The sequence below is a fragment of the Ranitomeya imitator genome, chromosome 6, assembly GCF_032444005.1.
Source record: "Ranitomeya imitator isolate aRanImi1 chromosome 6, aRanImi1.pri, whole genome shotgun sequence".
In the NCBI taxonomy this organism is placed as follows: domain Eukaryota; kingdom Metazoa; phylum Chordata; class Amphibia; order Anura; family Dendrobatidae; genus Ranitomeya; species Ranitomeya imitator.
In genome coordinates, this window is record NC_091287.1 from 188,091,671 (window position 1) to 188,163,759 (window position 72,089).

Sequence of the window (72,089 nt, forward strand, 5' to 3'; positions counted from 1 at the left end):
GGAGATAGGTCTTGGAGGGTCTTTAGGGGGCTTAGCGGTGCCAAGTAGGTCGTCGGAGCCCGTTTCCGTGTCAGTACAGACGGAGAAGGAGATGGAGGGCGGTATTCGCTTAGATGATAAAGCGCGGGGTGAGGTTTATGTTTGTTTCGAGGGGCCGCTGGGGGCTCATTTGAAAAAGGAAGTGAGGGAGAAGATTTGGAAGGATGAGAATGTGGAGATCTTCTCGCTCCTTCCTTTGGAGAAATTTAATTTAGACAAGAGCAAGAAGGAGGACAGTAAGAAGGAGGATGAGGAGAAGCGCAGATGGCGTCTTATTCCTCAGACGTTCGTGAATTGGCTGCAAGCATTTGCGATTTTGGCAAGCGTGGTTGGCGAGAAGGCTCCTGAAAACTGTTCCGCATTGTTTTGTTACATGGACTCGATAGGCGAGGCGCATAGGGCATACGGGGGCCAAGCTTGGCTCCGGTATGACGAGCAGTTTAGACAGAGGAAGGCGGTCCGTCCTTCGATTCGCTGGGATCAGAAGGACATCGGTTTGTGGCTGCGGGTTATGGCGCCGACGAAATTCGGCCATTCCTTTCAAGGCGGGGCCGGGACCGCCGGCCACTCCGCATCGCAGGGAAGTTTTTCAGGGTCGGGGGGTCAGTCCGGACAATCGGGAGGTCAGAAGCACGGTTTGTGCTGGCAGTTTAATGACGGCCAGTGCAAATTCGGAGCTACTTGTAAATTTAAGCACGTGTGCTCGCACTGCAGCGGTTCTTCCCATGGAACCGCCAAGTGCTTCAAGAAGAAAGGAAAGCCAGAGGGTAATTCAAAAGGGGGAGACGCCAGTGAAGCTGGACACGATGGCCCCCTATCTAAGTAGGTTTCCGGATAGGGAAAAAGCGGAGTTGTTGTTGCTGGGTTTCAGGGATGGTTTTCGTATACCTGCTCCTACTTTCGGTATCCCTCGGGTGTTGAAGAACTTGAGATCGGCTGAGTTGCACGCGGCGGTGGTATCGGATAAGTTGCATAAGGAGGTTTCGTTGGGAAGAATGTCCGGTCCTTTTCCTGTTCCGCCGCTAGATGATTTGATAGTTTCACCGTTGGGTGTGGTGCCGAAGAAGGAACCAAACAAGTTCAGGTTGATTCAGCATTTGTCTTACCCCAAAGGGAGGTCCGTGAACGACGGGGTTGACCCGGAGCTTTGCTCCGTGGTTTATACGTCTTTTGACGAGGATGCACGCTGGGTGCGTAGTTGCGGGAGCGGCGCGCCGTTAGCTAAGACTGATATTGAGTCAGCTTTTCGTTTATTATCCGGACAGTGTGCTGCTGTTGGGTTGTTATTGGAACGGTGGATTTTACGTGGACAGATGTTTGCTGATGGGTTGCTCTTTGTCTTGTGCATACTTTGAGGCTTTTAGTTCTTTTCTCGAGTGGGTCGTTCGGGAGGTGTCAGGTCTGGATTCATGTCATTCACTATTTGGATGACTTTTTGTGCATCGGGCCGAGTCAGTCCGGAAGTTGTGACATGGTCTTGAGGATGGTGTTACTGGTAGCGGAACGTTTTGGTGTCCCGCTGGCGCCGGAAAAAACCGAGGGGCCTTGCACGAGTCTTTCGTTCCTGGGCATTATGATTGATTCCGTTAACTGGGAATTTCGGTTGCCGGAAGAGAAGGTGGTTGGATTGAGAAATGAAGTGGCTCGGGCGCGTCGCTTAAAGAAGTTGCCGTTGCGGGAGGTTCAGTCCCTCCTCGGCAAATTGAATTTTGCCTGCAGGATCATCCCGATGGGGAGGGTTTTTTTCAAGGAGGCTGGCCGGTGCCACGGCGGGGGTTAAGGCCCCGCATCACTTTGTTCGCTTGTCTAGCGAGCATAAGGCTGATTTGGAGGTGTGGGACAGTTTTTTGGCACGGTACAATGGCCGTTCATTGTTGATGGAGGACGTAGTCGGCAACGCTGATTTGGACTTGTTTACTGACGCTTCAGGCGGTGTTGGTTTTGGCACCTTTTTTGGTGGCAGGTGGTGTGCCACTAGGTGGCCGGACGAGTGGTTCGCATCCGGGTTGGTGAAGAACGTCACTTTGTTGGAAATCTTTCCTATCCTGGTTGCCGTCTACTTGTGGAAGGAAGATTTGCGCAATCGGAGGGTTCGTTTTAATTGTGACAATATGGCAGTTGTCTATGTCATAAACAGTTTGACGGCCTCTTCTCCTCCGGTTATCAGGGTTCTCCGTTAGTTGGTGTTGTTCTGCATGTCAATCAATGTGTACATTACGGCGTCTCATGTACCTGGAGTGGAGAATTCTGTGGCTGACTCTTTGTCTCGATTTCAGTGGGAACGGTTTCGGTCTCTGGCCCCCGACGCTGAGCAGACGGGTCTGGACTGCCCGCAGGAGCTTTGGAATGTGGTATCCGGGCTGCAGGACCTTTGATTCGCGCGTCTTTGGTGCCCAGCACGTGGTCGGCATATCGGTCGGTATGGTGTGATTGGGAATCTTGGATGTCGTTCTGCGGGGCTACTAATGGGGGTGAGGATCAGCTGGGCGCTTTGTTGTTGTGGTTAAGACGCGGTGCGGAGGAAGGGTGGTCGGCTTCAAAGTTGGATAGAGTTCGGGCGGCTTTGGCTTTCGGTTTTCAGCTTCGAGGATTGCAGGATCTGACGAAGTTGTTTTTGGTACGGCAGGCGATAAAAGGTTTTCGTAGAAAGGCGGGGCGAGGTGATCTTCGTTGCCCAGTCTCCATTGGTATGTTAGAGCAGGTGGGCATGCGTTTGAGGGATATTTGTTTATCTAATTTTGAGATAGCTCTCTTAAATTTGGCCTTTTCCTTGGCGTTTTTAGGGGTCTTGAGGGTTGGGAAGTTGGTGTCTCCCACTACGTTTAGGCGAGGGGGGCTCTGGGCCAAGGATGTGGTGCTTATTGGGAGTCGTTTACATTTCTGGATACGTCGGTCTAAGACTGACCAGGCGGGAAAAGGAAAACGGGTGGAGTTGGGCTCGGTCAATGGTTCGCTCATGTGCCCTGTTCGTTGTTTTCAGGCGGTTGCTAGCCTGCGGACGGTTTTGGATGGTCCTTTGTTGTGCCACGAGGATGGTTCCTTTTTATCCAAATTTCAATTTATTGCCGTTTTTCGGAAAGCTTTGTTGGGGTTGGACGCTTCTCGTTTTGCGTCGCACTCATTTCGTATTGGTGCCGCGACTGAAGCCGCTCTGGGGGGTTTGGCCCCTGAAGTGGTTCAGAGGATAGGGAGATGGGAGTCTGGGCGTTACAAGAGCTATGTTAGACCATGAAGGCCTTGTGTTTGTTTTGATCGTACACCTGCATTTTGTCGTGTCATTGTTTTGGATTTTAAGTTGTTTGTATTTTTTAGGTCGAACCCCCATGTTGGTTTGGATCGTCGGCCACTCATTCGTCTATTGGGGCGCAAGGCGAGCGGATGTTCGGCGGCACGGACGTCAGCTCGGGTTTTCAAGGGACGTGGCCGTGATCAGGTGGATGGGTTTCAGGAGTGTTGGAGTGGCGTTATGCAGGAAGTGCATAAGGGTATTGGGTTGAACAGAACTCCTGACATTTTAGTTCTTCACGTGGGGGGCAACGATTTGGGGGTTCGCCCTTGCCGGGAATTGATCCGGGATATAAAACACGATCTGCTGAGACTGTGGGTGTCCTTCCGGGATTTGTTAGTTGTGTGGTCTGATATCGTCCCGAGGAGGTGCTGGCGACACGCCAGATCTGTGGAAAGGATTGATAAAGCCAGAATTAAGGTTAATCGGGCTATATCTAGTTTTGTTGTTAGAAACGGGGGTCTGTTCATTCATCATTTTGAATTGGAAAAAGGGGGAGATGAATTTCTCTTGGGAGATGGTGTTCATCTGAATGCGGTGGGCATCGATTTGTGGGCTCTCGGTTTGCAGAGCGGTATTGAAAGGGCCATAGCAGTCAAGTTTGGGGGGGCCTCGGGTACTTGAGGTGTTCAAGTACCTCTCGTTGTGGCGGTGGGAGGGGTCCTTGGAGTTGGTACTAAATTGGCCTGGGGGATCCGTCGGGATACGGATTCTTCAGTTGGTGTAAAGTTGGTTCTGGTGGTTTGGGGGGATCTTGGCAACGGTGGGCCGGATTCCCAGGTGTTAGGTGGACAATGGTAGCCCTTCGGGGTATTTTGGTGCTCCCAAGCCGGGTGGTTGCGGCTGGGAGTAAATTATGGTCTGGTTTTTCTGTCCACTCTACATATTATGTTTTACCACCAGTTTGGAGCTTCAAGGACCTCCCCACGTTACTTTACCGTTAATGTTTGTATGTTTATAATAAAGGGCCACTGTGGCCAATTGCTATCCAAGTTTTGAATCCTGTCTTTATTGGGGTTTATTTGGGTACTTGGGAGGGGGCCTGAAGATGGGAGGATCCGACGGAGCTATCGAACAATACCAATGTCAAGAGCAGGCCGGAGCGAGCCGTCCCCTCCCCCCAGACGGCGTACGTGCAGGCCGTCATGACAGGGGTTTTGGAGAGGGAGGATAGAAGGGGTGGGAATATATTTAGGGGAGGGGGATAGTATGCAATAGGGGGGGTTTATAGGGCTAGGTAGGGGGTGGGGTTGGCCAGTTCCCGCTCTGGAGGCCAATAGTGAGTTCCCGCCCGCCCGCCCTGTTTTTCTTTCCATTTTCTCTTTGAAATGTTTTTGGGGCTAAGTTGCTCCGGGTCATGGTGGCTGGTAGCGGTGGGAGGGGTCCTTGGAGTTGGTACTAAATTGGCCTGGGGGATCCGTCGGGATACGGATTCTTCAGTTGGTGTAAAGTTGGTTTCGGGTCTGGTGGTTTGGGGGGATCTTGGCAACGGTGGGCCGGATTCCCAGGTGTTAGGTGGACAATGGTAGCCCTTCGGGGTATTTTGGTGCTCCCGAGCCGGGTGGTTGCGGCTGGGAGTAAATTATGGTCTGGTTTTTCTGTCCACTCTATATATTATGTTTTACCACCAGTTTGGCGCTTCAAGGACCTCCCCACGTTACTTTACCGTTAATGTTTGTATGTTTATAATAAAGGGCCACTGTGGCCAATTATTATCCAAGTTTTGAATCCTGTCTTTATTGGGGTTTATTTGGGTACTTGGGAGGGGGCCTGAAGATGGGAGGATCCGACGGAGCTATCGAACAATACCAATGTCATGGTTTATGTAATAAGGTGAGATAGTAATTTAGGGGCAAAAAAAGCTGACTGGTTGCCTTTTTAAGAGTATTTCCAGGAAATAAAAATTATTCAAAGCGTGTAGACTTCTTACAAATCTAGAAAGTTAAGTGATACACAAACACAGACATCCCACAGATCCTGGTCTGAACCTTCCTTAGCCCTTGGTCCTTATCTCAACATGCCAGGTGGGTGAGCGTCTGTTCAATCTGAACCCTTGGAATAATTTATTAATTTCATAGAAAATGACTTTGCATAGTTTGTATGATTCTCTCTGTAATGATGTGTAGTATCCTGTCTAACAGTATGCTTGTATTTACAATGAAACTTTTCTATCTCTGTCCATGCAGAATTTGCTTATGGTGGTCACCCATATCCATTTTCTGGTGTGTTCGAAATCTCACCTGGAGATTCTTCAGAACTTGGAGACACATTTAAGTTTAAGTGAGTAGATTACTTTGTGATTATAGCACAAATTTACGCTACAGTAAGGCCAATGAAAATGAAGGATGGGGCAACAGAAATCCCCCAAATACAGCTTTTGATTGTGTATTGCAGTAGTTGAAGATGGCTAGATGTTTCTGCAGCACAATAAGGGCCCCTTGCCACTTGTGTGAGAAAAAAACGGTCCGATGTACGGACCGAAAAAACTGATGTAACGTCTGCGAGTGCCATGCGAGTGCCATGCGAGTGTCATGCGAGTGTGATGCGATTTTTTTTTATCGCAACATCCGTATGACATCCGTATTGCTGTCCGATTTTTACGCACGGGTCTCCTTAGAAAAGCCGGCAATTCAGCGCAGAGTACAATAAAATCACACTGACAGGTTAGATTAGAGTAGATATATACACATAGAATAGCTATATATACATATATATATGTCAGGGAGACACCTATATATATATATTTATATTTCTTCCAGTGCGAGATAGCTTTAAAGCTGGTAATTCAATTACCGGCTTTTCCTATCTCCTTCACAAACCCGACATGATATGAGACCTGGTTTACATACAGTAAACCATCTCATATCACCATTTTTTTTTGCATATTCCAATGTATATGCAAAATTTGGCCGTTCTAGCTAGTAAAATAAGGGGTTAAATGTCGGAAAAAATTGGCGTGGGCTCCCGCGCAATTTTCTCCGCCAGAGTAGTAAAGCCAGTGACTGAGGGCAGATATTAATAGCCTGGAGAGGGTCCATGGTTATTGGCCCCCCCTGGCTAAAAACATCTGCCCCCAGCCACCCCAGAACAGGCACATCTGGAAGATGCGCCTATTCTGGCACTTGGCCACTCTCTTCCCATTCCCGTGTAGCGGTGGGATATGGGGTAATGAAGGGTTAATGCCACCTTGCTATTGTAAGGTGACATTAAGCCAAATTAATAATGGAGAGGCGTCAATTATGACACCTATCCATTATTAATCCAATACTAGTAAAGGGTTAAAAAAAAAACACGCACATTATTAAAAATTCATTTATTGAAAAAATCACAAAGGCTGTTGTATTAATTTATTCTACTCTCAATCCACTCACTGAAGACCCTTGATCTGTAAATTAAAAAAAATTAATAAACCAACAATATACATACCTTCCGAGGATCTGGCACGTCCAACGATGTAGATCCATCTGAAGGGGTTAAAATATTTTGCAGACACGAGCTCCGCTAATGCAGGATGCTCATTTCTGCAAAACCCCGGCGAATGAAGCTAAATATAGGTCAATTACCTATATTTACCTGCATTTGCGGTGAGGCGCCCTCTGCTGGCTGTTCCTAGATCGTGGGAACTTTCCTAGAAAGCTCCCTGGCTCGAGATCATAAGAGGGCGCCCTCTGCTGGTTGTCCTCATATGAACTCGAACCAGGGAGCTTTCTAGGAAAGTTCCCACGATCTAGGAACAGCCAGCAGAGGCCGCCTCACCGCAAATGAAGCTAAATATAGATCCTTGAACCATATTTAGCTTCATTCGCCGGGGTTTTGCAGAAATGAGCATCCTGCATTAGTGGAGCTCGTGTCTGCAAAATATTTTAACCCCTTCAGATGGATCTACATCGTTGGATGTGCCAGATCCTCGGAAGGTATGTATATTGTTGGTTTATTTATTTTTTTTTAATTTACAGATCGAGGGTCTTCAGTGAGTGGATTGGGCGTTAAATAAAATATTACAACAACCTTTGTTTTTATTTCATTAAAATAATTTTTAATAATGTGTTTGTGTATTTTTTTAACACTTTACTAGTATTGGATTAATAATGGATAGGTGTCATAATTGACGCCTCTCCATTATTAATTTGGCTTAATGTCACCTTACAATAGCAAGGTGGCATTAACCCTTCATTACCCCATATCCCACCGCTACACGGGAATGGGAAGAGAGTGGCCAAGTGCCAGAATAGGCGCATCTTCCAAATGTGCCTGTTCTGGGGTGGCTGGGGGCAGATGTTTTTAGCCAGGGGGGGGCCAATAACCATGGACCCTCTCCAGGCTATTAATATCTGCCCTCAGTCACTGGCTTTACTACTCTGGCGGAGAAAATTGCGCGGGAGCCCACGCCAATTTTTTCCGACATTTAACCCTTAAATATAATAGCTAGAACGGCCAAATTTTGCATATACACACTACTAACATTAGTAGTGTGGAATATGCAAAAAAAAAAAGGTGATATGAGATGGTTTACTGTATGTAAACCATCTCATATCATGTCGGGTTTTAGGAAGGAGAAAGCAAAAGCCGGTAATTGAATTACCAGCTTTAAAGCTGTCTAGCGCTGTATTAAATATAAATATATATAGATAGATGTCTACCTGACAAATATATATGTATATATACCTATTCTATGTGTATATATCTACTCTAATCTAACCTGTCAGTGTGATTTTACTGTACTCTGCGCTGAATTGTCGGCTTTTCTAAGGACACGGGTGCGTAAAAATCGGACAGCACTCGCATGGTGCGAGTGCTGTGCGTTTTTTTTCTCGCACCCATTGACTTGCATTGGCGAGTCTCGTCCGAGAATCGCAGCAATACGCAGCATGCTGCGATTTTTTTCTCAGCCGACACAGATTTTTCTCAGTCCGATTTCGGCTGAGAAAAAAGTTGCAAATGGAATGTCACCTATTGATTAACATTGGTCCGAGTGCAATCCGATTTTTTATCGGATTGCACTCGTCCGTTTTCCTCGCAAGTGGAAAGGGGCCCTAAGACTGTCAACACACATATTAGATGGTTGTTCTTCAGCTTTGCGCCATGCCTGCCATACCCTTGCACGGCCAGCCTTGTCCAGTGTGCACATTGCTCTAATTAAGGAGAGGAAAGTAGGCTGCTGCAGAACCTCTTACAGGTCACTTCATGAACAAAAGAGAAAATAAACTTAGGCACTCAACTTAGTGGAATTTTATGATTTAATGTAGTCATCAAAATAAACGTTTCGGCCATAATAGACGGCCTTCTTCAGTAACAATGTGCAGGATTAGAGATATGCGTGAATGACCACATGTAAAAGTGTCCCACATCAGCACTGTAGCAGAGTGAATCTGCAGGGATGTGAAATGTCCAAAAACCGGGTAACCGGTAATACATGGGAGCCCAGATGAACGGTGTGGCAGGCAGAGACGCGGTATCCACCGCTAGTCAGAGCTCTTCATGAACAAAAAGCACTGCCAGATCCCACTGGCATCTGAAGATTCAGACAAGATACCTTTAATGGAGCAGCTCTTTAAAGTTTAGCGAGAAGATACAGTATATTTGTTTGGATTTCGTTTTGCACATGATAAGGTGAAGCTGGTAAGTGCATGTACTAGTAATGACTTCTAATGGACGAAGAACCGTCTGGCATACAAGTCCTTATTGTAGGTGATGGTGTTCCTACAATATTTTTTGTGGGAATAAATTTAGTTTTTGTAGAAAATTCAGATTCATTTATTGCAATCTAATCATGTACTACATTGATTACTGGAAATGTAGCGAGATCTGTGTTGAATGTTAGCACTCCCATTACTTTATGGTGCAGGCAGGGATGTAATTATGTGCTTGCCACATGGTGGGAAGCCTTTTGTGTGGCTACTGAACAAAGCATGGGAAAAAGCAAAGCATAAAAAGCATGACAGTGTGAGCATGTATGTGGGAGGAGAGCTGCTACACGCCTTATTTCTTCTTGTGCGGATCACCAGGTTTCTAGTGTTTTTTGTTTTGTTTTTTTTCTTGGGGGGGAAAGTCCCATTTGGGTCAGACTGCCAAGCTGTCTATCTTAAAGAGAACCTATCAGCGGGATTCTGCTAAGTAAAGAACAGACATGGCCACATTAACATTGCAATACTGATTTAAATGATACAGTACCTGCGGTGAAGAAATCACTTTTGTGATTTTTGTGTAATCAGTGTTTTCCTGTAATCATCGGGCGGGACTGTGCGCAGGGTCTTATGTTGGTGCTCTGGCCCCTCCGGTCATCCTCCTGTGTGAATGACTGGGCATTGATCTGTCCGTGACCTGCCTCCTTCACTATCGCTGTGACTGAGTAATTTGTAGATTGTGAGCCCTCGCGGGCAGGGTCCTCTCTCCTCCTGTACCAGTTGTGACTTGTATTGTTCAAGATTATTGTACTTGTTTTATTATGTATACCCCTCCTCACATGTAAAGCGCCATGGAATAAATGGCGCTATAATAATAAATAATAATAATAATAATAATAATAATTTCTCTGGTCTCTTTAAAAAAAAAAAATTAGAACTTCAGCAAAAAGGCACCATCAATGGCACATGCGCGGTTGTATCTGTTCCGATGTCGCTTTTACTGGTTGAATCAGAGTAGCTCAGGATGTCTTGAGTGTCTTTTGACTAGATCATTATTCAGAAAAAGATGTACGGTATTTTCTTCTTCTGCCCTTTTTGAAGGTGTCATTGTTTCCCACTGTGACCAGCTCTTGAGCTTGGCTGTTCTAAATTGCAGTACCCGGAGGAAAGCCACACACGGGGAGAACGTACAATCTCTTTGCAGATGTTGTCCCTGGTGGGATTTGAACCCAGGACTCCAGCGCTGCAAAGCAACAATGCTAACCATGTCCCTTCCCTAGACTAAATGTAATTGTTTTAATCTTTCTTCATAACGAAGATCATTTATTCCTCTTATCAGTTTGGTGGCATGTTGTACTTATTCTACCTCCAGGGCATCTTTTCTGAAAGGTGGGGCCCAAAACTGAACTTTATACTGATGAAATCTCACTAACACTTATGTAAAGTGGTGTCTTGCCCTGGAGTCAATGTCTCTTCATACCTAATCTGCTGGACTAATTATACTCCGATGCTAATCTTTTAGTGATTCTCCTAGTTTTACTACCCTTCAAACGTGTGATGCCCTCATATTATTAGTGGCCAGATGGATTACTTTCCATTTCTCCACATTGAACCTCATCTGTGACATCCATTCCAAACACTCACTCTGTCCAAGTCAGCTGGTAACTGGTGAACAGCTTCCATAAACTGCCCTACATTACATAGCTTGGTGTCTTCTGCAAAAATAGAAATAAATTAGTTAAATAACGGCAGTAAAAACAGTGTGAAATCTGTGGTAATACTCAGCAGCATTTACAGCTACAGATGTCAAATGTGCAGTGCCACTCATTCTACACTGGACTTTATCTGTGGATGAGATTCTGTAGTTTTCAGAATGGGCCACTGCTGGGTATTCATCATGTGTACTTTAACCCCTTTACCCCCAAGGGTGGTTTGCACGTTATGGACCGGGCCAATTTTTACAATTCTGACCACTGTCCCTTTATGAGGTTATAACTCTGGAACGCTTCAACGGATCCCAGTGATTCTGACACTGTTTTCTCGTGACATATTGTACTTCATGATGGTGGTAAAATTTCTTTGATATTACCTGCGTTTATTTGTGAAAAAAACGGAAATTTGGCGAAAATGTTGAAAATTTCCCACATGTCTACTTTACATCAGCACAATTTTGGAACCAAAATTTTTTTTTGCTAGGGACCACATCTCATTTGAAGTCATTTTGAGGGGTCTATATGATAGAAAATACCCAAATGTGACAACATTCTAAAAACTGCACCCCTCAAGGTGCTCAAAACCACATTCAAGAAGTTTATTAACCCTTCAGGTGTTTCACAGGAATTTTTGGAATGTTTAAATAAAAAAACATTTAACTTTTTTTCACAAAAAGTTTACTTCAGCTCTAATTTGTTTTATTTTACCAAGGGTAACAGGAGAAAATGGACCCCAAAAGTTGTTGTACAATTTGTCCAGAGTACGCGGATACCCCATATGTGGGGGTAAACCACTGTTTGGGCGCATGGCAGAGCTCGGAAGGGAAGGAGCGCCATTTGACTTTTCAATGCAAAATTGACAGGAATTGAGATGGGACGCCATGTTGCGTTTGGAGAGCCACTGATGTGCCTAAACATTGAAACCCCCCACAAGTGACACCATTTTGGAAAGTAGACCCCCTAAGGAACTTGCCTAGATGTGTGGTGAGCACTTTGACCCACCAAGGGCTTCACAGAAGTTTATAATTTTTTTGTCTTCAGGTTTCTTGGTGGTGTGAACGGGTTCCTACAGACTTGTTCACTGTGCAAGTAGCCCATGTGTTTTTGGTTCTACGGAAGTTTATAATGCAGAGCCGTAAAAATAAAACAAAAATTTTTTCCCACAAATTAATTTTTAGCCCCCAGTTTTGTATTTTCCCGAGGGTAACAGGAGAAATTGGACCCCAAAAGTTGTTGTCCAATTTGTCCTGAGTACGCTGATACCCCATATGTTGGGGTAAACCCCTGTTTGGGCACACGGGAGAGCTCGGAAGGGAAGGAGCACTGTTTTACTTTTTCAACGCAGAATTGGCTGGCATTGAGATCGGACGCCATGTCGTGTTTGGAGAGCCCCTGATGTGCCTAAACAGTGGAAACCCCCCAATTATAACTGAAACCCTAATCCAAACACACCCCTAACCCTAATCCCAACGGTAACCCTAACCACACCTCTAACCCAGACACACCCCTAGCCCTAATCCCAACCCTATTCCCAACCGTAAATGTAATCCTAACCCTAACTTGAGTTAACTGTAGCCTTAACCCTAGCCCCAACACTAACCCTAGCCCTAACCCTAATGGGAAAATAGAAATGAGTACATTTTTTTTATTATTTTTCCCTAACTAAGGGGGTGATGAAGGGGGGCTTGATTTACTTTTATAGCGTGTTATTTAGCGGATTTTTATGATTGGCAGCCGTCACACACTGAAAGACGCTTTTTATTGCAAAAAATATTTTTTGCGTTACCACATTTTGAGAGCTATAATTTTTCCATGTTTGAGTCCAGAGTCATGTGAGGTCTTGTTTTTTGCGGGACGAGTTGATGTTTGTTTTTATTGGTAACATTTTCGGGCACGTGACATTTTTTGATCGCTTTTTATTCCGATTTTTGTAAGGCAGAATGACCAAAAACCAGCTATTCATGAATTTTTTTGGGGGGAGGCGTTTATACCGTTCCGCGTTTGGTAAAATTGATAAAGCAGTTTTATTCTTCAGGTCAGTATGTTTACAGCGATATCTCATTTGTATCATTTTTTTATGTTTTGGCGCTTTTATACCATAAAAACTATTTTATAGAAAAAATAATTATTTTGGCATAGCTTTATTCTCAGGACTATAACTTTTTTATTTTTTTGCTGATGGTGCTGTATTGCGGCTTGTTTTTTGCGGGACAAGATGATGTTTTCAGCGGTACCATGGTTATTTATATCTGTCTTTTTGATTGCGTGTTATTCCACTTTTTGTTCGGCGGTATAATAAAGCGTTGTTTTTTGCCTCGTTTTTTTTTTCTTTTTTCTTACGGTGTTTAGGCTGGTTTCACATTTGCGTTTTTTGCCGCTGCGTTTGTAACGCATAAACGCGTTTTTTTTTTACGCGTTTGGCGACGCATGCGTCGTTTCGATGCTTGCGTCTTGGCGCGGAAATGCAACATGTAATTTCTAGAGGCGTTTTTTGCCGCAAAAAACGCATGCGTTCGATTGCGTCAAAAAAACCTATTGCTGTCTATGTAAACGCATGCGTTTTTAACACATGCGTTTGGTTGCGTTTTTGAACGCATGCGTTTCCATAGAGAAAAATAAGTCTAGACACTGATAAGCCACCCCCCACCATCAAGGTGATAAAGGTATCCTAACCCTAGCCTTAACCCTAAGCCAAAAGGGATCCAAACCCTAAGCCAAAAGGGATCCAAACCCTAGCCCTAACCCTAAGCCAAAAGGGATCCAAACCCTAGCCCTAACCCTAATGGGAAAATGGAAATAAATACATTTTTTTAATTATTCCCTAACTAAGGAGTTGATGAAGGGGGTTTGATTTCTATTTTTAAGGAGTTTTCTAGTGGATTTTTATGATTGGCAGCTGTCACACACTGAAAGACGCATTTTATTCCAAAAAATATTTTTTGCGTTACCACATTTTGAGAGCTACAATTTTTCCATATTTTGGTCCACAGTCATGTGAGGTCTTGTTTTTTGTGGGACGAGTTGACATTTTTATTGGTAACATTTTAGGGGACAGGACATTTTTGATTGCTTTTTATTCAGATTTTTGTGAAGCAGAATGAACAAAAACCAGCTTGTGAAATTTCTCATCATGCGTACCAAAAGTGCAAATGCAGGAAAAAACGCATGTAAACGCGTACAAACGCTGTGTTTTTTTAACCGCATGCGACATCGCATGCGTCTAAAAAACACAGCGTTTGTATGCATTTACATGCATTTTTTTTCACCATTTGCGGATGTGTTTAAAACGCTGCGGATTTAAACGCAAATGTGAAACCAGCCTTACTGAAGAGGTTAACTAGTGGGACAGTTTTACAAGTTATGTGTACTTTTATTGTTTGTTTTTTTTATTTAGATGAAAGCAAAATCTATATGCTGACTGTAAATTACATATACAATACCACTGAAAATTATATATATATACTAGCTGAAGAGCCCGGCGTTGCCTGGGCATAGTAAATATCTACATAGTAACATAGTAACATAGTTAGTAAGGCCGAAAAAAGACATTTGTCCATCCAGTTCAGCCTATATTCCATCATAATAAATACCCAGATCTACGTCCTTCTACAGAACCTAATAATTGTATGATACAATATTGTTCTGCTCCAGGAAGACATCCAGGCCTCTCTTGAACCCCTCGACTGAGTTCGCCAGTGGTTAGTTATAGCACGTCACTTCTCTTATTTTCCCATCCCGCCTCTCATTTTCCCAATCACATCTCTCATTTTCTCCCTCACATCTCTCATTTTCTCCCTCACTCCTCTCATTCCCCCTTAACACTTGTCATTTCAACCTCACATCTGTCATTTTCTGATCACTCCATTATTTTTCCTCACTCCTCTCATTTTGCACTCACACCTTTTCATTTTCACCTCACACCTCTCATTTTCACCTCATCACCTCAGTATATACATGTTTGTCATCTCCCTTATACAGGTCCTTCTCAAAAAATTAGCATATAGTGTTAAATTTCATTATTTACCATAATGTAATGATTACAATTAAACTTTCATATATTATAGATTCATTATCCACCAACTGAAATTTGTCAGGTCTTTTATTGTTTTAATACTGATGATTTTGGCATACAACTCCTGATAACCCAAAAAACCTGTCTCAATAAATTAGCATATCAAGAAAAGGTTCTCTAAACGACCTATTACCCTAATCTTCTGAATCAACTAATTAACTCTAAACACATGCAAAAGATACCTGAGGCTTTTATAAACTCCCTGCCTGGTTCATTACTCAAAACCCCCATCATGGGTAAGACTAGCGACCTGACAGATGTCAAGAAGGCCATCATTGACACCCTCAAGCAAGAGGGTAAGACCCAGAAAGAAATTTCTCAACAAATAGGCTGTTCCCAGAGTGCTGTATCAAGGCACCTCAATGGTAAGTCTGTTGGAAGGAAACAATGTGGCAGAAAACGCTGTACAACGAGAAGAGGAGACCGGACCCTGAGGAAGATTGTGGAGAAGGACCGATTCCAGACCTTGGGGAACCTGAGGAAGCAGTGGACTGAGTCTGGTGTGGAAACATCCAGAGCCACCGTGCACAGGCGTGTGCAGGAAATGGGCTACAGGTGCCGCATTCCCCAGGTAAAGCCACTTTTGAGCTACAGAGAAGCAGCACTGGACTGTTGCTAAGTGGTCCCAAGTACTTTTTTCTGATGAAAGCAAATTTTGCATGTCATTTGGAAATCAAGGTGCCAGAGTCTGGAGGAAGACTGGGGAGAAGGAAATGCCAAAATGCCTGAAGCCCAGTGTCAAGTACCCACAGTCAGTGATGGTGTGGGGTGCCATGTCAGCTGCTGGTGTTGGTCCACTGTGTTTCATCAAGGGCAGGGTCAATGCAGCTAGCTATCAGGAGATTTTGGAGCACTTCATGCTTCCATCGGCTGAAATGCTTTATGGAGATGAAGATTTCATTTTTCAGCACGACCTGGCACCTGCTCACAGTGCCAAAACCACTGGTAAATGGTTTACTGACCATGGTATTACTGTGCTCAATTGGCCTGCCAACTCTCCTGACCTGAACCCCATAGAGAATCTGTGGGATATTGTGAAGAGAAAGTTGAGAGACGCAAGACCCAACACTCTGGATGAGCTTAAGGCCGCTATTGAAGCATCCTGGGCCTCCATAACATCTCAGCAGTGTCACAGGCTGATTGCCTCCATGCCACGCCGCATTGAAGCAGTCATTTCTGCCAAAGGATTCCCGACCAAGTATTGAGTGCATAACTGAACATTATTATTTGTTGGTTTTTTTGTTTGTTATTAAAAAACACTTTTATTTGATTGGATGGGTGAAATATGCTAATTTATTGAGACAGGTTTTTTGGGTTATCAGGAGTTGTATGCCAAAATCATCAGTATTAAAACAATAAAAGACCTGACAAATTTCAGTTGGTGGATAATGAATCTATAATATATGAAAGTTTAATTGTAATCATTACATTATGGTAAATAATGAAATTTAACACTATATGCTAATTTTTTGAGAAGGACCTGTATATAGTATACATCTGTATGTCATCTCCTGTATATAGTATATACCTGTATGTCATCTCCCCTGTATATATTATATGCCTGCTGTGTGTCATCTCCCCTATATATAGTATATACCTGAATGTCATCTCCTTCTATATATAGTATATACCTGTATGTCATCTCCTCCTGTATATAGTATATACCTGTGTGTCATCTCCCCTGTATATAGTATATATCTGTGTGTCATCTCCTCCTGTATATAGTATATACCTGCATGTCATCTTCTATATATAGCATATACCTGTATGTCATCTCCTCCTGTATATAGTATATACCTGTAGGTCATCTGCTCCTGTATATAGTATATACCTGTGTGTCATCTCCTCCTGTATATAGTATATACCTGTATGTCATCTCCTCCTGTATATATATGTACCTGTATGTCATCTCCTCCTCTATATAGTATATACATGTGTGTCATCTCTCCTGTATATAGTGTATACCTGTGTGTCATCTCCTCCTGTATTAGACCTCGTTCACACGTTATTTGCTCAGTATTTTTACCTCAGTATTTGTAAGCTAAATTGGCAGCCTGATAAATCCCCAGCCAGCAGGAAGCCCTCCCCCTGGCAGTATATATTAGCTCACACATACACATAATAGACAGGTCATGTGACTGACAGCTGCCGTATTTCCTTTATGGTACATTTGTTGTAGTTTGTCTGCTTATTAATCAGATTTTTATTTTTGAAGGATAAGACCAGACTTGTGTGTGTTTTAGGGCGAGTTTCGTTTGTCAAGTTGTGTGTGTTGAGTTGCGTGTGGCGACATGTATGTAGCGACTTTTGTGAGATGAGTTGTGTGTGGCAACATGCGTGTAGCAACTTTTTGTGTGTCGAGTTGCATGTGACAGGTTAGTGTAGCAACTTGTGTGCAGCAAGATTTGCGCATGGCGAGTTTTGCACGTGGCGAGTTTTGTGTGGTGCCTTTTGAGTATGTGCAAGTTTTGTGTGAAGAAATTTTGCATGTGTTGCAACTTTTGTGCATGTGGCAATTTTTCCGCATGTGCAAGTTTTGCGTGTGGCGAGTTTTCCATGAGGTGAGTTTTGCACTTGTGGCGAGTTTTGCAAGAGCCTAGTTTTTGCATGTGGCGAGTTCTGCGCGTGGCGAGTTTTGAGCGCGACTTTTGTGTTTCGACGTTTATGTGGCTAGGTTGGAGAATGTGTGGTGAAATGTGTGCTGAGGGTGATATGTGTTCAAGCACGTGGAAGTGTGTGGCGCATTTTATGTGTGTGTTCATATCCCCGTGTGTGGTAAGTATCCCATGTCGGGGCCCCACCTTAGCAACTGTACGGTATATACTCTTTGGCGCCATCGCTCTCACTCTTTACGTCCCCCTTGTTCACATCTGGCAGTTGTCAATTTGCCTCCAACACTTTTCCTTTCATTTTTTCCCATTATGTAGATAGGGGCAAAATTGTTTGGTGAATTGGAATGCGCGGGGTTAAAATTTCACCTCACAACATAGCCTATGACGCTCTCGGGGTCCAGACGTGTGACTGTGCAAAATTTTGTGGCTGTAGCTTCAACGCCTCCAACACTTTTCCTTTCACTTTTTTCCCCATTATGTAGATAGGGGCAAAATTGTTTGGTGAATTGGAACACGCGGGGTTAAAATTTCACCTCACAATATATCCTATGACGCTCTCGGGGTCCAGACGTGTGACTGTGCAAAATTTTGTGGCTGTAGCTGCGACGGGGCAGATGCCAATCCCGGACATACATACACACATACACACATACACACATTCAGCTTTATATAGTAGATATATATATATATATATATATATATATATATATACAGTTAGGGCCAGAAATATTTGGACAGTGACACAATTTTCGCGAGTTGGGCTCTCCATGCCACCACATTGGATTTGAAATGAAACCTCTACAACAGAATTCAAGTGCAGATTGTAACGTTTAATTTGAAGGGTTGAACAAAAATATCTGATAGAAAATGTAGGAATTGTACACATTTCTTTACAAACACTCCACATTTTAGGAGGTCAAAAGTAATTGGACAAATAAACATAACCCAAACAAAATATTTTTATTTTCAATATTTTGTTGCAAATCCTTTGGAGGCAATCACTGCCTTAAGTCTGGAACCCATGGACATCACCAAACGCTGGGTTTCCTCCTTCTTAATGCTTTGCCAGGCCTTTACAGCCGCAGCCTTCAGGTCTTGCTTGTTTGTGGGTCTTTCCGTCTTAAGTCTGGATTTGAGCAAGTGAAATGCATGCTCAATTGGGTTTAGATCTGGAGATTGACTTGTCCATTGCAGAATGTTCCACTTTTTGGCACTCATGAACTCCTGGGTAGCTTTGGCTGTATGCTTGGGGTCATTGTCCATCTGTACTATGAAGCGCCGTCCAATCAACTTTGCAGCATTTGGCTGAATCTGGGCTGAAAGTATATCCCAGTACACTTCAGAATTCATCCGGCTACTCTTGTCTGCTCTTATGTCATCAATAAACACAAGTGACCCAGTGCCATTGAAAGCCATGCATGCCCATGCCATCACGTTGCCTCCACCATGTTTTACAGAGGATGTGGTGTGCCTTGGATTATGTGCCGTTCCCTTTCTTCTCCAAACTTTTTTCTTCCCATCATTCTGGTACAGGTTGATCTTTGTCTCATCTGTCCATAGAATACTTTTCCAGAACTGAGCTGGCTTCTGGAGGTGTTTTTCTGCAAATTTAACTCTGGCCTTTCTATTTTTGGTATTGATGAATGGTTTGCATCTAGATGTGAACCCTTTGTATTTACTGTCATGGAGTTTTCTCTTTACTGTTGACTTAGAGACAGATACACCTACTTCACTGAGAGTGTTCTGGACTTCAGTTGATGTTGTGAACGGGTTCTTCTTCACCAAATTAAGTATGCGGCGATCATCCACCACTGTTGTCATCCGTGGACGCCCAGGCCTTTTTGAGTTCCCAAGCTCACCAGTCAATTCCTTTTTTCTCAGAATGTACCCAACTGTTGATTTTGCTACTCCAAGCATGTCTGCTATCTCTCTGATGGATTTTTTCTTTTTTTTCAGCCTCAGGATGTTCTGCTTCACCTCAATTGAGAGTTCCTTTGACCGCATGTTGTCTGCTCACAGCAACAGCTTCCAAATGCAAAACCACACACCTGGAATCCACCCCTGACCTTTTAACTACTTCATTGATTACAGGTTAACGAGAGAGACGCCTTCAGAGTTAATTGCAGCCCTTAGAGTCCATTGTCCAATTACTTTTGGTCCCTTGAAAAAGAGGACGCTATGCATTACAGAGCTATGATTCCTAAACCCTTTCTCCGATTTGGATGTGGAAACTATCATATTGCAGCTGGGAGTGTGCACTTTCAGCCCATATTACATATATAATTTTATTTCTGAACATCTTTTTGTAAACAGCTAAAATAACAAAACTTGTGTCACTGTCCAAATATTTCTGGCCCTAACTGTATATGTACCAAAAAAGAAAAGGAACAGCACAGAAATACTTATCTTCAGGTGCAGAGCCCCAAGACGATCTGTCCAGCGATCATCCACATTTATAAATATCCAAAAATGAGGCAGCACTCCATAGCAAATGTCAAAAAAACGTGCAGGGTTTAATTTACCCACATATTGTGGCAACGTTTCAGCTCGCAATGAGCTTTTCTCAAGCAGTGAGTAAGTCTCTGTGCCCTATATTTATACATGGCTCAATCATCCTTAATTGTGTTCCACCTTATACATTCAATTCAGTGTTTCTCAATTATAAAGTGCATATGTGCAATATATTTTGTGCAATTAATACATATGTATGTTACATAACTGTACAGTGCCTCTTACTTTGCTCCGTGGACACATGCTCTGCGTGGAGGACGCCATTCTCTTCGGCGTCTCATAATGTCTACTGCGCATGTCTGACTACGTGACTACTGCAAGATAGATGGCCGGCCAATCATCTCGTCTGTACGGCATATTCACATCGCGCCTGCGCGAGTCAGCGCCATATTTGTTGGGGCTTATTTCTCTTCCCATACTACTCCTTGTAGGAGAGCACCCAGACCACGCATGCGCAAATCGGCAAACAACTAGCTGAGGATAAATTTACTTCGCTGCACACTCCTCGCAACGGGACCCGGGTTAAATACCCATTCAGTATATTATATCATGCCATATGGACCAATGTACAGGCGCATCTTCCCACCCTGACCCTCCGGACGGCACCTTACTCAGGCTGTCTCCGGGGGTCATGCGCTGCAGCGATCCAGCAACTTAACCCCTTAAGGCCAAGATGCTGCAGCCACACACGCAAAGGGTGATAGCGCCCTAGTCCTGGCTAATGCTCTACTTCTCTATATGCCCCCACATGAAGGAGCGGCAAATGTCAGCATATTTGATTGGCATGCCATCTATTCTCCTATATAAATAAAAATTAAAAGGTATATAATTGTTTCACAATGATTTATTGAAATAATAATGTACATTGAATTTATTCTAAATGTATATACTGAATTTAATTATCCTCCACACAGTCATGTTCCACTTGGCATCAATTTTCACATCTTGGTGCATCTAAAAAATAAATAATGCAACAATGAATAAACATAACCAAAAACGTGCAATACTTAAAAATTGGGTATCTAAAAACTAGACAGAAACACCAATATATAACTACGGAACTTCATATTATACTATTAGACTCAGCAACCATACCAAAATATTCATTGATATGGTCCCATGTATACTAAAATCTACATTTAACCCCTTAGGTTTAAGGGTGTTTAACTCATAGATCCACATGAGCTCCTTTTTCTTCAACATCTGTTCCCTATCACCCCCTCTCCTCTGGGGAGGCACTGCATCTATTATTTTAAATTTCAATTCTCTCTCAGTGTGATTGTGTTCAGTAAAATGCTTTGGTACTGGGAGGTCCATTCTCTTTTTCCTAATAGTGTACCTATGCTGGTTCATCCTCACTTTGAATGTACACGTTGTTTCCCCAATGTACCACAGATGACAAGGGCACATCAGTAGGTAAATAACGTAATCAGAGTTACACGTGAGGTAATGTTTGATCTGATATACTTTGTTCGTTTCTGGATGTTGAAATGTGGATCCTTTTATTATGTGTCCACAATTGACACATCCCAAACAAGGAAAACACCCTTTTTGCTTTCTACCCGTTAAGGTTACCTGTGTGTTCTTCTTAATCGGTCCTATGTCTGATTTGACTAGATAGTCCTTAATATTTCTGTTTTTTCTGTAGGAAAATAGTGGTGGCATTTTAAATTCTTTAATATTAGGAAGACCTTTCCCCAACATCCCCCAATGTTTTTTAATTATGTTGGCCACGTCTCTACTTTCTTCCACATACGTTGTTACCTTGGGAATGCGCTCTGGGTATTTCTTCTTATTTGCATTTGTTTTATTTCTAATTACCTCACTCCTTTCCAATTTTAACACCTTATTTTTAGTATCTACCAAGAGTTCCTTTGGGTAACCCCTATCTTTAAATTTTTTTATGAGCGAATCCATCACCATATCTATCTCCTCCTCATTTTGAACCACTCGTCGCACTCTCAGTAACTGGCCTAAAGGTATCGACCTGACCATGCTACGTGGGTGTTGACTATCGTATGTCAATAGGTTGTTCCTATCAGTACTCTTTACAAACAAAGTAGCGTCCAGCCCATGTTCTTTTTGTCTAATTAATACATCTAAAAATTGCAGCTCTATTTTGGATGACACTAGTGTGAACTTGATGGTAGGATCAGTGGTATTAAGGTATCCCAGGAACCTCTCTAATGCTGTTTGTGTATTCGTCCAGAGGAGGAACACATCATCCACATATCTCCACCATACCAGCACATGCTGGAAATGGCAAGACGGGTAGATGTGCTCCTCCTCTAGAATTTCCATTACAAGATTTGCATATGAGGGGGCCATATTGGCCCCCATGGCCGTCCCTCGTTTTTGTGCATAAAACACGTCTCCAAAAAGGAAATAATTGCGCTTCAATATTATTTCTAGTAGTTGTAATATGAACACCCTGCTTTCCTCCGTATATTTGGCTCCATTTAATTTTTTCCCAACTGCCTCCAATCCCCGTTCATGATCAATGGATGTATACAATGATACAACGTCAAATGACGCCAGGATGACCTCTTGATCCAATTTCACCCCTTCAAGTTTATTCAAGAAATCTGTCACCATTGGTGACCCCAAATATAATATTAATAGGGAGATTAAAGAGGTCTTGAAACAGGCTGTAGAGGGATATATCATAGATCAGGACCTACATGACTACTTGCTTGTTGAACACCCAAGAACGCCGGTGTTATATATAACACCCAAAATCCATAAAACATTAAACAACCCTCCCGGCCGCCCGATTATATCGGGAGTGAAATCAATCTTCAATAAAATGGGCATTTTTTTAGATAAGATCCTTAACCCCATAGTAAAAAATGGTAAGTCATACATAAAAGATACGACACATTTCTTGAATAAACTTGAAGGGGTGAAATTGGATCAAGAGGTCATCCTGGCATCATTTGACGTTGTATCATTGTATACATCCATTGATCATGAACGGGGATTGGAGGCAGTTGGGAAAAAATTAAATGGAGCCAAATATACGGAAGAAAGCAGGGTGTTCATATTACAACTACTAGAAATAATATTGAAGCGCAATTATTTCCTTTTTGGAGATGTGTTTTATGCACAAAAACGAGGGACGGCCATGGGGGCCAATATGGCCCCCTCATATGCAAATCTTTTAATGGAAATTCTAGAGGAGGAGCACATCTACCCGTCTTGCCATTTCCAGCATGTGCTGGTATGGTGGAGATATGTGGATGATGTGTTCCTCCTCTGGACGGATACACAAATAGCATTAGAGAGGTTCCTGGGATACCTTAATACCACTGATCCTACCATCAAGTTCACACTAGTGTCATCCAAAATAGAGCTGCAATTTTTAGATGTATTAATTAGACAAAAAGAACATGGGCTGGACGCTACTTTGTTTGTAAAGAGTACTGATAGGAACAACCTATTGACATACGATAGTCAACACCCACGTAGCATTGTCAGGTCGATACCTTTAGGCCAGTTACTGAGAGTGCGACGAGTGGTTCAAAATGAGGAGGAGATAGATATGGTGATGGATTCGCTCATAAAAAAATTTAAAGATAGGGGTTACCCAAAGGAACTCTTGGTAGATACTAAAAATAAGGTGTTAAAATTGGAAAGGAGTGAGGTAATTAGAAATAAAACAAATGCAAATAAGAAGAAATACCCAGAGCGCATTCCCATGGTAACAACGTATGTGGAAGAAAGTAGAGACGTGGCCAACATAATTAAAAAACATTGGGGGATGTTGGGGAAATGTCTTCCTAATATTAAAGAATTTAAAATGCCACCACTATTTTCCTACAGAAAAACAGAAATATTAAGGACTATCTAGTCAAATCAGACATAGGACCGATTAAGAAGAACACACAGGTAACCTTAACGGGTAGAAAGCAAAAAGGGTGTTTTCCTTGTTTGGGATGTGTCAATTGTGGACACATAATAAAAGGATCCACATTTCAACATCCAGAAACGAACAAAGTATATCAGATCAAACATTACCTCACGTGTAACTCTGATTACGTTATTTACCTACTGATGTGCCCTTGTCATCTGTGGTACATTGGGGAAACAACGTGTACATTCAAAGTGAGGATGAACCAGCATAGGTACACTATTAGGAAAAAGAGAATGGACCTCCCAGTACCAAAGCATTTTACTGAACACAATCACACTGAGAGAGAATTGAAATTTAAAATAATAGATGCAGTGCCTCCCCAGAGGAGAGGGGGTGATAGGGAACAGATGTTGAAGAAAAAGGAGCTCATGTGGATCTATGAGTTAAACACCCTTAAACCTAAGGGGTTAAATGTAGATTTTAGTATACATGGGACCATATGAATGAATATTTTGGTATGGTTGCTGAGTCTAATAGTATAATATGAAGTTCCGTAGTTATATATTGGTGTTTCTGTCTAGTTTTTAGATACCCAATTTTTAAGTATTGCACGTTTTTGGTTATGTTTATTCATTGTTGCATTATTTATTTTTTAGATGCACCAAGATGTGAAAATTGATGCCAAGTGGAACATGACTGTGTGGAGGATAATTAAATTCAGTATATACATTTAGAATAAATTCAATGTACATTATTATTTCAATAAATCATTGTGAAACAATTATATACCTTTTAATTTTTATTTATATAGGAGAATAGATGGCATGCCAATCAAATATGCTGACATTTGCCGCTCCTTCATGTGGGGGCATATAGAGAAGTAGAGCATTAGCCAGGACTAGGGCGCTATCACCCTTTGCGTGTGTGGCTGCAGCATCTTGGCCTTAAGGGGTTAAGTTGCTGGATCGCTGCAGCGCATGACCCCCGGAGACAGCCTGAGTAAGGTGCCGTCCGGAGGGTCAGGGTGGGAAGATGCGCCTGTACATTGGTCCATATGGCGTGATATAATATATTGAATGGGTATTTAACCCGGGTCCCGTTGCGAGGAGTGTGCAGCGAAGTAAATTTATCCTCAGCTAGTTGTTTGCCGATTTGCGCATGCGTGGTCTGGGTGCTCTCCTACAAGGAGTAGTATGGGAAGAGAAATAAGCCCCAACAAATATGGCGCTGACTCGCGCAGGCACGATGTGAATATGCCGTACAGACGAGATGATTGGCCGGCCATCTATCTTGCAGTAGTCACGTAGTCAGACATGCGCAGTAGACATTATGAGACGCCGAAGAGAATGGCGTCCTCCACGCAGAGCATGTGTCCACGGAGCAAAGTAAGAGGCACTGTACAGTTATGTAACATACATATGTATTAATTGCACAAAATATATTGCACATATGCACTTTATAATTGAGAAACACTGAATTGAATGTATAAGGTGGAACACAATTAAGGATGATTGAGCCATGTATAAATATAGGGCACAGAGACTTACTCACTGCTTGAGAAAAGCTCATTGCGAGCTGAAACGTTGCCACAATATGTGGGTAAATTAAACCCTGCACGTTTTTTTGACATTTGCTATGGAGTGCTGCCTCATTTTTGGATATTATATATATATATATATATATATATATATATATATATATATATATATATATATATATATATCAAAGCATAAGTGGAAAAAAATTCAAACGTAACTTTTATTATTAAAGCCACACAAAAACACAAAAACCAAACACCCAAGTGAATAAAAACGGGGGCATAGTCTCAACCAAATGGTATGGTGACCATAGAAACTGATTAACCCCTCACAGGATTAAATGATTTCGACTCTTGGATGTTAGCGAAATCAATATGAACTAGAGTATAACCTGTAAAGAAGCTGAAGGCAAGAAACCATATATCACTCAGCATCGTATACCTAGTTACATGTAAAAACAATTAGTTACTAGCCATGAAAGCACATGATGTAACCAGTGCTACTGGTGGTTACATACATAGTAGAAAAGGAACAATCTCAACAGTTCCAGGGTGTAGGCAAAGGAGCACCGGATAACCTCTGGTCAGGGGAAAATCCAGAAAAAGAGATGACAGTCCCTATGTCAATCCCTATGGGGCTAACAGTAAGCTATCCCCAAAGCTCCTGCCCTTACAAGGGCAGTTCACAGCTACACATGCCCTGCACTCTCCCTGTGTAATCGTCCCGACGCGTTTCTTTCAAGCTAATTCTTCAGGGGACTTGCTTGTATACGGAGATGAGGTGCCTATGTGCTAAAAAGGAGGGACATAAGAGTCCAGCCACCCTCTATGCTGTCCTGCAGAGTGGTAAAGGCATAGGGCTTGTATTTAAATAGGAAAAGGAATGTGGAAAAAACATACATGCATGACCACTTCCCATGGGGTAATCAAGAGTACATATGGCAGCTGTGAGTAACCATGGCGCTGTTGAAGACAATACTATGTAGGGGACCCGCTGTTAAATGGCGACCTACTGTTATACCACACTAGGGACCCACGTGGCTAACCGCATTCTTAGTGCCAAGAGCAGGTAACCCTTACGGTGCAAGTGACGTCACACGCCGAGGACCATGAGGCAGTTAACCCCAGGATGGAAAACAAAAGACGCTTCCTGTCCTGCGTGCTGACGCCGACGGTGAACGTTACCAGGCAACGGAGACGCCGCGCTGTAAGCTGATGACGCTGCTGGTGCTTCCCGTCAGGCGCACTCCCACCGGAAGTGAGTGCTGCCTGGCAACGGAACCGCAAGGCTGTATGCCTGTAGCGCTGTCGGCAGGACCCATCAGTGCCGATGATAGTGCGGTAAGGCACAGGGGATTATAGAGCGTGCCTAAAAACCAAAACAGTCGCCTATCTCTATTAAGAGTTTAATATGTGGCAAAGCGCTGACCGGATGTGGCCGTTGCTTAGTGACTAGAAGCCACTGAGGGTTATGTCAGGAGCTATATCTACGCGTACAATAACACATGAGTGGCGGCAGCAACATATAGAAAAAAGCTGCGAGGCCGCATATTTTAACATGGTTACGAGAGCTTGGAATGAATAGCTCAAAGATTTATAGTTCCATATGGAAAAGAAAACCCTATACCAGAAAAACGTATGGTATACAATTTATAATAATTGTTAATCATGAAAACCCCATGACCAAATTGGGTGAGCATAGTAAGGACTTAGGCATGATCAGATAACACTGACTGTGTAACACCAAAAGGAGACCGTAAAAACAGAGGCATAGGGGAGAAATACAAATAAAGCAACTATAGTTAATTTGATCATTCAGGCCATGTGGACTCGCGTTGCTGCGGGGGTCTCAGGGAAGCCCGCAGGGAGCCCCCTCCCTGCGCGATGCTTCCCTATACCGCCGGCACACCGCGATCATGTTTGATCGTGGTGTGCCAGGGGTTAATGTGCCGGGGGCGGTCCGTGACCGCTCCTGGCACATAGTGCCGGATGTCAGCTGCGATAGGCAGCTGACAGTCGGCCGCGCTGGACATACTATTCCGTCCTTGGGAAGTAAGGCCCACCCCACATGGATGGAATAGTACGTCCAATGGCAGAAAGGGGTTAAAGGAACTGTCTTAGAACCATAACCTGTTCATTTCATGCAATTATAGAATGTTAGAGTAGGGAGGGACCTCCTGGGTCATCGCGTCTAACCCCTGCTCAATGCAGGATTCACTAAATCATCTCAGACAGATGTCTGTCTGTTAGAAGAATTCCATTGAAGGAGAACTCTTATGGCAGCCTGCTCCACTCATTGATCACACTTAATGTCAAAACATTTTTTCTAGTATCTAATTTGCATCTTTCCCTTTCAGTTTCATTCCATTGCTTCTCGATTTTCCACGTGCAAATGACAATAAGGATGATCCTTCTACACTGTGACATCTTTTCAGATATTTGTAGACAACTATTAAGTCTACATTTCCAGATCCTTTAAACCGTTCCGCGTAAGACATACTTTGTAGTCCGCTCACAATCCTGATGGCTCTTCTCTGAACTTGCTAGAGTTTTTCAGTCTTTTTTTTTTCTAAAAAAAAAAAAAAATGCCCAGAACTGGACACAGTATTTCATTGGGACTCCCCTCCTTTGAATTTAGACCCTCATTATGCAAAAATAGAGAGCTGTTCTTTTGAACCTAGCGCATGCACACATGGCTTTGTGTAATGCTACTTTCCTTTGCCTTGACCAGACATGGTTTCCACAAAAGTAATAGCTGGTCGCTGAAGGTTATGATCTAGAGCAGCATTTGACTTCTCTATTTCACCCCTTAACAACCGGAGATGCACATTAAAATAGCGGCCGCTAAGGAGCCTTATTCGCTCATTGTCATTTTAAAATGGTGATCTGGAATAAGCCACCCATTTAAAAACCTTTTTTCTCTTACCCCATGATGGCACCACGGAGAGAGAGGGATCCGCCCTCAGGAACAGGAAACCCACAGGTCAAAAAGGCGGGCCCTCTCTTCCACCTCAGTTTGGTTTCCTGTCCCTGACGGGGAACCTACAGGTGAACATACCGTCGTCGCGGGATACCAGGGACCATCTGGCTGAATCCAGGCAGCAGGGGGCCCTGCCGCGGTCGAGGTGGATTTCCATCCCTGAAGGCACAATCCGGGGTCAGCGGGCCCTGCGTATGTGCAGGGAAGAGGCAGTGAAGAGGAATCCGTCCTGCCTCATCCCTTCTACAAATGACCGGTAATAGGTAGCGGTGGCTACCTGGTAAATTACCGCCGGTCTGAGGCTCTGGGGGGATGGTGGCGGCGGTCGCCGACAGGGAGTGCCGATATGCTCCCGGGGGCCGGCTGCCAGCATGGGTGCGCACGAGACCAGGCCGCAGGTTAGTGCGCAGGTGCTGCGGGTCACTTCCGGGTCAGCGCAGGGTGCCTCCGAAACCGGACGTTAATGGCGCTGCAGGTGGGGAATATAAACAGTAGAGTGGCCTGAAACCGGTCATGTGCGCCATTCTTTCTGTGTTTCCTGTGATTGATAGGCTGCTGTACACACATACAGCAGCCCTGCCCTGCTTTAGGCTCTGTTTAATTGTGCACCTGTGTCTCAGCCTGTCTCACTCTTCATCTGTGGCGCTGACTGGGCAGTGTGGAAGTTGGACCTGAAATGTCTGTTTGGACCTGGTCAACCTTTATCCTTACCTGCCCCTCTGACGCTATGGGAGTGATTCAGAAATGCTCTAGGTACAGTTTGCATTCAATGTGGTCTTGCTTTTAATTTATTTAGGAGGCCTTTATGGCACAGCGAATATAAAAAACGTAGCGTAGGACTGCCCCATTATGAGATTGCCGTGAAGTGGCGGGGTAGCTCAAAGAATTGATCAATTGTTTGCGAAATGTCTCATTTTGAAATACAGTTAGAAATCAATATGTGCATTTGCACTTTATGTATTGCGTTCTGACCATAGGCAGCGCTGGCTTCTCCCCTTTCTTGCTTCAATATTGGTTCCGTGGCTGACCACCACTGTAGCCGTGCATCGCCTGGTCATGTGCGCCATTCTTCCTGTGTTTCCTGTGATTGATAGGCTGCTGTACACACATACAGCAGCCCTGCCCTGCCTTAGGCTCTGTTTAATTGTGCACCTGTGTCTCAGCCTGTCTCACTCTTCATCTGTGGCGCTGACTGGGCAGTGTGGAAGTTGGACCTGAAATGTCTGTTTGGACCTTGGTAAACCTTTATCCTTACCTGCCCCTCTGACGCTATGGAAGCGATTCAGAAATGCTCTAGGTACAGTTTGCATTCAATGTGGTCTTGCTTTTAATTTATTTAGGAGGCCTTTATGGCACAACGAATATAAAAAACGTAGCGTAGGACTGCCCCATTATGAGAATGCCGTGAAGTGGTGGGGTAGCTCAAAGAATTGATCAATTGTTTGCTAAATGTCTCATTTTGAAATACAGTTAGAAATCAATATGTGCATTTGCACTTTATGTATTGCGTTCTGACCATAGGCAGCGCTGGCTTCTCCCCTTTCTTATTTTCCTCTGGTGCTGGGTTGGTCTTGGGTCAGGTTTTTGTATCACTCTTTATTAACCAGCACTTGCCTCCCAGTCATTGCTGGACAACAGTGTTAATCTGCTTGAGTTCTAGCTTGGTGCTTTGCTTTGTCTTCTGTGTGTATAATTTGTGAAGTTCTGGGACCTCTGGTTCTCTAGTCTAGTTTTTGTTTTCCGTTGGTTTCTGCAACCTTCTCTGTGCCTTCTATTAGGACGTGACCCGTTTTTGTACCCAGTCCTTATATCTTCCAGGGATCCCCTTCCCCCTATATATAGGTCTTCGCTTGAGATTAACCTAGGTTCGTCGGTGGGTCTATTCACTAGAAATGGATCACCCACTCCATCGTAGGGTATCAGCCTAGTCATAGTGCAGGGTCAGTTTTCCCCCTTCTACCCTAGTCCTGTGTTGCAGTTCCGTAACAGATGGCAGACTACTGTTTTATGTTATATTGGGACAACCCTCAAAAATCGTATCAAGATAGGCTGACTCTTATCAAAATGAACATGGGTTAGATTGGGCCAGACTTCTCTACACAACCGAATTACAGCAGCGGAACATAAACTGAAATCCTGTATTTCTTTTTTTCTGGTCTGTTCCCATGCACCCATTCCTACCCAAACATGGGTATATGCTGCAGGATCTCATCATTTTTGTGTCATCCTCCTCAACCTACACCACCATGTCAACAGGGTGATCATGCTACATTAAATTTTTAAGAGTATTTATGATGCCTAACAAACCACAGTAAATAAAGATTGGGTATACTTAAATTCATCAACTAAAAAAAGAAAAACAACCCTTTTAAACATTTTATAATACTGGGCTTGTTTTTTGTGGGATGAGTTGTACTTTTGAATGACACCATTGGTTTAACATATCGTATACTGAAAAACAGGAAAAAATTAATAGTCTGGTGAAATTGCAAATAAAAGTGCAATCCCACTGCCGTTTTTTGATATTGTTTTTTTTTCTATGTTCAATAAATGCTAAAATTGACCAGTTGTTATGATTCTCCAGGTCATTATGAGTTCATAGACAGCAAACATGTCTAGGTTCTTTTTAATCTAAATGGTGACAAAAAATTCCAAACTTTGTTAAAAAGAAAAAAATTGCGCCATATTCCGATTCCCGTAGCGTCTCCAATTTTCGTGATCTCAGGTTGGGTGAGGGCTTATTTTTTGCGCAGCAAGCTGACATTTTTAATATCATTTTGGAGCAGACCCTATCTTTGATCGCCAGTTATTGAATTTTAATGCAATGTTGCGGCAACCAAAAAATGTAATTCTGCAGGAGACCTCTGGTTGTCATGCCAACCCATCGGTGACCTGCGATCACGTGCAGGGCCGGTTTTAGACAAAGTGGGGCGCTAGGCAAAAATTTAAAGTGGGGGCCCCAAATAATAACATTGCACTGTGGCCCCCATATTTAGGGGCCTTATATCGGCCAACGGGTATGCCACTATTAGCTGTACGCGGGGGCGTTGCTAGGGTCAGAAAAGATTGGGGGCCCAAGACAAAGAGTTGCCCCCAACCCCCTCTTAATTTTTTTTTTAACTCTTCAGATAAAACAGTGCTAACTCTCTGAGAACAGATAATGTGGTAGATGTCACCTGCAGTCCTATGTAACACAACAGATAGACATAGCGTTTCAGACTAAGACTATGTTCACATGCAGCATTTTTTTAGTAGCCAAAACCTTTTCTATTAGCAGTAAAAATGTTGCGTTCAAAACCCCTGTTTTTCAGCTTGTTTTGTGGTGTTCTTCACACTTTTTTCAGCTTTTTTTGGAGTGAGGATGTTTGTTTTGTCTACAGTATGTTTAAGGCCAGGTTCACACGTTGAGAGTTTGGTCAGTATTTCACATCAGCATATGTAAGCCAAAACCAGGAGGGTGAGAACTACAGAAGTAGTGACGTGTTTCTCAGGCTATGTGAACATGTTGCGGATTTTGCTGCGGATCTGCAGCAGTTTTCCATGCGTTTACAGCACCATGTAAACGTCTGGAAAACAAAATCCGCAGTACACATGCTGCAGAAAATACCGCGCGGAAACGCTGCGTTGTATTTTCTGCAGCATGTCAATTCTTTGACCGGATTCCGCAGCGTTTTACACCTGCTCCATCCGCAGGTGTAAAAACGCTGTTGAAAACTGCACAAAAACCGCGGTAATTCCACAATAAATCTGCGGTAAATCTGCAGGTAAAGCTGAGGGGATTTAAAAAGCGCTACAGTTCTGAAATCCAGTCAGAAAACAAACAAGCGCATGCAGGAGATTTCGGAAATCTCCTATGTTTTGCTGGCACTTTATAAAGCAGCTTTTCGCCATGTTCATATGCAGAAGTTTTGCAGCTTTTTCTTCTGCAAATAAGAAGTTTACAGCATTTTACAGCACAAGCAAAAACTGAGATTTTCAGAAATCTCCTGCACACCCTTTTATTTCCCCTGACAGAATTTCACAACTGCAGCCTTTTTTAAATCTGCAGCATGTCACTTTCAGCAATTTTTTTCACCTGTAGAAAGCAATGAAAAAGTTTAAAACATGCTGCAAATGTTTGCTGCGTTTTTTGTGAATAACACTAACTTTATTAAACATGTACTGTAGACAAAATGCATACTGTAAAAAAAACAAACACCAAAAGCTCTAAGTGTGTGTGCCCGCAATCAGTGAACGCTGCGGGTCTGCTGCTGTGTACTTGTGCAGCGTCCAACCCGCAGCGGCCAGATGTTACAGTATAGTGGATGGGATTTCAAGAAATTCCATCTCTACTATGCGTGCACTGACACCCGCACCTCACCTGCGGAGACGGACATGCGGCGCGTCTGTCCAGACCCCAGCATGCCAATTTATCTGGCGTAGACACGAATCTCCACAAGAGAAATCTCACCCGTGCAATGTATAGGACGCGGTGATTCCGCACAGATCAATGAACACACATGGAATCACCTGTGTTCAAAAGATGGCAGCACTTTGGACGCAGCACGTGTCCGCTGCGTACAAGGTGCTGCCATTTCCGGATCCTCTGCACATACCCTAAAAAATGGGTGTTTTGAAAGCAGTGTTATTACTGCCAAGAGAGCAGGTTTTGGCTGCAAAAAAAAAAAATGCACCCAAAACGCTGATTCCTATGCACACCTGTACTATATGTGTATGGTTTATCCTTATTATTTCACGTGGGAATTTATTTATTTCTATATAATAAATACCCTGATTCAGCAGACAATATTCCTGCCTTGTGTCATCCAGACTGTAGTGACAGCACTTTCAGATTACAAGCAGTGACTGTGGTCAGAGCCAATGGCTGCTGTATGTGACTGTGAAACCTGATCCTACAGCAAACAGCACAGAGCTCTGGGAGCACATGAGTAAATCACAGCACTGAGGGGGTCTCAAGGGGGGTTTGGGAGAGACGCCACTGCTGTACACCCTCTGGGCACTTCATACAGGGGCTGCAGAGGTAGGGGGCCCCCTTTCTAGGTGGGGGCCCCAGGCGTCTGCCTGGTCTGCCTGTGCCAAACGCCGGCCCTGATCACGTGACAGGATTCACCGATGGAAGGATTTTCAGCCTGCTTTCTTGTCAGAGTTTGACAGCGGCATTTAACAGGTTAACAGTAGTGATGGGCAAGCACTAAAATGCTCGGGTCGAGCAAATTGGAATGCTCGGGTGCACGACCTGAGCATCGAGCCCGATGTAAGTCTATGAGAAACTCGAGCATTTTTACGGTGCCTTCCCCGGCGGTCTGCAGAGGGACTAGAAATTGCGGAAATCGATGGGAAGAGTGTTCAAATGTATGGGAATACCATGGGGAAGACACCTGGAAGCATTTCTGACTCCCAGGTCACTCTGTGAACAATTTTATCAGTCTTATGCCACTTTTACAGACAAAACCAAAATGGATTTTCCTGGGAATCGTGTTAAGTAACATCATTTCCAGGGTAATGACTTGTATATAAGGCAAAAGACAATTGCATTTACTGGGAAATCATTTTAACATTTTATAACCTTATCTGGCCATGTGGTGTTTGACACATCAACAGACACATTCTGTTTCAATTATGAAGGAGGGACTCTGAAAGTCACAAAGCCTTTTTTATAGGGCCATCAGGCGGCCTTTACTATTCTTAGAGAGCCATTAGCCGGCTATGCTTTGTTGTTCCCATTATTTTAAACAGTGGGTCTCCTATAGTGTTATTGCGTATGCAGTGAGTCACAGGGCTGCCAAAAATTTGGACGCACCCCAATACCCCTTTGAGGAGATGTACAGGAAAGCCTCCTGAAAACAAATGTTCCCACTATTAGAAAATGGGTCTCCCTTAGGGTATGTGTCCACGTTCAGGATTGCATCAGGATTTGGTCAGGATTTTATGCAGATAAAATCCTGACCAAATCTGCACCAGAGGTCACTGGCAGGTCACCTGCGTTGTCCTTGCGTTGTTTCTGCAATGTAAGGCCATGCTGCGTTCTTAATAGACGCGCCGCATGTGCGTTTTTGCGGGTCTGCCGCATGCATCTTTTAATGCATAGTGGAGATGGGATTTCATGAAATCCCCTCCACTATGCTGTAACTTCTAGACGCTGCGTTTTTGACACTACGGCTCAACGCAGCTTCAAAAACGCAGCGTTTCCTGAACGTGGAAACATACCCTAACTGTTTGCCTTTGCAGTGAATGCAAGGGCTGCCAAAAAATTTGGAGGCACTCCAATGCCCCTTGGAACAGACGTGGAGGAGGGCATCATAAAAAAAAAACATAATAATGTTCCCATTAGAAAGGAGCGGTCTCCTATACTTGTAATGCCCATGACACTAAGTGTGTAAGCTGACAAACATTTAGCCCTGGGGGGTATACATGAACATACCGCATAACATTTTCTTTACTGGCATAACACCCTTTTTCAAAATTTATGTGGGTGTTGCATGACAGACCACAGTCACACTGCTGATATAGTGGTGGAGGATGAGGAGAAGGAGGAGGACAACAGCAAATAGCCAAAATCAGGAAGTGGATGCCCCTGTTTGAGTGTGAAGATGTGCATGGGAATAGACCTCCGAAAAAAAAACACTGGATTTGAGTATATGTTATGCTGCTATCATTCGGTGGTGTTGAGAAGTCTGGCCCAATTCGGCTCTTGTTCATTTTTATAAGAGTCAGCCTGTCAGCATTTTCAGTTCACAAGTGGATGTGCTTATCAGTTCTAATCAGACCAGCGGCACTAAAATCCCGCTCTGACAAAACGCTAGCGGCAGGGCAAGCCAGGACATCCAAGGTGTAGAGAGACAGTTCTTGCCATGTGTCCAGCTTGGATAGCCAATAATTGTAAGGCCAAGAGGTATCACTGAGGGCATTAGTATGGTCAGCAATATACTCCCTCAGCATCTTCCCAAACTTTGCACTCCTTGTGAGAGTACCCCAGCCTCAGGGCCTGTGCGATGGGAGGGTGTGAGAAAACGCTCCCAAAACTTTGACAGTGTTCCCCTGCCTCTGCTGGATTGGAGTTGTGGCTCTCTCGCCTGTGCTCCTTGGTTGTCCAACGAACTGTGACCTCTGCCGCAAGCTTTTTCAGATGGCAATTTTTTTAATAATTCCGCAACAAGGGCCTTTTGGCACTGCCCCATTTTAGTAGACCTTTCAATCTCGACAATAAGAGACAGAAAGTTCTCCATGTTGCATGGGTCTAGAAGTGTCACCAACCAGTAATGTCTGTCACCTAAAATTTTGAGAACACGAGGGTCACAGGGAAGGCAGTGTAACATAAACTCAGACATGCATGCCAGACTGCTAACAATCAAGACTTCTGTGTCCTCACCAACAGGATGACTCACTATGCTCTTCTGCTCCTCCTCCCTGTCCTCAGGCCATTCATGCTGAACAGACAGTATGACAGTTGTGCAGGAAATACCGTCTATAGCACATGAAACTAGAACCTGTTCTTCTTCCTCCTTTTCCTCATTGTCACCCAATCCACATTGGTATGAGATGAGACTGGGCTGTGTGCAATCACCCTGTATGGTTCCTTGCTCCATCTCATTGGGCTCCGCCTGCAATGCATCCTCTTTGAATGTGAGCAAAGAGCGTTTCAGAACAAAGAGAAGCGGGATGGTGATGCTAATTATGACGTCATCGCCACTCACTATCTTGTGGAGTCCTCAAAGTTTTGGAGGATAGCACATATGTTTGACATCTATGTCCACTCCTGAGTTCTTATGTGTGGAGTCTGAAATAAATACAGACGGCCTTGTTGATGCTGGAAGTCAACAACTGCTCTCTTCTGCTTACAAATACATCCAAACATCTGCAGTGTAGAGGTCTAATGTGTGGGGACATCACACATCAGTTGGTGAGGTGGAAGCTGCAAATGCTACTGAAGCACGGCAAGGGAGGCAGAAGCTGTAGCTGAAATTCTAAAATGGGCACACAGGCGGCGTACATTCACAAGCAGATGTGGCTGTCTCGGGTAGGTTTTGAGAAACCGCTGAACCACGAGGTTAAGCACTTGGGCCAGGCATGGTACCTGTGTGAGCTCACCTCCCATCAGAGCTGCCACCATGTTCCAGCCATTGTCACACACGACCATGCCTGGCTGTGGGTTTAGCTGTGTCAAATACAGATCTGCCTGCTCTTTCAGAGCTATCCTCAACTCTTCAACATTGTGTGGTTTAGTACCTAAGTATATTAGCTTCAGCACAGACTGTTGCTGCTTGGCTGAGGCAATGCTGCATTGCTTCCAGCTTTTGACTGATATGGTCATTTTGGAGATGGAGGCTGAAGAGGAGGAGGATTAGATGCAGGAGTTGTTGACTGTGAAGGCAACTCTGATTGACCAAAATTCCGTAATCCACGGTGTTGGGAGGATGTGTTCTATCCCAAGGTCTGACTGGGTCCCAGCTTCCGCTATGTCACTATGTTAACTCAGTGTGCCGTCAGCAAGATGCACCGTCTCTGCCCACAAGCACTTGTCCATGTGTCCGTGGTTATGTGGACTTTCCAAGCAACTGAATTGTTGAGGGCATGGCTAATGTTGTGGGACACGTGCTTGTGTAATGTGGGGACGACACAAAGGAAGAAATAGTGGCAGGTGAGGACCGAGTATCGAGGGATAGCCACCACCATCAGGTTGCAGAAAGCTTCTGTCTCCATGAGCCTAAAAGGCAACATTTTAGAGTGCAAGAAGTCGTGAAATGTAGGAATTTAGTAGTGGGGCATTGGGTGCCTATTTGCACTTGTGTTTCAAGGACTGGGGTATGGACAACTGAATGCTGCACCGGAACAAGGACTTGGACGTGCTTGCTGATGGTGCTATTTAAGTGTGTGCAACAACAGGTGCAGGGCAGGAGGCTGTTGTGAATTCTGTGGCAGAGCTCCCTCCTGTGGTCACAAGTGGTACTTCGGCTGATTCTCTCTGGGAGCTTCCGTTTGTGGAGGAAAGTGGTACTGCGGCTTCTGAGTTTCCTCCCTCAGGTGATCTGGTGAGGTCGTTAGGTGCTTCTCTACTTAACTCCACCTAATGCTTTGTTCCTGGCTTCCTGTCAATGTTCCAGTGTTGGACTTGTTTTTCCCTGGATCATTCCTGTGGCCTGCTGCTCTGCATAGCTAAGTTCTTCTTTGCTATTTGTTTGCTATTTTTTCTGTCCAGCTTGTCTATTTGTTTTGCTGGAAGCTCTGGGACGCAAAGGGTGCACCTCCGTGCCGTTAGTTCGGTACGGAGGGTCTTATTGCCCCCTTTGCGTGTTTTTCTTTAGGGTTTTGTGTAGACCGCAAAGTTATCTTTCCTATCCTCGCTCTGTTGAGAAAGTCAGGCCTCACTTTGCTGAATCTATTTCATCCCTACGTTTGTCTTTTCATCTTTACTCACAGTCATTATATGTGGGGGGCTGCCTTTTCCTTTGGGGTATTTCTCTGAGGCAAGGTAGGCTTATTTTCTGTCTTCAGGCTAGTTAGTTTCTCAGGTTGTGCCGAGTTGCATAGGCAGAGTTAGGCGCAATCCACGGCTGCCTCTAGTGTTGTTTGGAGAGGATTAGGGATTGCGGTCTGCAGAGTTCCCACGTCTCAGAGCTCATTCTATGATTTTGGGTTATTGTCAGATCACTGTATGTGCTCTGACCTCCATGTCCATTGTGATACTGAATTGCCTTTCATAACAGTACAGGAAGCCCAAAGTGCTAATGATTCTCAATAGAGGGAAAAAAGAAGTTCTGAGACCATTTTTTTTTCTTTGCACTGTGTTTTGCCTTTTTTTTCCCCTAGACATTTGGGTGGTTCAGGACACAGGTGTAGCAATGGATATTAAAGGTCTGTCTTCATGTGTGGATCAGCTCACGGCAAGAGTTCAAAATATTCAAGATTTTGTGGTTCAGAATTCTTTGCTAGAACCGAGAATTCCTATTCCAGATTTGTTTTTTGGAGATAGAACTAAATTTCTGAGTTTCAAAAATAATTGTAAACTATTTCTGGCTTTGAAACCTCGCTCCTCTGGTGACCCAGTTCAACAGGTTAGGATCGTCATTTCTTTTTTGCGTGGCGACCCTCAGGACTGGGCGTTTTCTCTTGCGTCAGGAGATCCTGCATTGAGTAATATTGATGCGTTTTTCCTAGCGCTTGGGTTGCTGTACGATGAGCCTAATTCAGTGGATCAGGCAGAAAAAAATATGCTGGCTCTTTGTCAGGCTCAGGATGAGATAGAGGTATATTGTCAGAAATTTAGAAAGTGGTCTGTACTCACTCAATGGAATGAATCTGCGCTTGCAGCTATATTCAGAAAGGGTCTCTCTGAAGCCCTTAAGGATGTCATGGTGGGATTTCCTATGCCTGCTGGTTTGAATGAGTCTATGTCTTTGGCCATTCAGATCGGTCGACGCTTGCGTGAGCGTAAATCTGTGCACCATTTGGCGGTATTAACTGAGCTTAAACCTGAGCTTATGCACTGTGATAGGACTTTGACCAGAGTTGAACGGCAAGAACACAGACGTCTGAATGGTCTGTGTTTCTACTGTGGTGATTCCACTCATGCTATCTCTGATTGTCCTAAGCGCACTAAGCGGTTCGCTAGGTCTGCCACCATTGGTACAGTACAGTCAAAATTTCTTCTGTCCGTTACCTTGATCTGCTCTTTGTCATCGTATTCTGTCATGGCATTTGTGGATTCAGGCGCTGCCCTGAATTTGATGGACTTGGAATATGCTAAGCGTTGTGGGTTTTTCTTGGAGCCCTTGCAGTGTCCTATTCCCTTGAGAGGAATTGATGCTACGCCTTTGGCCAAGAATAAGCCTCAATACTGGACCCAGCTGACCATGTGCATGGCTCCTGCACATCAGGAGGTTATTCGCTTTCTGGTATTGCATAATCTGCATGATGTGGTTGTGTTGGGGTTGCCATGGCTACAAGCCCATAATCCAGTATTAGATTGGAAATCCATGTCGGTGTCCAGCAGGGGTTGTCAGGGGGTACATGGTGATGTTCCATTTCTGTCAATTTCGTCATCCACCCCTTCTGAGGTTCCAGAGTTCTTGTCTGATTACCGGGATGTATTTGATGAGCCCAAGTCCGATACCCTACCTCCGCATAGGGATTGTGATTGTGCTATCAATTTGATTCCTGGTAGTAAATTCCCAAAAGGTTGACTGTTTAATTTATCCGTGCCTGAGCACGCCGCTATGCGCAGTTATGTGAAGGAATCCCTGGAGAAGGGGCATATTCGCCCGTCATCGTCGCCATTAGGAGCAGGGTTCTTTTTTGTAGCCAAGAAGGATGGTTCGCAGAGACCTTGTATAGATTACCGCCTTCTAAATAAGATCAAGGTTAAATTTCAGTACCCCTTGCCATTGTTATCTGATTTGTTTGTTCGGATTAAGGGGGCTAGTTGGTTCACCAAGATAGATCTTCGTGGTGCGTATAATCTGGTGCGAATCAGGCGAGGCGATGAATGGAAAACTGCATTTAATACGCCCGAGGGTCATTTTGAGTATCTAGTGATGCCATTCGGACTTGCCAAAGCTCCATCAGTGTTTCAGTCCTTTATGCATGACATCTTCCGAGAGTACCTGGATAAATTCCTGATTGTGTACTTGGATGACATTTTGATCTTCTCGGATGATTGGGAGTCTCATGTGAAGCAGGTCAGAACGGTTTTTCAGGTCCTGCGTGCTAATTCTTTGTTTGTGAAGGGATCAAAGTGTCTCTTTGGTGTGCAGAAGGTTTCATTTTTGGGGTTCATCTTTTCCCCTTCTACTATCGAGATGGATCCTGTTAAGGTCCAAGCCATCCATGATTGGACTCAGCCGACATCTCTGAAAAGTCTGCAAAAGTTCCTGGGCTTTGCTAATTTTTATCGTCGCTTCATCTGCAATTTTTCTAGTATTGCCAAACCATTGACCGATTTGACCAAGAAGGGTGCTGATGTGGTCAATTGGTCTTCTGCTGCTGTGGAGGCTTTTCAGGAGTTGAAGCGTCGTTTTTCTTCTGCCCCTGTGTTGTCAGCCAGATGTTTCTCTTCCGTTCCAGGTCGAGGTTGATGCTTCTGAGATTGGAGCAGGGGCTGTTTTGTCGCAGAGAGGTTCTGATTGCTCAGTGATGAAACCATGCGCTTTTTTTTCCAGGAAGTTTTCGCCTGCTGAGCGAAATTATGATGTGGGCAACCGAGAGTTGCTGGCCATGAAGTGGGCATTCGAGGAGTGGCGTCATTGGCTTGAAGGAGCTAAGCATCGCGTGGTGGTATTGACTGATCATAAGAACTTGACTTATCTCAAGTCTGCTAAGCGTTTGAATCCTAGACAGGCTCGTTGGTCGCTGTTTTTTGCCCGTTTTGACTTTGTGATTTCGTACCTTCCGGGCTCTAAAAATGTGAAGGCGGATTCTCTGTCTAGGAGTTTTGTGCCCGACTCTCCGGGTTTGTCTGAGCCGGCGGGTATCCTCAAGGAAGGAGTAATTGTGTCTGCCATCTCCCCTGATTTGCGGCGGGTGCTGCAAAAATTTCAGGCTAATAAACCTGATCGTTGTCCAGCGGAGAAACTGTTTGTCCCTGATAGGTGGACGAATAAAGTTATCTCTGAGGTTCATTGTTCAGTGTTGGCTGGTCATCCTGGAATCTTTGGTACCAGAGAGTTAGTGGCTAGATTCTTTTGGTGGCCATCTCTGTCGCGGGATGTGCGTACTTTTGTGCAGTCCTGTGGGATTTGTGCTCGGGCTAAGCCCTGCTGTTCTCGTGCCAGTGGGTTGCTTTTGCCCTTGCTGGTCCCGAAGAGGCCTTGGACACATATCTCTATGGATTTTATTTCAGATCTTCCCGTTTCTCAAAAGATGTCAGTCATTTGGGTGGTCTGTGATCGCTTTTCTAAGATGGTCCATCTGGTACCCTTGTCTAAATTGCCTTCCTCCTCTGATTTGGTGCCATTGTTCTTCCAGCATGTGGTTCGTTTACATGGCATTCCAGAGAATATCGTTTCTGACAGAGGTTCCCAGTTTGTTTCGAGGTTTTGGCGAGCCTTTTGTGGTAGGATGGGCATTGACTTGTCTTTTTCCTCGGCTTTCCATCCTCAGACTAATGGCCAGACCGAACGAACCAATCAGACCTTGGAAACTTATCTGAGATGCTTTGTTTCTGCCGATCAGGATGACTGGGTGTCCTTTTTGCCTTTGGCTGAGTTCGCCCTTAATAATCGGGCCAGCTCGGCTACCTTGGTTTCGCCATTTTTCTGCAATTCTGGGTTCCACCCTCGTTTCTCTTCAGGACAGGTTGAGTCTTCGGACTGTCCTGGTGTGGACACTGTGGTGGACAGGTTGCAGCAGATTTGGACTCATGTAGTGGACAATTTGACCTTGTCCCAGGAGAAGGCTCAACGTTTCGCTAATCGCAGACACCGTGTGGGTCCCCGACTTCGTGTTGGGGATCTGGTTTGATTATCTTCTCGTCATATTCCTATGAAGGTTTCCTCTCCTAAGTTTAAACCTCGTTTCATTGGTCCGTATAGGATTTCTGAGGTTCTTAATCCTGTGTCTTTTCGTCTGACCCTCCCAGATTCTTTTTCCATACATAACGTGTTCCATAGGTCATTGTTGCGGAGATACGTGGCACCTATGGTTCCATCTGTTGACCCTCCTGCCCCGGTTTTGGTGGAGGGGGAATTGGAGTATATTGTGAAGAAGATTTTGGATTCTCGTGTTTCAAGACGGAAACTCCAGTATCTGGTTAAATGGAAGGGTTATGCTCAGGAAGATAATTCCTGGGTTTTTGCCTCTGATGTCCATGCTCCCGATCTTGTTCGTGCCTTTCATGTGGCTCATCCTGGTCAGCCTGGGGGCTCTGGTGAGGGTTCGGTGACCCCTCCTCAAGGGGGGGGTACTGTTGTGAATTCTGTGGCAGAGCTCCCTCCTGTGGTCACAAGTAGTGTTGAGCATTCCGATACCGCAAGTATCGGGTATCGGCCGATACTTGCGGTATCGGAATTCCGATACCGAGATCCGATATTTTTGTGATATCGGGTATCGGTATCGGAAGTGTAAAATAAAGAATTAAAATAAAAAATATTGTTATATTCACCTCTCCGGCGGCCCCTGGACATCAGCGGGAGGATCCGGCGTCCGGCACGGCTTCTTTCTTCAAAATGCGCGCCTTCAGGACCTGTGGAATGACGTCCCGGCTTCTGATTGGTCGCGTGCCGCCCATGTGACCGCCACGCGACCAATCAGAAGCCGCGACGTCATTCCTCAGCTAAAGTCCTAGAATGAGCGCCTTCTAGGACCTGAGGAATGACGTCGCGGCTTCTGATTGGTCGCGTGGCGGTCACATGGGCGGCACGCGACCAATCAGAAGCCGGGACGTCATTCCACAGGTCCTGAAGGCGCGCATTTTGAAGAAAGAAGCCGTGCCGGACGCCGGATCCTCCCGCTGATGTCCAGGGGCCGCCGGAGAGGTGAATATAACAATATTTTTTATTTTAATTCTTTATTTTACACTTTAATATGGATCCCAGGGCCTGAAGGAGAGTTTCCTCTCCTTCAGACCCTGGGATCCATGAGGATACATTCCGATACTTGATGTCCCATTGACTTGTATTGGTATCGGATATCGGTATCGGCGATATCCGATATTTTTCGGGTATCGGCCGATACTATCCGATACCGATACTTTCAAGTATCGGACGGTATCGCTCAACACTAGTCACAAGTGGTACTTCGGCTGATTCTCTCTGGGAGCTTCCGTTTGTGGAGGAAAGTGGTACTGCGGCTTCTGAGTTTCCTCCCTCAGGTGATCTAGTGAGGTCGTTAGGTGCTTCTCTACTTAACTCCACCTAATGCTTTGTTCCTGGCTTCCTGTCAATGTTCCAGTGTTGGACTTGTTTTTCCCTGGATCGTTCCTGTGGCCTGCTGCTCTGCATAGCTAAGTTCTTCTTTGCTATTTGTTTGCTATTTTTTCTGTCCAGCTTGTCTATTTGTTTTGCTGGAAGCTCTGGGACGCTAAGGGTGCACCTCCGTGCCGTTAGTTTGGTACGGAGGGTCTTTTTGCCCCCTTTGCGTGGTTTTCTTTAGGGTTTTGTGTAGACCGCAAAGTTATCTTTCCTATCCTCGCTCTGTTGAGAAAGTCGGGCCTCACTTTGCTGAATCTATTTCATCCCTACGTTTGTCTTTTCATCTTTACTCACAGTCATTATATGTGGGGGGCTGCCTTTTCCTTTGGGGTATTTCTCTGAGGCAAGGTAGGCTTATTTTCTGTCTTCAGGCTAGTTAGTTTCTCAGGCTGTGCCGAGTTGCATAGGCAGAGTTAGGCGCAATCCACGGCTGCCTCTAGTGTTGTTTGGAGAGGATTAGGGATTGCGGTCTGCAGAGTTCCCACGTCTCAGAGCTCGTTCTATGATTTTGGGTTATTGTCAGATCACTGTATGTGCTCTGACCTCCATGTCCATTGTGATACTGAATTGCCTTTCATAACAGGAGGGATCTTCACATGCACCATGGACAGGGGATTGGCTTGCACGCAAAGCAGTCAAGAAGCAGTGGTGTCTCCCGCAGACATGGTTCCTGGACCCTGGAGTTCGGCCCACAAATTTGGGTGCTTCGCTGCCATGAGCCTGATCATGCTGGTGGTGGTCAGGCTGGTAGTGTTGCTACCCCTGCTGATGCCGGCCTGGCAGGTGGTGCCTTTTTGAGATTATCTACAGTCTTTAAAAAAAGCAACCAGACTCGGGAAGACCTACCAGTTGTACTGGCAACTTCCGTCATGTTGTTGTTACAGGGAACGGTTACCTGCCTTCTGTCTGCGGCCACCACACTGCTTCTTCCTGCCTGTTGGGGTGCTATGACTCCCTCCCCCTGTGTGCTACTGTCTTCGCTCCGCATGTCCTCCTGCCTGGTTGGGTCAATTACTTTATCATCCACCACCTCCTCTTCCACTTCCGCACCCTGGTCCTTCTCCCAACTTTCTGGCAATTGTGTCACCATCGTCCACCTCTTGTGACACTTTCCCACCATTGCCTTTGTGTGACTGTGGCTGCTCAAATATTTGGGCATTGATATATGCGATTTCCTCTTGCCCCGCTTCAAGTGGACCAGGCGAGAGGCCCGAATCTATAAATGGAAAAGTGAACAGCTCTTCGGAGTGTCCAAGTGTGGAATCAGTTGTCTCCGGGCACTAGGCATGGTGAGAGGAATGGGATCAGGGTGCGAAATATGCAGTCCAGACCAAGACTACTGAGACTTGACTGTGTGGAAGACAGGGTGGTGGTGGTGGCAAAGTCACTGGAAGCATTATCTGCTATCCATCCAACAACTTTTTGACACTGCTCTGGGTTCAATAGTGGTGTGCTGCAGTCCCCTAATAATTGAGATAGCAAGAAGATGTGGGTGTTTGTTATGGCACAATGTCAGCTTTCCCACGGCTTCAGCCTCTGCATGCACTATTACCATCACGTCCAGTTCCCCATCCCTTGCCCCTTTTAAAATGGAGGACAATATTTTCCATGTTCACTACAAATGGCTGAATTTGGAGTGAACTCATATGTGATCCATGTGATGGAAAACCATAGTTTTAAACATTTGGAATGTAGGTAGCTATTTTTAACAGCAAACTGGCGTCAATAACTTCGCTAACACACTGCAACATATTTTAAATAGAGGCCAGAAATGGCAGAAATTTGAGCACAGTAATATATGATCCGTGTGACTGACAAACCACAGTATTAAATAGCTGACTTGTAGGTAAATATTTTTAAACAGCAAACTGTTGTCAATAACTTCATTAACACTGCAACAAAATTTAAATGGAGACCAGAAATGCCAGAATTTTGAGCACAATTATATGTGATTTCTGTGACAGAAAAAACACAGTTTTGAATAGCTGGCCTGTAGGTAACTATTTTTACCAGCAAACTGGTGTCAACAACTTCGCTAACACACTGCAACAAAATTAAAATGGAGGCCACAAATGGCAAAATTTTGAGTGCAATTATATGTGATCCATGTGACGTGTGACCGGCAAATAACAGTCTTAAATAACTGGCCAGTATGTAACTATTTTTACCAGCAAACTGGTGTCAATAACTTTGCTAATGTTGTAGCTGTTTGCATTCTGACCCAATTTCAGACATGCCAGATCACCAGTGAGGCTAAATGAGGAGGTTACGCCCTTCATTGACAAGCACGCTTGGAGAAAAAGGAAATTGCACACGGATTGTGAGCAAAGTCACTTTTATCTGACATAATGAAGCAAGAGGCAGTATTTTAAACCATTTACAACAAATTCATGTAACCCTCCCCCCTGTTACCCTGGGTCATACTGACCTTTATTTCCCACGTATCCAGAGCATGCTGTTTCCTGACTATTGAAAACATATAAGATAAGAAGTATACAATCCTTGATGAGGAGCCTACTCTACAAGAATATAGTGTCATAAGAATACATTCTAGCAATTCTAGCAATTAAAGGCAAAAGGCAATTAAAGGCAAAACATTAACCCTTCTATATCAATTTCCCCCTTTTGTAAATGGTATAACCTCTGCCACAGGGTCAGTTGATGTCCACAAAGGAGCTACTGTATCATGGGTCTAGTACCCATAAGGGGGCTTTTCTACCTGCTTTGCCCATCCACCCTCAGTGTGGACACTCACTTCCCCAGTCAGCAGTGGTAATCCGGGGTCTATTAAATACTATGGATGGCTCAGCGTTAGATTCCTTCCTTAAACATATACTATTCAATATCTTATGTAATGCATATAATGGTGCTTTTACAGCAACATAAAACAATAAACAAAACAAGAAAAATTGCATGCACGTCTGTAACATGCCAAAAAATCCATCCCGCTAGTACACCAAACCAATTGGCTGGATTTAGAAAGGAGTCTCTATATCAGGTGTCCCCAACCTGTAGCTCAGGAGCCACATGTGGCTCGCGAGCCTGTAATGTGTGGCTCGCGGCTGCCTGCCAGCTTGGTGCATTAACACCAGGTGTAAATAACTATTAAGAGCAGATCTCTAAATGGTGACCTGTGTGTAGCCCTGTACAGAAGAGCAGATCTGAATTGGGGTGAGATAGGAAACCGTGGAGCTTGGCATACTGCCTTGGTGTGATTTCAGTGGAAAAGCTTTGGTAGTCATTATACCAGTAATGGAGGCTCTCGGTGACACTACTGTGAGTGGGGAAGGAGCTCCTTGTGGCTTGCGACCCTCTCTCAGAGCTGAACTTGGCTCACGACCCTCTTTTCACAGCTGGATGTGGCTCTAAAGGTCAGAAAGGTTGGTGACCTCTGCTCTATATTGTATTAGTTTTATAAGAACCTTAAGGAACCTAGAAAATCTGAGTCCAAGTCTCATTGTGTATAGACTGTGGTGTTAATACATTCCTTGGCTCCAGGGGTAAGGCTATGTACAGCATAGGCCTTGCAGATACTGGGCTGTGTATACAGATCCAACAGTCCAACAGTTTTTGTCCTTCCACGTCCTTTATAAGAAGAGCATGATATTGAAAAGTTTGTTGTCCCTGTCAACATTTAAAAAGTGTATCCAGTGTCTCTGTAGAGTGCAATGATCTTGCCACTGCCAGCAAGATGATTAGGAGAAAAGTCATTCTGCTGGTGAAAAGATCTTTTCACAGTGACTGGCATGAATCCAGCTGGACTTTCCCTCAAGTTTCACTGAGGTGAATGTGGTCAGCTGGACTTTAAACTGGGCCGTCTGTTATGAGAGGCAATTCAGTACCACAATGAACAAAGCGGTCAGAGCACATACAGTGATCTGACAATAACCCAAAATCATAGAACGAGCTCTGAGACGTGGGAACTCTGCAGACCGCAATCCCTAAACCTCTCCAAAACACACTAGAGGCAGCCGTGGATTGCGCCTAACTCTGCCTATGCAACTCGGCACAGCCTGAGAAACTAACTAGCCTGAAGATAGAAAATAAGCCTACCTTGCCTCAGAGAAATACCCCAAAGGAAAAGGCAGCCCCCCACATATAATGACTGTGAGTTAAGATGAAAAGACAAACGTAGAGATGAAATAGATTCAGCAAAGTGAGGCCCGACTTTCTTAACAGAGCGAGGATAGGAAAGATAACTTTGCGGTCTACACAAAACCCTAAAGAAAACCACGCAAAGGGGGCAAAAAGACCCTCCGTACTGAACTAACGGCATGGAGGTACACCCTTTGCGTCCCAGAGCTTCCAGCAACAAATTAGACAAGCTGGACAGAAAAAATAGCAAACAAATAGCAAAGAAGAACTTAGCTATGCAGAGCAGCAGGCCACAGGAATGATCCAGGGAAAAACAAGTCACTGGAACATTGGCAGAAAGCCAGGATCAAAGCATTAGGTGGAGTTAAGTAGAGAAGCACCTAACGACCTCACCAGATCACCTGAGGGAGGAAACTCAGAAGCCGCAGTACCACTTTCCTCCACAAACGGAAGCTCCCAGAGAGAATCAGCCGAAGTACCACTTGTGACCACAGGAGGGAGCTCTGCCACAGAATTCACAACAGCCGTCAAACCGTGGATCTAGGCTCCTTCTCACGTGTCTGTGTATGACCACCCAATCACCTGGATTCAGCTGATGTACGTCTGCACTGGCATTAGGATCTGGAATGGATGAGAACACATGTTTATGCACCACATTAAGTCTTTTCTGCAATGCCTGGACATAGGCTGTCATAGCACCGTGTTGCATTTATAGCACCTGTGGGAAGTATAGACCAGTCTTTGGTGCACTACCAAACAGGACTTGAAAAGGAGATAAGCCTGTCTTTCTATTTGGAGTGTGTCTGACTGAAAAGAGTGCAAGAGACAAGCACTCTACCCAGCTCTTTCCTGTGTCTGCCATGGCCTTTTGAATTTTCAGTTTAAGTGTCCCGTTTAGTCTTGCAACTTTAACACTACTTTATGGTGTATGAAATGCTTGCTGTACTCCCAGGGTCTGCATGACTTCGCTCATTGTTTCTCCCATGAAGTATGTATGGGACACCATACCTGTAGATCAGTTCTTTCATCAGTTTGTATGCAGTCGTTTTAGCATTTGCACGTTTTACAGGATAGGCTTCCAGCCAACCAGAGAAGAGATCTACACATATTAGGACATTTTCATACACTCCTACCTGGGTAGTTGTATGTAGTCAGTCTGCAGTCTCTGAAACTGGTAGAGAGGCCTGGGTGTCGCTTTCTTAGGGACTTTTACTGTTTTACCTGGGTTGTGCTGTGCACAGATGAGGAATAACTGTACGAGTTTCACAGCTGCGTAACTGAAACCAGGAGCGATCCAGAAGGCATTTACCATGGTACACATGTGACATTTTGAAGTGTGAGTGGGGCCATGTGTTGCTTGCGCCATGATTGGGAACAGGGACCTTGGTATATACAATTTATCTTTATTCTCCCATACTCCATTTGAGTTCAGCTCAGCTCCCATTCTTCCACAGTATTCCTTCTCTGTTTGGGCAGCTGGAGGGATTTCGAGACATCTAGGCTAAGTGTTGCTGGAATACGCTAACTCCCTGCCACCGTCCTCTGCTCCCTTAGCCGCCTTGCTGCTACTTTAGCAGCTTCGTCTGCCCTTCTGTTGCCCTCTACCTCCACAGAGCCACCGTTTGTGTGTGCTTTCACCTTGATTATGCCACCCTAAACTGGTAATATCAATACCTCCATTAATTATTTCACCAGCTCTGCATTTTTAATAGGCTTACCGGCTGATGTAAGAAACGCTCTGGTTCTCCAGATAGGGCCATAATCATGGGATATTCCCCATGCACAATTCGAATCAGTGTAAATATTAGCGACTTTACCTGCAGCAGCTCTACACGCCTCAGTGAATGCCTTCAACTCTGCCTCCTGCACCAATATGTGAGGAGGGAGTGGTTCAGCTCGGATTACCTCATGTGAGGATACTACTTCTTTCGTGAATATATTTAAAACCCACTGTCTCCTGACTCATCAGTTCCTATGCAGTCATGTTCATGCGTCATGTCAAAGTACTCTTCTTCACCTGCCAACACCGTCACCAATTCCCCCTTTTCTGAATCCACAGGCAGATGAGTGGCTGGATTTAGAACATTAAAACTTTTGAGGGTGACGTATTCAGGAATTAGTATTAGTGTTGAGCATTCTGATACCGCAAGTATTGGGTATCGGCCGATATTTGCGGTATCGGAATTCCTATACCGAGTTCCGATACTTTCAGTATATCAGATACCGGAATCGGAAGTTCCCATAATTCAAAGAGCCAGAATTCAGCCAATGAGGAATTATTAGAAGTGTGGGCACATCCTGTTCTGCATGGTAGGCATGTAACTACTGCCATGGCTGTGATTGGCTGCTGAAATGATGTCATGATGCACTATAAAAGTCGCCGCGGCCATTTTGGGTTCACTCTGCTGTGAATTCAGTTAGGGACAGGACGCTGTGTTCTGACTGAGGGCCAGTTTTGAGATAGCGATTTGCTTTATTGTGCTTTACCCAGGCTAATTTAGCAACCGCTGTGTGAGAACTTTGTTTTTGCCTTGCAGCGCTGTTCACAGCTGTCTGCAAGGTCTCTGTGTGAGAGCAGCTCACTCTGTAGTCTGTCTGCAGCCACTGCTGGTTGTAGTCAGCTCAGCGTGCGTTATTGCCTCATAGTGTTCAATTGTCCATTTTTGCATTAGTGCTGCCTGCAGCACATTTTTCCTGTTTTTCTCCTATTAGTGGGTTTCCATCCGTATCCTCCTAGATTGTGGAAAAACACTATATAGGATTACAAAGAGGAGCTTTTTTTGGCCTTGCAGCGCTGTTCACGGCTGTCTGCATGGTCTGTGTGTGAGTGCAGCTCACTCTGTAGTCGGTTCTGCCGCCACAGCCAGTTGTAGTCAGCTCAGGGTGCGTCACTGCCTCATACTGTTCCATTGTCCTTTTTTCAATTAGTGTTGCCTGCTGCCCATTTTTTCAAATTTAGCCTATTAGTGGGATTCCATCCGTATCCTGCTAGATTGTGGAAAAACACTAATATAGGAGTACATAGAGGAGCTTTTTTGGCCTTGCAGCGCCGTTCACGGCTGTCTGCACGGTCTGTGTGTGAGTGCAGCTCACTCTGTAGTCTGTTCTGCGAAAAACAAAAAAAAGTTAATAAAGTTCACCAAACACTCCATTTTACAGTTGTGTAGGCCACATTAGCTCATATTAAAGTCTAGTCCACACTTTAGAAAATTAGTGTTTCTTAGACCTGTTAGGAGCTGTTCAGGAATAACACACTAAGCCCTTAGTACTTTTCTGCCTATCTTTATCAGTCTACCAAGATGAAGAAGGCAGGGAGAAAGGCACATGGTCGTGGGCATGGAGCAGGGAGAGGACGTGGGGATTCTGTGCCTGCTGCGGGCACCGGTGACTCCCCAGTTTCAGCAGGGAACAGTCCTTCATGTGCAGCTTTGTAGGAAATCGCCGTACCCCGCTGCAGATGAAAGAACAAATTGAAGCCATGGCAGCAAATGCATCGACTTCAATTAGTGCCACATCCTCGCAGGCACAGAGCACTGGAGAGCACCCATCTGTCTCTTCACCACCTGCTAAATTGCCAAGGCAGTCAGAGAGCCCAGGACAGGAGCCATCTCTACTTCTGTTCTCTGAATCTCTTGGCTTGGAAAGGGGGCCAGCCAAGCAGCATTCGAGAAATGGAAGTAGAGGCATTATGCACTAATGCTTAACAGCTTTGTCTCTCTGAATCTGAAGAGGCGGGTGGGCCAGTGCCTACGGTCAGCACACCTCAGTACGCATCTGATGATGAGACTCAGGTGCCACTTCCTGGTGCGTACTGTGCTGCCGAGACTACCCAGGAGAAGCAGTTGGTGGAAGAGAGTAGTGTAGATGATGAGGTCCTTGACCGATCATGGCGTGAGGTATATGAAGGTGGTGGGAGCAGCTCTGAGGAAGAGATTCCCCGAATGGCCCAAAGAGGGAGAGGGAGGGGGAAGACTGCGTTGCCTGTAGCCTCCACTTCGGCACCCATTAGGAGCATGCCTCTTCCAGAAGCCAAAACTGGGTGCTCCCAAGACTTGCAGTGCCTGGTCCTTTTTTGACACAGTTGCAGATGACATTTGCTTTGTCAAATGCAAGCTGTGCCATCAGAAAATCAAAAGAGGGAAAAGTGTCAGCAACCTCAATACCACAAATATGTGGAAACATGTGGCGACCAAGCACGTGATGGAGTTACAAAAACACACTGGAGACCTAGGCCAACCTACAGTGGCACCTACCACCTCTTCAGCTCGTGTTGGAGCCTCTTCCTCCAGCTCACACACAGCTGGTTCGGCTTCTTCACAGGATCGCCATGGAAGAACCTCTGGCACTGTTGTTCGGAGACCCACTGTAATTCCACCCACAGCACCACGTTCCCAGTCATCCTCACACTCCCAGCCCACTCTACAGCCATCGGTAGCACAGGCATGGGAGAAAAGGTGGCCATTCTCAGCAAACCACCCAGAGCACGGGCTCTGAATGCTGGCATTGCAAAACTACTGTCCCTTGAAATGCTCTCATTCAGGCTGGTGGAGACTGACACCTTCCTTAACTTGATGGCATTGGCAGTCCCACAATACAACGTGCCCAGCCACTTTTTTTCAGCAGGCAAGCCGTCCCTGCCCTGCAAAAGCATGTGGAGGGAAACATTAAACATTCACTACTAAACCCCATCAGTAGCAAGGTCCACCTCACCACCGATGCGTGGTCCAGTCACCATGGATAGGGACTATACCTCCACCTTGACCCATGAACACTTTCCTGTTACGACCGATATGAGCACAGTCGTAGCCAAACGTCAACAGGCCATACTGAAATTTAATTTCTTTGGGGAATCGAAGCCACACAGCGCAGGAGCTCTGGAATGCCATCAAGCAGGAGAGCGACGTGTGGTTTGTGCCAACGAATCTCCAGCCAGGCATGGTAGTGTGTGACAATGTCCGAAATCTGGTGGCAGCTCTGGCCCTAGGCAACCTCACTCACATCCCCTGTCTTGCACATGTGCTCAACTTGGTCGTGCAGAGTTTTTTGAGGGACTATCCAGATCTTGATGCACTGCTGCACAAGGTCCGCCTAGAGTGCGCTCACTTGCGGCGTTCCAGCATGGCAAGATCTCACCTTGCAGCTCTGCAGTGCCTATTCCGCCTTCCGGAACATCGCATCATATGTGACCTACCCACCAGGTGGAATTCAACGTTACATATGTTGGAGCGGTTGTGTGAGCAGCAGCCAGCAGTAATGGAGTACCAGCTGCATCAGGCGCAAAGAAGTCGCACTGCGCGCCGTTCAGACTTCACAACCACTGAGCGGGCCACTATGAAGGACATCTGCCAGGTTTTGCGTGCCTTCGATGATTCCATGCAGATGGCGAGTGCAGATGATGCACTAGTCAGCATGACTTTCCCCCTTATCTGCCTGCTTGAAAGAAAACTGCAAGCGCTAAGGGATGAGGTTGTGGAAGAGGTGGAGGATGAGGAGTCCCAAATGCCATCTGCTTCTGGACTGTCTGCGCAACATGGTTCCTAACAAAGGCTTAGGCAGGGGACACTTTGTGAGGAGGATGAGGAGGAGTCAATGGAGGAGGAAGACATCTGTCCAGAGGAGGGAGTTACACAATGTTCCAGTAGGTAAACGACTAAAAAATAGTGCAATAGTCCAAGTGCATAGAAAAAGTTTATTGAATAAATACAAAAATAAACAAAGTCAGCAAAGTAGGGAGCGTGAGACAACAAATCTCATGGAGCCAAAGAGCAAGGAAGTGTTCCCCAAACAAAAATCAATAAATAGAACCATAAATGGTTCATATAAAACATAGTGGGCTCACATATAAACTTAACACACCGTCTGATAATTGTATCAAGATCATATTATAAATAATACAAAGTAACAAACCCCAGACGTGTGGAGATACAGATAATGCACATATAAACATGAGAACATACCACTATTAAATGGGGAAACACGCCAGCTCCTGCCCACCCCGACGAGCGTTACGGTAAAGTCCTTCCTCAGGGGGCGTGCCATGTATTGAGGCAGGTGGAATATATAGCTGCCAGACCGCCAGGTACAGCCAATAGACTCCGGCATCACCGCAAAACGGCCGCACATGTCACCAACGGACATACACGGGCCCATGTATGCTAGCGTGAGATCGCGGACCGGAAGCGGTAAGATGCGGACCGCGCATGACTGGAAATACGCCAGTGGCCATTTTAATTGAGGGCAAACAGAATCGCCATGGTGCAAGGTAACAAGTGCATAGAAATAGGGCGCAGACAGTGCGTACCTATTCACAGGGAGATGGCAACATGCACATAATATAAGAAATTCAAATAACAACATATGGAGACAAAATCAACAAACAGGGCATAATACATATATATATATTCATAAGAGATACAAAATGCATAGAGCAACAAATACAAAAAATAGATATTATAATATTGAAAACCTAAAAAGAGGACGCAAAACAATGCGCATCCATTACAGCAGTCCACACACAATACAAAACGCAAAAATTACAACATATAAGAACAAGTACAACAATCATAACAAAATATTATAGACAAAAAGTTAATGTACATACATGAATATCAGATCATAAAAAATACAAATACAAAAAATATCCAAAAACACAGCACATTACAAAAAATAATGTATAAATATGCCCTGATGCACTTATAGTTACACATATAGCAACCACAGAGTGCCCAAATATCCATTTGATAATGACCAAAATACCTATATAAAACACATAAAACAGTATGAAGCAAAAGATGGAATCACACCATCCTATAGACACAAAACAGAAATAGCACACAATAATACATATATAGAAACATGTATAGATATGTTGTGCAACAATGGATGAAAATATGAATATATTCAAGCAAAATAACAAGATGGGGATCCACGCTTCATCATGTCTTCGGAAAAGTCCACTGCAGCCAAAATACGTAACATGACAGAAACGAAAATCACTAAAATAAAAACACATAGTTAAAAACAAATAAAAGAAAACCACGAGGTAAGTGGCACACATGATACACTTAGCAGCCGGAAGACCGAAGGAAGGGGACAAAAGAAATACATTCATTAAGTCCAAAGGGATGGACCGTATTCAATTGCCAGATCCATCTCATCTCCAGTCTCCCCAATCTCCTGGACAGATCACCACCCCTAATATTAATCTTTACGGTATCAATGCCACACACCCGTAAGAGGGTGCCATCACAGTTATGACATTCCTTAAAATGTCGGGGTATAGCATTGAGGGTGGATGTCTCCACGTGGCCTGCTGCCGCCTGAACACCCAAAACATGCTCTCTGATGCAAACTTTGAGCTGTCTTGTGGTAAGCCCAACATAAATTAACCCACATGGGCAGATAGCATAATATACCATGTACCTAGTGGTACAAGTGATATAAGATCGAATCTTGTAGTTCTTAGTTGCATCAGAGTTAACAAAACTGTCACACCGATCTATGTTAGGGCAGGCAACACAACCTCCACACGGAAAACAACCCACCCTGCTTGTGAATCTGTCCAGAAAAGTGGGTTTTTGAAAATTAGAATAATGACTGGAGAAAAGATGGTCTCTTAAATTCTTGGCCCGTCGAAAGGCCAACGAGGGATGCACAGAAAAAATTTGGACATAATTGGATCCACCCTTAAAATAGGCCAGGCCCTATCAAGAATGAAACGAACCCTGTCGGACTGAGAGCTTAAGGTGGTGACTAGTGTTGAGCGATACCGTCCGATACTTGAAAGTATCGGTATCGGATAGTATCGGCCGATACCCGAAAAATATCGGATATCGCCGATACCGATATCCGATACCAATACAAGTCAATGGGACATCAAGTATCGGAAGGTATTCTCATGGTTCCCAGGGTCTGAAGGAGAGAAAACTCTCCTTCAGGCCCTGGGATCCATAGGGATGTGTAAAATAAAGAATTAAAATAAAAAATATTGATATATTTACCTCTCCGGCGGCCCCTGAACTCAGCGCGGGTAACCGGCAGGCTTCTTTGTTCAAAATCAGCGCTTTTAGGACCTGAGAATCACGTCCCGGCTTCTGATTGGTCGCGGGCCGCCCATGTGACCGCCACGCGACCAATCACAAGCCGCGACGTCACCGCAAGCCGCTACGTCTTTGAAAGCCATTAACGCGCTCATTTTTAAAAATGAGCGCGTTAATAGCTTGCGGTGACGTCGCGGCTTGTGATTGGTCGCGGCCACGCGACCAATCACAAGCCGCTACGTCTTTGAAAGCCATTAACGCGCTCATTTTTAAAAATGAGCGCGTTAATAGCTTGCGGTGACGTCGCGGCTTATGATTGGTCGCGGCCACGCGACCAATCACAAGCCGCTACGTCTTTGAAAGCCATTAACGCGCTCATTTTTAAAAATGAGCGCGTTAATAGCTTGCGGTGACGTCGCGGCTTGTGATTGGTCGCGGCCAAGCGACCAATCACAAGCCGCTACGTCTTTGAAAGCCATTAACGCGCTCATTTTTAAAAATGAGCGCGTTAATAGCTTGCGGTGACGTCGCGGCTTGTGATTGGTCGCGGCCACGCGACCAATCACAAGCCGCTACGTCTTTGAAAGCCATTAACGCGCTCATTTTTAAAAATGAGCGCGTTAATAGCTTGCGGTGACGTCGCGGCTTATGATTGGTCGCGGCCACGCGACCAATCACAAGCCGCTACGTCTTTGAAAGCCATTAACGCGCTCATTTTTAAAAATGAGCGCGTTAATAGCTTGCGGTGACGTCGCGGCTTGTGATTGGTCGCGGCCAAGCGACCAATCACAAGCCGCTACGTCTTTGAAAGCCATTAACGCGCTCATTTTTAAAAATGAGCGCGTTAATAGCTTGCGGTGACGTCGCGGCTTGTGATTGGTCGCGGCCACGCGACCAATCACAAGCCGCTACGTCTTTGAAAGCCATTAACGCGCTCATTTTTAAAAATGAGCGCGTTAATAGCTTGCGGTGACGTCGCGGCTTGTGATTGGTCGCGTGGCCGCGACCAATCACAAGCCGCTACGTCTTTGAAAGTCATTAACGCGCTCATTTTTCAAAAATGAGCGCGCTAATAGCTTGCGGTGACGTCACGGCTTGTGATTGGTCGCGTGGCGGTCACATGGGCGGCCCGCGACCAATCAGAAGCCGGGACGTGATTCTCAGGTCCTAAAAGCGCTGATTTTGAACAACGAAGCCTGCCGGTTACCCGCGCTGAGTCCAGGGGCCGCCGGAGAGGTAAATATATCAATATTTTTTATTTTAATTCTTTATTTTACACATCTCTATGTATCCGATACCGATACCCGATACCACAAAAGTATCGGATCTCGGTATCGGAATTCCGATACCGCAAGTATCGGCCGATACCCGATACTTGCGGTATCGGAATGCTCAACACTAGTGGTGACAAAACTCAGTAACTGCTTATCACCAGGCCGACCATTTGTCCGGGTCCCATACAGCAGGTCTTGGTGGGAAGCATGTTTAGAAGCATGTTTAGCCCTAAGATAAGCCCGCTTAATTGACCTTCGACTGTAACCATGGGATCTGAACCGTTCCTTCAGTTCCTCCGCTCGTTGCTCAAACATAGTGTCAGATGAGCAAATTCTCCTGATGCGGAGGAACTGACCAATTGGGACAGATCTGATCATATGCCGTGGGTGGCCTGATGATGCATGTAACAATGTGTTTGTAGCTGTTTCCTTCCTAAAGATATCTGCAACATCCCGGAACATCCCGAAAGTTTCCCTCCTGATAGTCACATCAAGGAAGTCCAGAGATGTTGCGCTAGATGTAAATGTAAGATGGATGTTAAAGTCATTGCTATTCAGTACATCAATAAGCTGCACAAGGTCAGACGAAGTGCCCTACAAGATAAAGAAGAGATCGTCTATGTAGCGTGTCCAAAATGGGACATACTCCATAGACTCCACTTTGTCTGACAGGAATAGGTCCCTCTCCCACAGCCCCAGAAAGAGACCAGCATAGGACGGCGCAAAGGTATTGGCTGATTATATCATATGACTATATTTACTATTATGATTGCACATTTTTATAACAGCCTTCAGTGTTTGCCTTGTTCTTTATATTTACTAATTTTTTCTGTGTTATGCACAGGATCTTTGGCCTTCACAATGGATTTTCGAGTCAGAGAAAAAACATGGCTTAATGAAATGGACAAGGTCTTTGGCAGTGGTGGGGTTGATATACAGCAGCCGATTGACAGTGCCTCCTTCTGGGTATCCGAGTTCCACCAACGTCAGGTGGTCCTTGGTAGTGCTTTGTGGCACGGGTACCTCCTGCTTAGTAACCGGGTTCCAGTACCGTCAGCTGGTCCTCGGTCGTGCCATTGGCTCTTCTACCTTCAGGTATCCATCCGGGTTCCAGTACCGTCAGCTGGTTTTCGGCAGTGTCTTTTGCTCTTTTACCTTCTGCTCCCCATCCTGGTTCCAGCACCGTGAGCTGGTTCCAGGCAGAGCCTTTGGCTTAGGTGCCTCCTTCTGGGTATCCGAGTTCCACCAACGTCAGGTGGTCCTTGGTAGTGCTTTGTGCCACAGGTACCTCCTGCTTAGTAACCGGGTTCCAGTACCGTCAGTTGGTCCTTGGTTGTGCCATTGGCTCTTGCACCTTGGGCAACGCATCTGGGTTCCAGTACCGTCAGCTGGTTCTCGGCAGTGTCTTTGGCACGGGTACTCCCTCCTGCCCAGCCTGGTTCCAGCTCACCAGCTGTTTCCGGGTAGTGTCAAGGTCACTTAGCCTACAAAAATGTTGTCCTGTCGTGTTGCGGTCGGGTTAGCCGACTCCATGGTGCCTGCAGTTTAGGTGCTTCCTATGTGGGCTGTGGGAAGTGGCAATCAAGGCTGGTTCTGTAGTGCCAATAGGACAAGCTCCCCCTGTAGGACTGTTGGTATTCGGTAACTGCGGTCGCCTCGCGGCCTACCTATTTTTTCTTTTACTTTGGACCTTCTGCTGCCTGAGTTCCAGCACCGTTAGCTGGTTCTTGGCAACACAATCTTGACTAGGTCCCCCTGGTTCCAGCACCGTCAGCTGGTTCCGGGCAGAGCCTTTGGCTTAGGTGCCTCCTTCTGGGTATCCGAGTTCCACCAACGTTAGGTGGTCCTTGGTAGTGCTTTGTGGCACGGGTACCTCCTGCTTAGTAACCGGGTTCCAGTACCGTCAGCTGGTCCTCGGTCGTGCCATTGGCTCTTCTACCTTCAGGTAGCCATTCGGGTTCCAGTACCGTCAGCTGGTTCTCGACAGTGTCTTTTGCTCTTTTACCTTCTGCTCTCCATCCTGGTTCCAGCACCGTCAGCTGGTTCCAGGCAGAGCCTTTGGCTTAGGTGCCTCCTTCTGGGTATCCAAGTTCCACCAACGTCAGGTGGTCCTTGGTAGTGCTTTGTGGCATGGGTACCTCCTGCTTAGTAACCGGGTTCCAGTACCGTCAGCTGGTCCTCGGTCATGCCATTGGCTCTTGCACCTTCGGGTAACCATCTGGCTTCCAGTACCGTCTGCTGGTTCTCGGCAGTGTCTTTTGCTCTTGTACCTTCTGCTACATTACCAAGTTCAAGACCCTAAGCATGACGACCCTGAAGACCGAGAAGCAAAAGAACAAGAAGCTGCAGAACAAAAAACAGAAGAACATTAAGCATAAGACTAAAAATCAGAGCAAAAGATATTATCTAAATTATAAGCAGAAGAAGACTAAGCAGTGTATGGGGGCGAGTCCGTTCCTCCTCGTGGCGCCCCTGGAAAAAACCTGCTGCTGCAGGCCAAACTGAACGCGGACAAATCCTGTTTTAAATCTTTTGTGACAGGCAGAACGGAAGGTGTAATCTTCAAACTTTGATAGATAACAACTACAGGAATGCCTGTCACACATAAAATTTTGATGAAGAAGAGGAATATGAAGGAGATGATGAAGTTGAATATGAAGAAGAAGAAGAGTTGAATGAGAAGAATATGAAGAATTTAAAAAAAAGAATAATAGGAAGAAGGTGAAGAAGAAGATGAATAAGGTGAAGAAGTTGATGAAAAAGATGCTGCTGCTGAGGAAGATGAAGAAGAAAGTGTGGTAGAAGAAAAAAAAAGGTGCACAGCATGTAAGTTGAGAAACATAAATATCTGACAAAATCTAAAAAATGTAAACATAGTCAAAATCTTTGTAACTCCGAATGTCTTAAAAAAAGTATAATTCCTGCTATTCTATTTGAATGGGCTAAACCTCTTAATGTCTCCTCCACCTCCTCCGATACATTCTACGTTATTCTTAGCTGTTTTCCTTCATGTGGAATTAACCTACAAGGAAAGAAAGGGTTTATTTTAATTGTGATATTTTGGTCCCATTGACTTGCATTGGTATTGGGTATCGGTATCGGCGAGATCCGATATTTTTCCGATATCGGCCGATCCAATTTGATACTGATACTTTCGAATATCCAAAGATATCGCTCAACACTAGTGGTGACAAATCTCAGTAACTGCTTATCACCAGGCCGACCATTTGTCCGGGTCCCATACAGCAGGTCATGGAGGGAAGCATGTTTAGCCCTAAGATAAGCCCGCTTAATTAACCTCCGACTGTAACCACGGGATCTGAACCGTTCCTTCAGTTCCTCCGCTCGTTGCTCAAACATAGTGTCAGATGAGCAAATTCTCCTGATGCGGAGGAACTGACCAATTGGGACAGATCTGATCATATGCCGTGGGTGGCCTGATGATGCATGTAACAATGTGTTTGTAGCTGTTTCCTTCCTAAAGATATCAGTCTGCAACATCCCGGAAGAATCCCTCCTGATAGTCACATCAAGGAAGTCCAGAGATGTTGCGCTAGATGTAAATGTAAGATGGATGTTAAAGTCATTGCTATTCAGTACGTCAATAAGCTGCGCAAGGTCAGATTGAGTGCCCTGCCAGATAAAGAAGATATCGTCTATGTAGCGTGTCCAAAATGGGACATACTCCATAGACCCCACTTTGTCTGACAGGAATAGGTCCCTCTCCCACAGCACCAGAAAGAGACCAGCATAGGACAGCGCAAAGGTATTGGCTGATTATATCATATGACTATATTTACTATTATGATTGCACATTTTTATAACAGCCTTCAGTGTTTGCCTTGTTCTTTATATTTACTAATTTTTTCTGTATTATGCACAGGATCTTTGGCCTTCACAATGGATTTTCGAGCCAGAGAAAAAACATGGCTTAATGAAATGGACAAGGTCTTTGGCAGTGGTGGGGTTGATATACAGCAGCCGATTGACAGTGATCCTGCAGCGATGATTCTGAGGAACTGGAGTATGAGGAGGAGTCAATGTGCACAGACTGGATTCCTGCAATCCTTGGCGTTGGCAGTACAAATACAGCGCCACTCGCCAGATCTGTACCCGGCTCCACAACATTGACCCAATGGGCAGTGAGGGAAAGGTATCGTCTCTGTCCATGGTGACTGGTCCACGCATCGGTGGTGAGGTGGACCTTGCTACTAACGGCGTTTAGTAGCGCATGTTTAATGTTTCCCTCCACATGCTTTTGCAGGGCAGGGACGGCTTGCCTGCTGAAATAAAAGCGGCTGAGCACATTGTATTGTGGGACTGCCAATGCCATCAAGTTACAGAAGCTGTCAGTCTCCACCAGCCTGAATGAGAGCATTTCAAGGGACAGTAGTTTTGCAATGCCTGAATTCAGAGCCTGTGCTCATGGGTGGTTTGCCGAGAATGGCCGCCTTCTCTCCCATACCTGTGCTACTGATGGATGTAGACTGGGCTGGGAGTGTGAGGATGACTGGGAATGTGGTGCTGTGGGTGGAATTACAGTGGGTCTCTGGACAACGGTGCCAGAGGTTCTTCCATTGCGATCCTGTGAGGAAGCCGAACTAGCAGTGTGTGAGCTGGAGGCTCCAACATGAGCTGAAGAGGTGGTAGGTGCCGCTGTAGGGTGGCCTAGGTCTTCAGTGTGTTTTTGTAACTCCACCGCGTGCTTGGTCCGCACATGTTTCCACATATTTGAGGTATTGAGGTTGCTGACATTTCTACCTCGTTTGATTTTCTGACGACACAGCTTGCATTTGACAAAGCAAATGTCATCTGCAACTGTGTCAAAAAAGGACCAGGCACTGCAAGTCTTGGGAGCGCCCGCTTTGGCTTTTGAAAGAGGCATGCTCCTAATGGGTGCCGAAGTGGAGTCTACAGGCAACGCAGTCTTCCCCCTCCCTCTCCCTCTTTGCACCATTCAGGGAATCTCTTCCTCAGAGCTGCTCCCACCACCTTCCTGTTCCTCATGCCATGATGGGTCGAGGACCTCATCATCTACGCTACCCTCTTCCACCAACTGCTTCTCCTGGGTAGTCTCGGCAGCACAGTACGCACCAGAAAGTGGCACCTGAGTCTCATCATCAGATGCATACTGAGAAGTGGTAACCGGAGGCACTGTCCCACCCGCTTCTTCTGATTCAGAGAGACAAAGCTGTTGGGCATCACTGCATACAGCCTCTTCTTCTGATTCTCGAATGCTGCTTGGCTGGCCCCCTGATTCCAAGCCAAGAGATTCAGAGAACAGAAGTAGAGATGGCTCCTGTCCTGGACTCTCTGACTGCCTGGGCAATTTGGCAGGTGGTGAAGAGACAGATGGTTGCTTTTCAGTGCTCTGTGCCTGAGAGAATGTGACACTAATTGAAGTCGATGCGTTAACTGCCATCCATCCGACAATGGCTTCAATTTGCTCGTCCCGCAGCAGCGGGTACGGCAAGCTCCTACAAAGCTGCGCATGAAGGTCTGCACTTTGCAAAAACTGGGGGATGATGAGTCACCGATGCCCGCAGCAGGCGCAGAATCCCCACGTCCTCTCCCTGCTCCACGCCCACGCCCACGTGCCTTACTGCCTGCCTTCTTCATCGTAATAGACTGATAAAAATAGGCAGAAAAGTACTAAGGGCTTAGTGTGCTTATTCCTGAACAGCTGCTAACAGGTATAAGAAACACTTATTTTATGAAGTGTGGACTACACTTTATTATGAGCTTATGTGGCCTGCACAACAGTAAAGTGGAGTGTTTGGTGAACTTTGGGTTTGTTTCGCAGAACAGACACTACAGAGTGAGTGCAGTACTCACACTCAGACCGTGCAGACAGCCGTGAACGGCGCTGCAAGGCCAAGAAGAGCTCCTCTATCTTATCCTATATAGTGTTTTTCTACAATCTAGCAGGATACGGATGGAAAGACACTAATAGGATATTTTTGAAAAAATATGCAGCTGGCTGCTGCACTAAGTGCAATTTAGAACAATGGATTCAGCTGTATGAGGCAGTGACGCACCCTGAGCTGACCACAACTGGCTGTGGCTGCGGACAGACAACAAAGCGAGCTGCACTCACACAAAGACCGTGCAGACAGCCGAGAACGGCGCTGCAAGGCCAAGAAAAGCTCCTCTATTTAATCCTATATAGTGTTTTTCCACAATCTAGCGGGATACGGATGGAAAGACACTAATAGGATATTATTGAAAAAATGTGCACCTGGCTGCACTAATTGCAATTTAGGACAATGGATTCAGCAGTATGAGGCAGTGACGCACCCTGAGCTGACCACAACCGGCTGTGGCTGCGGACAGACTACAAAGTGAGCTGCCCTCACACAGATCGTGCAGACAGCCGAGAACGGCACTGCAAGGCAAAAAAAAGCTCCTCTATCTAATCCTATATAGTGTTTTTCCACAATCTAGCAGGATACAGATGGAAAGCCACTAATATAGGATATATTTGAAAAAATGTGCATCAGGCTGCACTAATTGCAAAAAAGGACAATGGATTGAGCAGTATGAGGCAGTGAAGCACCCTGAGCTGACCACGACCGGCTGTGGCTGTGGACAGACAACAGAGTGAGCTGCACTCACACACACAGACCTTGCAGACAGCTGTGAGCAGCGCTGCAATGCAAAAGCAAGGTTCTCACACAGCGGTTGCTAAATAAGCCTGGGTAAAGCACAATGAAGCAAATCGCTATCTCTAAACTGGCCCTCAGTCAGAACACAGCGTCCTGTCCCTAACTGAATTCACAGCAGAGTGAGCCCAAAATGGCAGTGGCGACTTTTATAGGGCGTTGTGACATCATTTCAGCAGCCAATCACAGCCATGCCAGTAGTTACATGTTACCATGCAGAACAGGATGTGCCCACACTTCAAATCATTCCTCATTGGCTGATTAAAATAAAACCGGGAGTTTGCATGATGGGAATTTCTGATTCCAGTTTCCGATATACTGAAAGTATCAGAACTCGGTATTGGAATTCCGATACCGCAAATATCGGCCAATACCCGATACTTGCGTTATCGGAATGCTCAACACTACTCAACACTAATTATGAGTCTAGGGTTTTTTTCTCTGTATTTCTAGAGCTAGGGTTGGGGCTAAAGGTAGGGTTAGGGTTGGGCTTAAGGATATGGATAGGGTTGGGATTAGGGTTAGTGTATGGTTAGGGTTGGATTAGGGTTAGGGGTGAATTGGAGTTAGGGTTGGAGTTAGAACTGATGGGTTCCACTGTTTAGGTACATCAGGGGTCTCCAAACGCGACATGGCGCCACCATTGATCCAGCCAATTTTGAGTTAAAAAATCAAACTGTGCTCCCTCCCTTCTGAGCCCTGACATGTGTCCCAACAGTGGCTCCCCCCCACATACGGGGTATCGGCGTACACAGGAGAAATTGCACAACAAATTTTGTGGTCCATTTTCTCCTGTTACCCTTGTTTAAATAAAAAAATTTGGTTCCAAAGTAATTTTTTTGTGAAAAAAGTAAAATGCTCATTTTTTCTTTCCACATTGCTCTAGTTCTGAAGCACCTGAAGGGTTAAACTTCTTGAATGTGGTTTTGCACACCTTGAGAGGTGCAGTTTTTAGACTGGTGTAACTTTTGGGTATTTTATGTTATATTGACCCCCCCAAACTCACTTCAAATGTGAGGTGGTCCCTAAAAAAATGGTTTTGTAAATTTTGTTGGAAAAATGAGAAATCGCTGGTCAACTTTTAACCCTTATATTTCCTAACAAAAAATTATGTTTCAAAAATTGTGCTGATGTTAAGTAGACTTGTGGTGAATGTTACTTATTAACTATTTTGTGTGATATCACTCTCTGATTTAAAGGTGCAAAAATTAAAAGGTTGAAAATGGCAACATTTTCAATTTTTTTTTCGCCTAATGTCCATTTTTTTCATAAATAAGCGCAAGTTATATCAAATAAATTTTACTTCTAACTTAAAGTACAATATGCCATGAAAAAACATTCTCAGAATCAGTCAGATACTAGCTATAACCTCATAAATTGACAGTGGTCAGAATTCTAAGTACCAAATTAGCTCTGTCACTAAGGAGTTAACGTTTTTAGCACTCTAAATATAACTACAAAATAAAAGCTAGAGAAGAATAAGACCCACTAAGCTTGGCAATGGTTTAGTCTTTCGGCTGATTAAGGATGCATAAGGTTTTTGTGTGTGACAACAGTCACTTTATGTTTGGCTTGTTCAAGGAAGTATTGTCATTCCTCAAAGGCCCATTTGATTGTCAACAATTCACGATTGCCAATATCATAATTCTTTATCTCAGAAGATAATTTTTGTGAAAGGGAGGCACATGGACGTGTAGCAGTGGTCGAGGCTGGTGGATTGCTCCCTGACACTCCAAGGGTTAACTGCATTTGATGTTTATGTATGTTATAAAGGGCAACACGGTGGCACAGTGGTTAGCACTGAAGCCTTTCAGCGCTGGAGTCCTGGGTTCAAACCCCACCAAGGACAACATCTGCAAAGAGTTTGTATGTTCTCTCTGTGTTTGCGTGGGTTTCTTCCGGGTACTCCAATTTCCTCCCACATTCCAAAGACACACTGATAGGGAATTTAGATTGTGAGCCCCAATGGGGACAGCAATGATATTGTGTGCAAACTGTAAAGCGCTGCAGAATATGTTAGTGCGCTATATAAAGATTATTATTATTATTATTATGATTATACCCACTGGGTTACATAAAGGGTTAACTCTAATGGCTGGCCCAGTTTGGGAGGGGGAACTGAGAGTTAGTAGCATCTCCAGGAAGTGACAGAGCCAGTTAGACTGTGGAGAGTAAAGTATGACGTAGCAGGCCTAGACCAAGAGGCTGCTAGGGACAGCGTGAGCCTAATACTCTCTGCAGTGGATTGACTAAAATACCCTTCTGTATGATTCCGTCTAATGGTCTGGGAAAACCTTGAGATGGACATCGGGGGCCTGGGGTGAAATCAGCCTATTTAGCTACAGGGTAAGATGGATTCAGATGACATGAGGCAGAAGATATTGCAATCCAAATGTACTGCTAGTGGTGGAGAATACTCCCTAAGGCTAGAAAAGCCAGTGAGAGGGACATTCTACTTATAGCGAGAACCAGGGCTGAAGTTGTGATACCTGTGGGAAAGATGACAACGATCAAAAACGCGGCAAAAAACGCATGCAGATTTCTTGCAGAAAATTTCAGGTTTTTCTCAGGAATTTTCTGCAAGAAATCCTGAACGTGTGCACATAGCCTAAATGTGGTCAAGGAGAGCCGAAAGTCAGAAGCCAGACGAACTCGTAGTACCTAGGGACAAGACAAAGAGTAAACGGGGTCAAGCCAAGGGGGTTAGATAACCAGGAGAGACAGAGCAATACAAAAGCAGGATACAGAGGCCAAGTCAGGGGACAAACTGAATCATACACAGCAAGGCACACGTTTCAGGACGAGTCACCTGGGTCAGCAACCACTAACCAAGGATACGGAAGTATCACCTTCACCGACTGTTCTGTCTCCGCCATCTAATATTGTTACCCTGATTATCTGTTTGCGTAATTGCAGGTTTCTCAGTATAGATGTTCATATCTTTATTTGTTTTTAGTGCTTTGGCTCCCTCTAGCGGTGAGAGTTATGTTGACAGTTCAATCTTCTTGGTTTGTATTATCCATGTCTGATTCTCCTCCTCCTTTGCAATGCATTATGGTAGCTCAGCCTCCATTTCCCTCCATTTTTCCTTTCACTTTCTTCAGTTTGCCTTCAAGGAAAGACGCTTCACTTCATCCCCCTTGCAGTTGCATTGCCGGTATGTCTTTATCCTTTCTGTAGATATTTCTGCTCCATATTAGCCTAGCCTAGCCAGTTGTACTCCCAGTTCAGTTACTAGCCTTCTAATGTTATGCATAATGTATATCATGTGTATTATGTATTTGTTCTATACCCTGCACTGATTCTATGTATATCATTGTTCACAGTTTCACCGCATCAATATACCACTACGTTTAATAAAGCACAGACTCAACCACAGTCTCCTTATTGGACCCCGGTATAGCGGTTTAGCTGACTGTATAGCTACGTATGAGCCTGCCTCATTTAGTGAGGACAGAACAGTGAAACGGCAGCCATCCAGCTAGTGGGATTCAAGTCACCGGCTACTCAGAGACTAAATACAGCTACAGCAATATTTGCACAGCCAAGCACTCTCCCAAGACACCATGTTTCACAAATCGCATAGGACAAGATCTGTTACTTCCGTCTCCTCAAAGACAACATCCATCAGCAGCGCGGTCGCCATTGCCCGCGCAAATGCTGAAGCCGCCAAAATACGAGCGAGCTTTGCTGACCAAGAGATGAAACTTAAATTAGAAAACGCACGCCTAGATGACAAAGATAGAAGGTTGCAGTTAGAGAAGGCACGTGTGGATGCCGCCTTAGAAAGCCTAGCAGCAAAAAGGGAAGCTGCCGCAGCCCTCGCCGAAGCAGAATCGCTAGAAGCCGCGCAAAATCCCAAGCTGCATAGCCAAAGCAGTATGTCGAGTCTGGAGTTTCCACTGCAAGACTCACCACAACGCACATCCCAGTATGTTAATGAACTTCCTGATCCAAACTATAACCCTGAACCATTACCAAAACCAGAATACGACACCTCCAGCGAAGTGAGCGAGAGTCGTCACGAGGCTCAGGACAGAAACAAACTCAGAAATGTGAGGCAAAACAACTCTGCTAATGACTACCTTGCCCCTCATCAGGTAACCAACGTGGATCACCCTGCTGACACACCGTACGTCAGACCGAAGCAATACGACACCGGCTGGCGCCACCCTGAGGACACTAACAGGTACGAACGCACCTCACCTCACTATCAGGGCGACCCATCACCAGTATACTCTGCTGACAACCGGTTCACGACAGAATTTGCCAAGTTCTTCACACGACGTGAACTGGTTGCCAAGGGACTCATGAAATTCACTGACTGAGCTGAAGGTTACAGAGCTTGGAAAGCTTCCTTCCAAAATGTCATTAGAGACTTGGGGCTACAACACAGGGAAGAGATAGACCTGTTAGTCAAATACCTGGGAGAAGAGTCAGTCAAACACGCAGTAAGGATCAGAGACATTAATATAAACCGCCCTGAGACTGGCCTCAAAGAGATCTGGAAAAGGCTGGATGAGTGTTATGGCTCAGCAGAAGTAATAGAAAGAGCCTTGTTCAAAAGAATCAATGACTTTCCTAAAATATCTAACAAAGGTCTCCAGAAACTTAGAGAGCTAAGCGACCTGCTAAAGGAAGTCCAAGTTGCCAAATACGAGGACGACCTACAGGGACTTGCATTTCTCGACACAGCCAGAGGTGTTAACCCTATAGTCCAGAAGTTGCCCTACAATCTACAGGAGAGGTGGCTCACACATGGTTCCACGTACAAATACAAACACAGCGTTCCATTCCCTCCCTTCTCCGTTTTTGTAGACTTCATACACCAACAAGCGAGAATTAGAAACGATCGCAGCTTTGACTTTGCAATACCATATGCCACACCATCACCACCTGCAAATCCACGCAGAACATCTGTGGCAGTACACAAGACTTATGTTTCTTCTTCAGATTCTAATTACAGGTCTGCTGGCTGCTCCCAATCAGAGACAAAGGTGCAGGACCCTGACAAGCAGTGCCCACTTCATCAGAAGCCTCATCCTCTCCTGAAATGCAGAGCCTTCAGAGGAAAATCTATGCCAGATCGCAGAAGCTTCCTGAAAGAAAACGGTATCTGCTACAAGTGCTGCTCGTCCACAGCTCATCTCGCCAAGGATTGCAAGGTCAGTGTAAAATGCACAGAATGTGGCACCACAGACCATAACACCGCTCTACACCCTGGCCCAACTCCATGGAGTACACAAAACACGCCAGCTGACAGTGAGCATGGCGGGGAGGAAAGGAACACTGATACAGCTATGCCAGAGATCACTTCACAATGTACCGAGGTCTGCAAAGGGACAATAGACAGTAGGTCCTGTTCAAAAATATGCCTCGTCAAAGTATACCCGAAGGGCCATAGAGACCAAGCTGTAAGACTGTATGCTATCTTGGATGATCAAAGTAATCGATCCTTGGCTAGATCAACGTTCTTTGACCTATTCAACATCAAAGGGCCAAGCACTCCCTACTCCTTAAAGACGTGTGCAGGTACTGCGACAACAGCAGGCAGGAAAGCTACTGACTACCAGATCGAGTCTTTAGACGGACAATTCTGCCTACCGCTACCTACGATCATCGAATGTAACCAGATCCCAGACAACAGATCTGAAATCCCTACACCAGATGTAGCAATCCATCACGCTCACTTAAAACGAATAGCACACCTTATACCGAAACTCGACCATCAGGCCCAGATAATTCTGCTGTTGGGGAGAGATATCCTGCAGGTTCATAAAGTGAGACTTCATATCAATGGACTCCACAATGCTCCCTATGCCCAAAGGCTAGACCTAGGATGGGTCATAATTGGCAACGTATGCTTGGGACGCATGCACGCCCCATCTTCTGTGACAAGCATGCTGACAAATACATTGGAGAAAGGACGTCCATCTCTGTTTCAACCTTGTAACAATGAGTTCCATGTCAGGGAACTGCCACACAGCATCCAACTACCTGATCATTTAATAGACTTTACTCACAACAGCAATATAGTGTCGGGAAGCTATGAGGATCAGTTAGGGTGCACAGTCTTCCAGAGAACTAAACAGGACAACCAAGTGGCAATGTCGGTAGAGGACAAGTTGTTCTTAGAGGTAATGGACAAGGGACTCGTTAAAGATGAGACCAACAGCTGGGTCGCACCTCTTCCCTTCAAAACCCACAGACCACGTCTACCGAACAACAGAAATCAGGCATTACAACGTTTCTCCTCTCTCAAACGTAATCTGCAAAAGAAACCAGAGATGAAAGATCACTTTTTCTCCTTCATGTCAAAGATTTTTTAAAACTGTCACGCAGAACTAGCTCCCACTCTCAAAGACTGCCAGTATACCACCCTAAGAAACCAGGCCAGATCAGAGTTGTGTTTGATTCCAGTGCTAAATTTAATGATGTCTCCCTGAATGACGTTCTACTGACAGGACCAGACCTGAATAACAAACTACTAGGTGTACTTATGCGCTTCCGTAAGGATTCCATTGCCTTCATCGCTGACATCCAGCAAATGTTCCATTGTTTCCTTGTGAGAGAGAGAGACAGGAACTTCCTAAGATTCTTCTGGTACAGAGACAATGATCCTACTAAAGAAGTCACGGAATATCGCATGAGAGTGCACATCTTTGGCAACAGTCCTTCCCCTGCAGTCGCCATTTACGGACTCAAAAGGTCGGCTCAGGAAGGAGAAGCAGAATACGGAGCAGATGTCAGACAATTCATAGAAAAGGACTTTTATGTCGATGACTGTCTAAAAGCCATGCCTTCAAATGAGACTGCCATCAGTCTTCTCAGGAGAGCCCAAGACATGCTTGCCTGCTCGAACCTTAGGTTTCATAAAATAGCCTCAAACAGCCAAGAACTCATGGAAGCATTCCCTTCTCAGGACCTATGTAATGGTCTCAGAGACCTGGACCTGGGGTCAGACCCCGCACCAATGCAACGCAGCCTCGGGCTTCTCTGGAATCTACAATCAGACACTTTCACCTTTCAGGTCAGCCAAGAAGAAAGGCCTTTCACACGTAGAGGCGTCCTGTCTACCATCAACAGTCTGTACGATCCCTTAGGTTTTGCAGCTCCTGTTACTATACAAGGCAAGGCCCTACTAAGAGACTTAACTAGGGAAACATCTGACTGGGATGCACCTCTGCCACCTGACAAGAGGATCCAGTGGGAAGAGTGGAAGAACTCATTAGCAGCACTCTCCAACCTGCATTTGCCGAGACCATACACCCCTGTGCCATCTACTGAGATACAGAGCCAAAGACTGTACGTATTTGCAGATGCTTCTGTCAAAGCAATTGCCGCTGTTGCCTATCTCAAAACTGTAGACTCCAAATGTCAGTGCCACATTGGTTTCATCATGGGAAAGGCCAAACTCTCACCACAACCAGATCACACTATACCAGGTTAGAGCTTTGTGCCGCAGTCTTAGCCGTTGAGTTAGCGGAGTTCATCGCATCCGAAATGGATATCGACCTGACACAGGCCAAGTTCTACTCAGACAGCAAAGTAGTCCTGGGATATATCCACAACGAAACCAGGCGATTCTACGTTTATGTCAATAACAGAGTGCTACAAATCAGGAGATCAGTTCATCCAAAGCAGTGGCATTACATACCCACAGACCAGAATCCCGCAGATCATGCAACTAGAGCAGTTGACGCAAGTCGACTAGGAAGCACAACGTGGCTCTCGGGACCAAAACAATTGTACATTGAGGAATGTTTTCCAGACACCTTTGAACTAGTAGAAGAGGACTCAGATGCTGAAATCCGCCCTCAGGTGTCTACCCTTCATACAGTGACCTCTATTATCCAGCTTGGATCTTGCAGGTTCGACAGATTCTCAAGTTGGAAGTCACTTACTCGAGCCATTACCTGCCTGACTCATATAGCTCGCTCATTCAGGACCACCAGAACTTGTGGCACAGAAAAATGTAAAGGTTGGCATCTTTGTAAAAATACCTACGTTACCTCCGACTTAGAGTTCTCTAGAAATCACATCATCCTCACTGTTCAAAGAGAAACCTACTTTGCAGAAATCCAATGTCTTATTAATAAAGCTCCAATACCAGCGAGCAGCGTATTGAGAAAACTCGACCCATTCATCGAGAGAGTAGGAGGCCGACTCAAAGAAGCTGAGATGGAGTTTGTGGAGAAATTCCCTCTTATACTTCCCGGAAAATGTCATGTTGCCTACCTAATCGTACAACATTACCACAATCTGGTCAAGCACCAAGGAAGACTATGTACAGAAGGAGCAGCGAGGCTCATCCACGAAAGCCTAATCACCTTCATGGCTGAAGCTGCAGCTATAATCAATGCAAGACCCCTGGTTCCAGTTCCTAACGACCCTGAGGAACCCTTGTTATTGACTCCAGCTACTCTACTTACCCAGAAAACGGGACTGTCCAGTGCCCCTCCAGGAGGATTCGACGCTAAGGACCTCTACAAGCGCCAATGGAGACAGGTACAAACTCTTGCGAATACTTTCTTGGACAGGTGGCGCAAACAATATTTGTCTACCCTGCAGCCACGGACGAAGTGGCAATCTACTAAACCTAATCTGAACATAGGTGACCTTGTTCTTGTGAAAGACTGTCAAATTCATCGGAACCAGTGGCCACTTGGCCTAGTTACCGCAACGTTCCCGAGCAAGGACGGCAACGTCCGCAAAGTTGAGCTAAGGATGACCAAAGGGAATGAACCTAAGACATTTTCCAGACCGGTATCTGAACTGGTCCTATTGTTGCCTTCGGAAGAAAGGAGTAGTGACATCCGTTGATGCCAGACGGGGAGTGTTCTGTCTCCGCCATCTAATATTGTTACCCTGATTATTTGTTTGCGTAATT